Source organism: Triticum urartu, chromosome 4 (assembly GCF_003073215.2).
Source record: "Triticum urartu cultivar G1812 chromosome 4, Tu2.1, whole genome shotgun sequence".
Lineage (NCBI taxonomy): Eukaryota > Viridiplantae > Streptophyta > Magnoliopsida > Poales > Poaceae > Triticum > Triticum urartu.
The window spans coordinates 579527915-579598828 of record NC_053025.1 but is presented as its reverse complement, the minus strand read 5'-3'; the positions used below and the strand labels follow the sequence as shown (position 1 = coordinate 579598828).

General features: G+C 45.8%; 5 protein-coding genes across 6 annotated transcripts; all 5 read left to right on the top strand.

Moving 5' to 3' along the window:
* The first annotated feature begins 12632 nt into the window (after positions 1 to 12632).
* Positions 12633 to 14944, top strand: LOC125552864 (cold-regulated protein 27-like). The gene is made up of 3 exons (XM_048716563.1): positions 12633 to 13271; positions 13793 to 14225; positions 14443 to 14944. Exons 1-3 carry the CDS (start codon positions 13203 to 13205, stop codon positions 14562 to 14564), a joined length of 624 nt encoding a protein of 207 aa, XP_048572520.1. The 5' UTR covers positions 12633 to 13202; the 3' UTR covers positions 14565 to 14944.
* Positions 14945 to 17019: 2075 nt separating this feature from the next.
* Positions 17020 to 20083, top strand: LOC125552862 (putative pentatricopeptide repeat-containing protein At3g01580). Its single transcript, XM_048716561.1, has one exon. It carries the CDS (start codon positions 17099 to 17101, stop codon positions 20072 to 20074), a length of 2976 nt encoding a protein of 991 aa, XP_048572518.1. The 5' UTR covers positions 17020 to 17098; the 3' UTR covers positions 20075 to 20083.
* A 1581-nt stretch (positions 20084 to 21664) lies between these two features.
* On the top strand, positions 21665 to 26233 carry LOC125552863 (protein WEAK CHLOROPLAST MOVEMENT UNDER BLUE LIGHT 1-like). The gene is made up of 3 exons (XM_048716562.1): positions 21665 to 21798; positions 22491 to 23273; positions 23522 to 26233. Exons 2-3 carry the CDS (start codon positions 22521 to 22523, stop codon positions 25355 to 25357), a joined length of 2589 nt encoding a protein of 862 aa, XP_048572519.1. The 5' UTR covers positions 21665 to 21798; positions 22491 to 22520; the 3' UTR covers positions 25358 to 26233.
* Positions 26234 to 42237: 16004 nt separating this feature from the next.
* LOC125552861 lies at positions 42238 to 45978 on the top strand. 2 transcript variants are annotated; one of them, XM_048716559.1, is made up of 4 exons: positions 42238 to 42413; positions 42498 to 42566; positions 43645 to 43951; positions 45028 to 45978. In XM_048716559.1, exons 3-4 carry the CDS (start codon positions 43739 to 43741, stop codon positions 45517 to 45519), a joined length of 705 nt encoding a protein of 234 aa, XP_048572516.1. In that variant the 5' UTR covers positions 42238 to 42413; positions 42498 to 42566; positions 43645 to 43738; the 3' UTR covers positions 45520 to 45978. The 2 variants fall into 2 exon arrangements, with proteins under 2 accessions (XP_048572516.1, XP_048572517.1); XM_048716560.1 differs by having other exon boundaries at positions 42296 to 42413; positions 42506 to 42566.
* Positions 45979 to 59178: 13200 nt separating this feature from the next.
* On the top strand, positions 59179 to 63718 carry LOC125552860 (metal transporter Nramp5-like). Its single transcript, XM_048716558.1, has 12 exons — positions 59179 to 59424; positions 59547 to 59625; positions 59725 to 59765; positions 59991 to 60069; positions 60157 to 60261; positions 60715 to 61006; positions 61103 to 61172; positions 61275 to 61448; positions 61539 to 61643; positions 61853 to 61984; positions 62349 to 62444; positions 63210 to 63718. The coding sequence occupies exons 1-12, from the start codon at positions 59308 to 59310 to the stop codon at positions 63540 to 63542; spliced, it is 1623 nt and encodes a 540-aa protein (XP_048572515.1). The 5' UTR covers positions 59179 to 59307; the 3' UTR covers positions 63543 to 63718.
* Positions 63719 to 70914: the final 7196 nt, after the last annotated feature.

Genomic DNA, 70914 nt, shown 5'->3' with positions numbered 1-70914 from the left:
GAGTTTCGGAATGGTCCGGAGGTAAAGAATTATATATAGGAAGTGTTGTTTCGGCCATCGGGACAAGTTTCGGGGTCACCGGTATTGTACCGGGACCACCGGAAGGGTCCCGGGGGTCCACCGGGTGGGGCCACCTATCCCGGGGGGGCCCATGGGCTGAAGTGGGAGGGAACCCAGCCCATAGTGGGCTGGGGAGCCAACCCCCAAGGGCCCATGCGGCTAGGGTTGGGGGGGAAACCCTAGAGGGGGCGCCCCCTTGCTTGGGGGGCAAGCCCACCACCCTAGGCCGCCCCCCCCCTAGTAGATCCATCTACTAGGGCCGGCGCCCCCCCCCATGGCACCCCTATATATAGTGGGGGAGAGGAGGGACTTCACACCGAGCCCCTGGCGCCTCCCTCTCTCCCCATTACGTCTCTCTTCCTCGTAGTATAGGCGAAGCCCTGCTACTGTGACGCCCTGCATCCACCACCACGCCGTCGTGCTGCTGGATCTTCGTCAACCTCTCCTTCCCCTTGCTGGATCAAGAAGGAGGAGACGTCTCCCGTCCCGTACGTGTGTTGAACGCGGAGGTGCCCTCCGTTCGGCGCTTGGTCATCGGTGATTTGGATCACGTCGTGTTCGACTACATCATCACCGTTCTTTTGAACGCTTCCATGCGCGATCTACAAAGGTATGTAGATGCATCCAATGACTCGTTGCTAGATGAACTCCTAGATGATCTTGGTGAAACGAGTAGGAAATTTTTTGTTTTCTGCAATGTTCCCCAACAATATGTGGATGACATATTACTGATTGGAAATGATATAGAATTTCTGGATAACATAAAGGGATATTTGAATAAGAGTTTTTCAATGAAAGACCTCAGTGAAGCTGCTTACATATTAGGCATAAAGATCTATAGAGATAGATCAAGACGCTTAATTGGACTTTCACAAAGCACATACCTTGACAAGATTTTGAAGAAGTTCAAAATGGATCAAGCAAAGAAAGGGTTCTTGCCTGTGTTACAAGGTGTGAAGTTGAGTCAGACTCAATGCCCGACCACTGCAGAAGATAGAGAGAAAATGAAAGATGTTCCCTATGCGTCAGCCATAGACTCTATCATGTATGCAATGCTGTGTACCAGACCTGATGTGTGCCTTGCTATAAGTCTAGCAGGGAGGTACCAAAGTAATCCAGGAGTGGATCACTGGACAGCTGTCAAGAACATCCTGAAGTACCTGAAAAGGACTAAGGATATGTTTCTCGTATATGGAGGTGACAAAGAGATCATCGTAAACGGTTACGTTGATGGAAGCTTTGACACTGATCCGGACGATTCTAAATCGCAAACCGGATACGTGTTTACATTAAACGGTGGAGCTGTCAGTTGGTGCAGTTCTAAATAGAGCGTCGTGGCGGGATCTACGTGTGAAGCGGAATACATAGCTGCTTCGGAAGCAGCGAATGAAGGAGTCTGGATGAAGGAGTTCATATCCGATCTAGGTGTCATACCTAGTGCATCGGGTCCAATGAAAATCTTTTGTGACAATACTGGTGCAATTGCCTTGGCAAAGGAATCCAGATTTCACAAAAGGACCAAGCACATCAAGAGACGCTTCAATTCCATCCGGGATCTAGTCCAGGTGGGAGACATAGAGATTTGCAAGATACATACGGATCTGAATGTTGCAGACCCGTTGACTAAGCCTCTTCCGCGAGCAAAACATGATCAGCACCAAGGCTCCATGGGTGTTAGAATCATTACAGTGTAATCTAGATTATTGACTCTAGTGCAAGTGGGAGACTGAAGGAAATATGCCCTAGAGGCAATAATAAAGTTATTATTTATTTCCTTATATATCATGATAAAAGTTTATTATTCATGCTAGAATTGTATTAACCGGAAACATAATACATGTGACAAACAGAGTGTCACTAGTATGCCTCTACTAGACTAGCTTGTTAATCAAAGATGATTATGTTTCCTAACCATGGACAAAGAGTTGTCATTTGATTAACAGGATCACATCATTAGATGAATGATCTGATTGACATGACCCATTCCTTTAGCTTAGCACCCGATCGTTTAGTATGTTGCTATTGCTTTCTTCATAACTTATACATGTTCCTATGACTATGAGATTATGCAACTCCCGTTTGCCGGAGGAACACTTTGTGTGCTACCAAACGTCACAACGTAACTGGGTGATTATAAAGGAGCACTACAGGTGTCTCCAAAGGTACATGTTGGGTTGGCGTATTTCAAGATTAGGATTTGTCACTCCGATTGTCGGAGAGGTATCTCTGGGCCCTCTCGGTAATGCACATCACTTAAGCCTTGCAAGCATTGCAACTAATGAGTTAGTTGCGGGATTATGTATTACAGAACGAGTAAAGAGACTTGCCGGTAACAAGATTGAACTAGGTATGGGATACCGACGATCGAATCTCGGGCAAGTAACATACCGATAACAAAGGGAACAACGTATGTTGTTATGTGGTCTGACCGATAAAAGATCTTCGTAGAATATGTAGGAGCCAATATGAGCATCCAGGTTCCGCTATTGGTTATTGACCGGAGACGTGTCTCGGTCATGTCTACATTATTCTCGAACCCGTAGGGTCCGCACGCTTAAGGTTACGATGACAGTTATATTATGAGTTTATGCATTTTGATGTACCGAAGGTTGTTCGGAGTCCCGGATGTGATCACGGACATGACGAGGAGTCTCGAAATGGTCGAGACATAAAGATTGATATATTGGAAGCCTATGTTTGGATATCGGAAGTGTTTCGGGTGAAATCGGGATTTTACCGGAGTAGCGGGAGGTTACCGGAACCCCCCGGGAGGTATATGGGCCTTGGTGGAAGAGAGGAGAGGTGGCCAGAGATGGGCCGCGCGCCCCTCCCCCCTTGGTCCGAATTGGACAAGGAGAGGGGGCCGGCCCCCCTTCCTCCTCTCTCTCCTCTTTCCCCCCCTCCACGAATCCTATTCCAACTAGGAAAGGGGGGGAGTCCTACTCCCAGAGGGAGTAGGACTCCTCCTGGCGCGCCTCTCTTGGCCGGCCGGCCCCCCTCCCTTGAACCTTTATATACGGAGGCAGGGGCACCCCCTAGAGACACAAGTTGATCCACGTGATCATATTCTTAGCCGTGTGCGGTGCCCCCTTCCACCATAGTCCTCGATAATATTGTAGCGGTGCTTAGGCGAAGCCCTGCGACGGTAGTACATCAAGATCGTCACCACGCCGTCGTGCTGACGGAACTCTTCCCCGACACTTTGCTGGATCGGAGTCCGGGGATCGTCATCGAGCTGAACGTGTGCTAGAACTCGGAGGTGCCGTAGTTTCGGTGCTTGATCGGTCGGGCCGTGGAGACGTACGACTACATCAACCAAACGCTTCCGTTGTCGATCTACAAGGGTACGTAGATCATACTCTCCCCTCTCGTTGCTATGCATCACCATGATCTTGCGTGCGCGTAGGATTTTTTTTGAAATTACTACGTTCCCCAACATTGTCAAGGTAGTGGTCAGTACTACATGCTTGTTGTCGTTTAATATTGGTTGATTTCTCAAATATATTCTATGCATGTCTTGTTTTCTGGTCTGATAATGCTTACCAAAGGTTTTTATTATTTTGCTGCTGTGATTGTTTTTTGAGCTCTTTCTTTTTCATTTCCTACTATCCTTATGCTAATTATTTTAAATTGTTATGCTGTGTGTAATAGGATTAGATCTTGGATTTGCTAGGGGATTTTGGGAGTTTCTTAGCCAGCTTGGTGACTCCATATTTTTCACTATTTCAGCAGGTCTTTGGTAAGCATTAAACTTTTAGCATTACATTTTTTATCTTATGTGTACATCTGTTTGCTTCCAATTGCTATACATGTATTGTTGTTGCTAAAAAACTCATATTAAGTATGATATGTTGAGGTTAAATAAGCAAATAGCTGATCTATTCCATTTTCAACACAGAATTTGTTAAATGGCAGATCGTGCATGGATGTATAATGGTTGGCAGTATGGTCAAATTCCCTCTAACCTATGGCTTGAACAAACCAACCGATTTCTAGAGCATGCATTCTCTTTTCCAGGCGTAGCCGAAGGTGGTAAAATCAAGTGTCCATGTGCCAAGTGTCGTAATTATAATAAGCGCAGTAGGGATGAGGTAGAGAAACACTTGTATAAATATGGGTTCAGGGAAAACTATGAAACATGGATAGAACATGGTGAGAAGTATGTTCCTAGCCAAGAGGGCTCTTCCTCTGCCACAAACTATGCGAGGCATGATGAAATTGACCGAGTGGACAATATGTTAGTTGACCTAGGTGGCAACTATCCTCCACCGATTGATGAAGAACCAACCTCCTCTGCCAAGGCTTTCTATAGGATGGTTAGTAGTGCTGATGAAATTGTCCATGAGAAACACACTCGCGTCTTTCTGCAGTAGCTTGTTTGCTAGCACTGAAATCTCAGTACAATATGTCAATTGCAGAATATGATGATGTGTTACAAATCATCCATGAACTTATGCCTCCGGGTGCTAACTTGTCCAAGGACTTCTACCAATCTAAGAAACTCTTAGAAGGCCTTGGTATGCCTTATGTCAAGATTGATGTGTGTAAAAATAATTGCATGTTGTACTATAAAGATAATGAGCATAAAGACAAGTGTGACATCTGCGGTACATCTCGCTATGAGGAAGGCCAGAATAAAGTCCCACATAAAGTGTTGAGATATCTCCCTCTTAAAGATAGATTACAGAGGTTGTATGCTCACGAGGAAACAACAAAACATATGCAGTCACATAGTCGTTCCAATTCTGGTAAGATGGTCCACCCTATCGATGGTGAAGCTTGGCAAGGGTTTGACAAGGACTTCCCAGAATTTGCAGAAGATCGTAGAAATGTCCGTCTTGTCATAGCCGGTGATGGTTTTACACCATACAAGTTGAATGTTGCTCCATATACTTGCTGGCCTATTTTTGTAGCTCCATTAAACCTTCCACCGGGTATTCTCTTGAAACCAGAGTATATATTCCTTAGCCTTGTTATCCCTGGTCCTGAACATCCTGGAAAAAATTTGAGTGTCCTAATGCAACCTTTAGCTGATGAACTGATGCAATTGTGGACAGGGGTTGAAACATGGGATGCTTATCACAAGGTAAACTTTCCAATGAAAGCGGCATTTCTATGGCCAGTCCACGACTTTCCTGCCTTTGGTATGTTCGCTGGGTGGAGCACCCATGGCAAGCTAGCATGCCCCGAATGCATGAGTGATTCCAAAGCATTTACTCTTCAATACGGGCGGAAGCCTTGCTGGTTTGATTGTCATAAGCGCTTTCTACCTCCAGATCATGAATTCAGATTCCAGGCCAATTCGTTTATAAAGGATACAATAGTGTTAGAAGGGCCTCCAAGGCATTTAACAGGAGAGGAAGTGGAATCTCACATGTACACACATGTGAATGACACCTTCAATTACAATAAATTGCACAATTGGACTCACATAAGCTGCTTTTGGCAACTTCCATACTTCAAAAAGTTGAAGATCCGACACAACATCGATGTGATGCACAATGAAAAAAATGTAGCTGAAGCTATATTTAACACATGCTTTGACATTCCTGATAAAACTAAAGATAATGTGAAGGCAAGAAAAGATCTAGCTGAAATTTGCAACCGTCCTTCGATGCACTTGAAATTGAAAGACAATGGGAAGTGGGAGAAGCCAAGAGAACCTTTTTTCATCGATAAGAAGGATGTGATAACCATTCTGAAATGGTTCCAAGAGCTGAAGTTCCCTGATGGGTATGCATCAAGCTTTAGACGGGGAGTTAGCCTACTACACAGAAAGATTTTTGGCCTCAAAAGTCATGATTACCATATCTTCATGGAACGCCTACTTCTTGTTGCATTTCGTGGCTTCCTTCCAGAGGACATATGGAAGTGTCTAGCAGAGCTAAGTTATTTCTATAGGCAGCTATGTGCAAAAGAACTTATCAAGGATACCATACGTTCACTTGAGGAGAATGTTGTTGTTCTTGTATGCAAATTGGAGAAGATATTCCCTCCTGGTTTCTTCAATCCCATGCAACATTTAATCATACATCTTCCATACCAAGCTCGGCTAGGAGGTCCTGTATTAGCTCGATGGATGTACATCTATAAAAGGTAACATCCATTTTCCTTATGAAGCTCGATTGATAAAACGTTGAGTCCTGATTTTTTCTCATAATTACTTTATCTGCACTAACAGATGTATAGGGAAACTTAAATCAAAAGTACGCAATAAGGCTCGAGTTTAAGGTTCCATTGTTGAGGCTTATCTAGTTGAGGAGGCAACCAATTTTCTCTCCTTGTATTTCAAACACAATGCCCGGTCAGTTAGGAACAAGGTGCCTTGCTATGATGACGGCGCCTCTACATTTGTAGCCAAATGCAACCTTGGCATATTTCAATTCCCTGGTCGATGCATGAGTCCTCAAGGAACTTATAAGCTCTCAACAGAAGAGTATAAGGCTGCATTCTTGTACATATTGACAAACATCCCGGAGATGGAGGATTTGTTCGAGTATGTTTTTTCTTTAACTTTTTTATCCATTTAGTAACATCTATGACACAAACTGAACAAACTTTATTATTTAGAGAGTTTGATAAGGAACAATGGAGGAGCCGAGTTGTGCCTACAGAGAAGCAACGTCGTGAGTTAAGATTAAAAGGCTGGAAAGCAGGCCGTTCTAGAAATCATGGTCCTAACTTTTTTGACTGGTTTAAAACTAAAGTAAGGCTCTTGACCACTTGAAACTATATGTAATGCAATTCTGAACTCAACTCAAACTAATATGAGTAACTATATCTTGCAGTGCACGAAGTCATCTAGCATTCACAATGCCTTACGTGAAATGTCATATGGCTTTCGTACACGAGTTAAAACCTATGGAATATATGATGTGAACGGATATCAGTTTCGTTCAGAAAAGTATGAGAAGTCAAAATTAGCTACAGTCAATACTGGAGTGTGTGTGCCTGCGCTTGATGAATATGACAACCCACTTGATTATTATGGTGTAATTGAAGACATAATCAAAATAACTTGGGAATGTAGCCTTGGACTTGAGCTTGTCCTGTTTAAGTGTCACTGGTTTGATCCAACTCCCGCTGGAGTTAAGCGGACTGAAAACTTGGGATTGGTAGAGATAAATCACACATCCAGGCTCTCTAATTTTGATCCATTTGTGATGGCCTCTCAAGTTACTCAAGTATATTATTTGGAATACCCGTGCAAGTCTAGACCAGATCTACAAGAATGGTCAGTTGTATACCGGGTTTCTCCATTGGGCTACATTCCTCCAAGTGAAACTGACAACCATTCTGAAGGATCATCACATGATGTCTTATTTTATCAAGAGGATGGGCTTGAAGGTGAATTTGTCATTGACTTGGGAGTTGACCTAGAAAGTCTAACTGCACTTGTGTCAGATGAGATCAGCGATCCAAAAGAATTAGAAGTTCTGGAGAAGCTACGTGCTGGAGGTCAACAAGATGGAGACGAAGAGGAGTCAGATGAATAAGAGGAGTTTGCAGCACCGTCTTATGATGAAAACGATTTCTAGTCTGATGAAATTGTAGTCCTTTTATGTTAGTATAAATTTGTGTGCTGATTGTAACCAAAACTTGATTGTTTTATGGACTATTTTGTGCTGATTGTAGCCCAAACTTGAGTGCTTTATGGACTATTTTGTACTGATTGTATTATTTGTGGAATATGGCTCAAACTTGCTTCCTAAGCTATTTCATGTGCTAATTTTGTTTTAAGCTGCATTTTTGTGTTTTGTAAACTTGAACTCACATTTGAATTTGTGCAGGAGATGGTTGTGCTTCGTCATAGAAGTACTAGACGCGGTGCCAGCCGTGCTAACCAGAATACTGTTGCTGGTATAGGCAGCCCCAACAATGATAGCTCGCAAATGTCTCGATCTGATGGCGTCAATACTACTGCTCCTTTATCTCAAAACAGTGAAGTGATCCAAAGGCAGCCCCCGTCTCATCAAAAGGGGAGGAAAAGGAGGGCCACGATAGAACTAAGAGTGCCTCCACATGGTCATAAAGTTGGCCTTGAACCGGAAGGTGACAGGTATGGTTGTTTCTTCACATGTGCTTTTATGCTTGACACTTAGTATCATCCTCTCAGTAAATGCTGCTTACCTTGTTGTTTAGGCAATTTAATTATGCTGACCCTAATTCCAAACACTACAAGTATACTATGCAACTTGGAATCATTCTTAAACGAGAACACCCCGGCATAATTGAGAAGAAGGAAGGTGGTGTTGTCATTAAAACCCGTCCAGCTTTGGAGTGGTCTGATTATTATGATGATGATATTCTAGATGATAAGGGGCGGACAACAGCAGATCGTGTGAAGCAAGTGTTTTGGGTAAGCCCCTAGTACTTGGGAGTTATTTTGAAAATCTGTACTGCACATGCATATTTGACATGAAAATTTGTAAACTTGCAGAACTTGTTTGAGGTTCATGTGAAAGATGGTGAAGACCCGGACAAGGTGGAGGATGATGTTGATCGTGTGTTGGACAACTATGCAATGAAAAAAGTGAGGGACATGATGTATCAAGTTTGTGTGGATGCTGTGAAATTCTACTATGAGAAGAAAGGAGAGCTGCTTGATGACACATTGGCATGTTCAAAAGAACTTGAATATGATCAGTACCTGGAAGGCAGAATACCATGGTTTAAGGAACATGCATGGCCTCATCTTTGTGCTTATTGGTGCTCAAAAGTGTTCAAGTCTTTAAGGAAGAGAGGGCAAGAATCTCGCTTCAAGAGTGAAGATATTGCTCAAAATCGGGGAGGTTCACCGCCATTTGTGGAGGCTCGACAAATTCTGGTATGTCACACTTGTATGAGATTTTTCGCAAATTGTTTCTTGTTATTTTGTATTTCATTTAGTTGGTCTTGTAGGCACAGAAATATGGGCCTGAGAAGGCTACCACCCTGAATACGTATGCTGCAATGAAATCTGGATTAAAGAATTGGGATGGCAGTGGCAGCATCAGTTCCACCCTCAGCGGGAAGGCAAAAAAACGCCACGTATGTTCTTGCTCGTCTTCTTAACACCAACTATTTGTTCTGTTTGCAATTTTACAAGTTAAAATTACTAGTGTTCTAGGATGATTACTGTGATTTGGCTAGAGCCGCACATCCTGATGATTGGGAGGAGCGAGAGTTAGATGGGCAAATGTTATATGAGTCATCAGGTGGCATTCCTCATGGGCGACTAGCAATAGCGGATGGAGCAATTAAGAAGGCTGATGTTATCTCAATAGCTAGAGAGAAGAAACTGAGGTCGTTATCTTCAACATCATTTCGACGAACTATTCAAGAAAACGAAGAACTGAAGCGACGAGCTATTCAAGAAAACGAAGAACTGAAGCGACGTAATGAGAACCTTCAAAAGATAGTGGATATGCATGGAAGACTTTTCTTGTTACTTGCAAATTTGTGTACATGTTTCAGATTAATTGTTCAAACCAGCTATTCTAATGTTGCATACTTGTTCATAGGCCCTTTTTAAGGAGATGGGAAAAGAACTACCAGAGGAGCTACGCCAAGGAGAAAGTTTCCAACCACATGTAAGTACATTACTTCCTGAAACTTTTTTCTCAAACTGATGGCCAGCCAACCATTGCAAATAAAGAGTATTATGTTATTTGAGTAGCCATTAGCCACATCATGAATATCTTAGATCTTATTGATTAGTAAGGTACTTTATACAGATTTAGCTTGATAGATGGCACTACTTCCTCTCAACCCCCCCCCCCCCAAAATATGTTGAGATATGCTTGTGGGAGTGCATCTTGATTCCTGCATGCACATGTAGTCCCAACTTAAGTGAATTTACACCATGATTCATTCTATTTTTCTAGGATCTCAATTTTTGGTCACTCTCATTTAGTTAAATTTATCATACTTAAGTTCTTGGCCAAATCTGTTCGAAACACCATTTGTGGTAGATGTTCATTGTTTATTCCGACCATCCTCTCTTAGTTAAAATTACTACTAACATTGTTGGCCAAATCTGTCCAAAATGGATGTGTTGATGGTTTACTCACAAAAGGCCATTTGGTTTTATTATCATTTATATTTTCTACCTGATGGTTTACTGCAACTTTTAATTGAGAAGCCTTTTCTGGTTTGCTTCATAACCTCTCCTGGTTTGTCTAAATAAATAATCCTATGTAGGGGGGGCACTAATTCATCTCAAATTGAAACCCAAGCACTTGATGACAACACCGGTGATGGTGATTTGGGTGGAACTGTTGGCGGTGACAACTCCAATGGGAATATTGGCGACATGGCTATTGGTGCAACTAACCTTCACTCCAACAACCTGGAAAGCGAGACTTAGAGTGGTAGTAACCTGGGCAGTGCCTTTGTTGACTTAGAGCAGGGTAACACAACTTTGGAACTAATGGTGGTGTTGGTAATAGAGTAGCATTTTGGAAGTTGCAATAGACACTAGAGGCAGGTTATCTACTTCTGTGAAGTATGTTGTATTTTGTTTGTAATGCACTGAAGCTTATCCTTGCAACTTGCAAGTTGAACAATTTATCTTTTGTTGTCGAGAACTGTTATGTACTTAGATGTGCAAAACTAAATCTTATCAGTCCAATTTATGGTAGTGGTTGACACAAGGATCATCATGGTATAATTTGTGTTGATAGATGCAGTATACAAATTTAAATGGATCATTAAGCTGCACCATCCATTGCTGGCGGTTTTGGGCCGACAGGACTAATAATTCTGGTTGTGACGTGCACAAATTCCTGTCGGGCACGAACTCACAGCGAAATGTAATGAGTATTCCTGTCGGTGACGAACTGACAGCGAAATACTGTGAATTTTCCTGTCGGTTCGGACCGACAGGGAAATAACGTATACTCCTGGCCACCCTATACCTGACGAAATCATATTTTCCTGTCGGTCATCGTCAGGAGTGACGTCAGGGAAATGTTTCCTGCCGGTCGGCCGACAGGCAAAAGAAAGTTTCTCTGTCAAGCTATCTCTGTCGGCTTTCCCTGACGGGTGACCGACAGGAAATACTTTCCCTGTCGGGTTTGGCTCTTTTCCTGTCGGTTTCCAACCCACAGAAATATTGCGGTTTCTGGTAGTGACTCCCTAAATGCGGCCTCGACACCCGCTTATCTCATATTCTGAACCCTATATCCATACAAATTTATGCAATTAGTACATAGATCACGAAACGATCAAAATCGACAGGAAACAAACATATAAACTGGTATGAAACGGGCATAATTCACATAAACATCACCAAAAGATTACCAAACGAGCAAGTCACACAGTTCAACGATCCGGCACATTGTAACTGCATACTAGAACTAGATTATAAACAAGAGAGGGCGAGCTTCACCACTTCCTCGCCGGCCCTTTGCTCTTTCGGTTGTCGGCGCAACTGTAGGAGTCTGCGACAGGAGGTGGATCCACGTCGGAACCGTCGGACCCGTCGAATCGGAGATGACGATGTAGCCTTGCAAGCACCGGAGACGCGGTCTTGCTTGCGCTTGAGCTTGGCCACCCACACCGCCTCTGCCGCCTCCCGCTCGGATTGCTCAATGTCGAGTCGGAGCTGCGTTGATCCTCCGGAGCCGTCGGGCCTAAATTCTTCGCCTTAGTAAGTGGCCGACGGCACACCCACTCGAGGAGACGGTCCTCCTCGTCAGGCACCGGCATCACACGACGGCGGCGGACAGACTGCGCAGACGCGTCGGACCCGCCCCCATCTCCCTTGCCCTCTGCCTCTCGTGGCGGACGGCACGTGCCTCCGATTTCGAAGTACACATCCGCGGCGGGCACTAGAACCCACCGCTGCCCGCGTGGAGCAGCGGTCAGAAGTGGAGGAGGCCATCGGGCGGGAGGAGCAGATCGGGCAGGCCCCGTAGATCCGCGCGCGGGGACTGGAATGGCCGGCGCCGACGTCGGCACTGCGACGGCAGGTGGTATCGCACCGGACTGGTGCCGCCGCTCGCATCGACTCGCGAGCGCTCGAGCGCGATACGGAGCGCCAACTCCTCCTCGTCTCCGGAGCTGCCGCCGGTGCCGAACATGCTCGCCGGCGCTAGGAATTTAACTGATTCGGTTGAGTCGGGTATTTTTTTTGATCGGACGGCCTGCGCGGCCGTTTGAGATGGATAAAAGGCGCCCGGGTGTAGATGCAAGTTAGGAAAGGCTTGGCCGTCGTCGTCGTCCCCCCGGTGCGGCGCACCGTCGCCCACGTCGACCCCGTCCCTCCGCCCGCATGTCGGCTAGCGGAAACACGGCGCGTCCACGTAACCGCACCGGAAAGCACCGTCCTCGCCCGCCCGCCACAGTGTTGCGGATGAGAGTGGCCCACTGGGTAGTAGTAAAGCGCGCGCCGCGCCGACCCCCTCCGCACCGCTCCGGTCCGGTCTGGTCGGTCGGTCGGTCTCCTCCCGTTCCCCCGTGCTCCGCTCCGCCTCCGCAGATCTTTCTGGCGGGCGGGCGGCCGGCCAGCAAATATCTCGCCCCGCGCGGCCGCCAGATATTTCCGCCCCCGCCGCTCCACCTGTCGCCCCGCCACGCTGGAGAAAGCGCCGGCACGTAGGCGCAAAAAGGGCGTCCATTCCCTTGATATTTGCGGGCGGAGGAGAAGTACTTCCTTCCTCCGCCCGTCCGCTTGGCTTGCTCATCCGTTCTTCGCCTGCTTCCTTCCTCCGCTCCGCTCCGCCGCTGCTATTTCTTTCCCCTCCCCTCCGGAGAGACCACGCCGGCCGAATCCACATAAATTTCCTTTCCGTCCCGCCACGGCTCGCTCGCTCGCTCGATCTGTCTTCCGTCGGGGTCGGTTCTTGGCCTGGATCCTGCGGAATCTCTTCTTGATTGTTTTCCGGTCGTTGGGGCTCCAAATCTCCCCCGCGCCCGTCTCCTCCCCGGCCTCCTCCACGCGGGCGGGCTCAATTCAAGGGGATTTGCGTCCCCCTTCCCTCCCGTCCCTTGGATCTCCTTCCTGCCCGCCTCTCCGCGCCACGTCCCGGAAAGGAAATCCGCGGGGAGATCTTTCCTGTTGTCTCAGGCCAGCACAGGCGAATCCCTTCCTCGGGGGCCTCTGCCTGTCCGCCCCCCTTGTCGCCTCCTTCTCCTCCTGACAAGTACGTAAGTATCCGATGGGCGAGGTGTACCTGGGACTGGATCGATCGGCCAAGCCGGAGCCAGCGGACGTCGGCATTGCCCAGGTAACCACTGGTCCGCCACATGCTCCCTCTTCTCCATTCTTATTTTAATCTACGAGTATGTTTTCAGAACGAATATTTCATTTATTTTATCTATGTTTTTGGCTGTGTGATGCATTACTGCCCGGTTTTGCTAGTCATCTCCATGGTCTATTGTTGCTCACCACTCTTTCTCTCAATTCAAGGACCAAGATTGTTTATTTACCGCTTTAACTGCCACTTGTTTGTTTGTCTGCATCGTCGTGCCATTCTTCACAAAGAGGTCTCTTCAAAGCGGACATGGCGACGACACCCTCCTTCCACGAATTGTAAAAAACGGCGCACTGCTCCTGCTCCTTGTGTGCATATGATTGTGAATTGCAAAGCCGTGAAAACTGTGCTGGTCTCGCCAAAATCAATAAAATAAAATTTGGACATCACTATAGTAGCATGAATTTGTGGATCCGTCGTTTACTTTCATGTTGATCGGAAATTCATGCACCCTGGAAATAAACTGATTGGTGGCATCTGTTCTTCTTTGACAGGGCAACCAGGTCACTAACCTGGTGTCGGCGGGATGGACGGATGAGAGGCACACGGATTACATAAGCTCCATGGAAGCCTCTTTCATCAACCGACTCCTCAATCACGGGAACAACGCCAACAGGAAAGATTCAGGTACCAATGGGTTCAAGGTTCTCCAAGGTGGGGCTGGAGTGTGGAAGAAAGTCGAGTTTGCGAGGCCCGGTGCTTGCGCTCAAGTCGGGGCCAAACAAAGCCTGCCTGCAAACCCCTGGATCCAGCATTTCAGATCGCGTGATTGCAGCAGCAGCAGCAGCAGTGCAAGAGGTGACGGGGTACAAACTTTAGTAGGTGATCACGAATCGGGTATTCGGACTACCCCTGGGGGGACTCCCTTGTCCCATGGAAGGGAATTGGGAGCTTGCAAGGGAGAAAACCTTCTCGACCAAAATTCAGGTAGCTACCTCAATCACTACCTCATACAGTGTCTGGTGCATCATCATACACACATATGCTCTTTTAATATTAGCTGATTTTATGGAAGATGCATACCTATGTTATCCGTAAGCTCATAGTAGCAGATAGCTACGGGCGCTGTTGTTTTGTGGTAACCATGTTCTATATCAGCATCCTGCGGCGAGCTAAATGTCTGATGCCATGTTTCTCTCTGCAGAGGTCTCTGATCAGAACTTTGCTGACGACGACGAGGCGGAAGTCGGAGCAGAATCAAGCAGAACATGCAAGAAAAGACGATTGAGCAGTTCTTCCACTTACTGCGCCCAAACGATCCAGTGACTTTACAGGATCGGTTAGCATAGTCTGTTGCAAGCCTTGACAAAAGCAACACGCCCAATTACTCAAAGAGCCTGCTTGCTGCCTCAAAACCTGTTGGAACTTGGAAGCAAGGATGCTCTGAAGTAAAGCATGGAAGAGTATTTATCGGTAAATGCGCCACCGGCAAGCACTGGAGGATTTATTTGACAGATTAGATCCTGGCTATGTATCTCTATTTTGCAGTTAAAGTCGATTGTGTGGTAGTGCCCCATTATGAGGAACAACAGGCTCACTCACTGCTTAGTAGTAGTGTCCTGGTAGATAGTAATATTGTTTTGTTTTACGGATGTAATGAAATGTTGTTGCTTGCAATGTGAATGAAATGTTCATGTTTACCACAAGATAATAACGGTGTCCTAAAATGTTCCTTTTGCATGTAATCCCAGGATGCTACTGATACACACGTGTAGCATGGTATAAAACCACAGATCAAATTGACAGATGATAACATTGATTCAATTGGTACTGACGTGAATGGGAAAATACTTGTAACATGAACCTGTTCTACTCAGATGTGGAAGTACCAACCAAATCTGGAACGAGCGAATCTGTCCCTTTTTTTTTCCTTCTGGCCGCACTGTACGTCTCCTGCTAATGCAGTGAAATAAATCAAAGTGTTTGGCTTTGTGGAAAAAACATCTGGTGTAGTTATCCGCTTGTTGGAATGTGTGGAAGGAACAAAACATGAGGATCTTCATCGGCATTGCCCTAATCCCAGAGGAGCTGGCCTCGACCACACATGAAAGCATCCAAAATATGCTATTTTCTTTGAGAGTGGATTTGCTCCCGAGAGCCCTTTTTAGAAAATATATATATCAAATATCAAATTTTAAAATTCAAAAAAAAATCTGAAAAAATACACTTGAATATAGAGATGTATATTACATTTCTGTAGAATTTCATGATGAAATATGCTATGGTGTGAGCTGCACATGATTTAATTTTTGTGTAGTTTTCACCAAAGCATATACATCCCTAGGTTCTTGTGTATTTTTTTTTCAGTTTTGTTGGGACTTCAAAATATGATTTTGTATTTTTCAAAAATTCGGGCTCCATGGAGCCTGGGATCCAAAATATCAATTTCCGATTGTCTTTGATCATGTAGCCTCATCGTCAACAAGGACTTTTTTTTTAATATCATGATGATTTGATGAGGTGTCACCCATTGCAGCAGTTTGTAACTTTGTATGCCTGTTTGCAAATAGTGCTCGCAACGCTCTTTGGTGGGTTTGGACAGGAAAAAAACATTTCCGTAGGATGACCGTCTACAAACAAATAAAATAAAGTTATCCATTTTTCTCCGTGTATACACAAGTGGCTATAAAAATGATGCAAGTTCATTTTCCCCAGAGAAGAAGATGAAGGGCAGAGCCGCGCGTGGAGCTCGGATGGCGAACCTTGCCACTTGCCCTGCCGTCACATCCGAAGGTGAGGCATGTATGCGAGGGGCTGAAGGAGGAAGATGCTTGGGTTAGCTGGAGGAGGAAGAAAGGAGGGCCACCATTCGACTTGCATGAATTTGTTTTTTAGGCAACTTATGTAGTTAGGTTAGTCCTATTTTTCTCTTTTTTTGATATATTAATATGAAAAATATTTCTCTAAAATGGAAAGAGAGCGCTGCTTATCTTACTTTTTCTGTATGCGAGGGGCTGAAGGAGGAAGATGCTTGGGTTAGCTGGAGGAGGAAGAAAGGAGGGCCACCATTCGACTTGCATGAATTTGTTTTTCAGGCAACTTATGTAGTTAGGTTAGTCCTATTTTTCTCTTTTTTTGATATATTAATATGAAAAATATTTCTCTAAAATGGAAAGAGAGCGCTGCTTATCTTACTTTTTCTTTGGGCGTATTCGTCTCGATGCCTCCGATTCGACTAATAGTTATTTTTTATTCCTTAGTAGTGCGACTCTTGGGCAGATGACGACGCTTCTTTTTTGAGTTTTTCTTTCGGGCTCTGATCCTCTTCGAGTTCGGGCACCTGGACATAGTCGGTGAAACTCTGGCATAGATTCTGCCATCTTCTTGGGGGCGGCGAGGTTAGGCCTTCTCGTCGTACATGTACGATGATGAGATTTAGTATCAATTGCTTCAGATCTATTCAAGGTTTCAACATTGACGACTGCAACTTGAGGACGTTGGTCCTTAGGGGCACATGCACAAAGACTTCTTTGTTGTCACCGATAAGGTCAAGCCGGTTCGGCGGTTCCGGTAGAGAAATGGCGACAACGACACAACGGCGGCTCGGTGGTCTAGAGACATTGATGTATTTTTTTTTATCATGTTTGATGTGCCTTATACTTCTAAAAACTTTTTATAATAGATCTGATTTTTTTTGGAAAAAAAGAGAGTGAAAGTCGTTTGAATATTTCCAACTTTTTATACTCCAAAACAGGCGCACTATTGGCACTCGACAGTTAACCGAACCCCTCCACACAGCAGCTGACAGAAGAGCAATCGCTCCATTGCGCCGTCCACGTCCAGAGTCGAGACGCCGGAGCATGAACCCGCGCTACAAAACCCTCCCAAAATCCCACAAAGCCGGAAGCTTCCTCCGCAGATCCAACCAAACCCTCGCCAAATCCTTCGCCTCCTCGGCCCCGGCCCCGTCGAGCGCGCTGCCACGCACCGACTCGTTCGCGGAGCTCGCGCACGCCACCCGTTCGGCGAAATGCCTCCGCAGGCTCCACGCGCTGCTGGCCGTCACGGGCGCGATCAACCGGGACACCTCCGCCGTCACGGCCGCCGTCGAGGGCTACCTCTCCCTCGGCATGCCGGGCGCCGCAGCGTCGGTGTTCGCCGGGTCCCACCGCCGCCGCCCCACGGTGTACTCGCTCAACCTCGCCGTCCGCTGCTTCTCGGCCCACGGGTTCCACCAGGAGCTCCTTGAAATGTACAGGAGGGCGTGCGCCTACGGCGGCGGCTCAGACAACTTCACGTTCCCACCAGTCATCAAGGCATGCACGGCCGTCGGCTGCCTTCGGCTGGGGAGGGAGGCGCACGGCAGGGTCCTGCGGGACGGGCACGGGGACAATGTCGGCGTGCAGACCGCGCTTCTTGACATGTACGCCAAGGCTGGCTGGGTTGGCGCGTCCAGGGCGGTGTTTGACTGCATGGCGCAGAGGGACCTGATTTCCTGGAACGCGCTGATCTCAGGGTATTCTCTGAATGGGTGCTTCAGAGAAGCTGTCGAGGCTATGCGGGAGATGCAGGAGGGCGGCATGAGGCCGAACGCTAGCACTTTTGTTGCTGCTGTCGGTGTGTGCAGTGCGGTCGGAGATTCAGATGCGGGTGATTCGCTGCATGCGTTTGCACTGAAATGTGGGGTGCTTGCTGATGAATCCGTTACACCTGCATTCCTCTCAATGTACGCTGGGTTTGATGATCTTTCCTCGTCGCGGTTGCTCTTTGATCTGCAGCCTGTTAAGGATTTGGTGTCTTACAATTCCATGATCTCAGCGTACATGCAGCATGATAAATGGAAGGAATCATTCGAGGTCTTCAGGTTGATGCGTTGCGCAGGACTAGGGCCTAATCTGGTAACAGTGGTATCTGTCCTTCCAACCTGCAGTGACTTTTTTGGTGTACACATCGGCGAATCTGTGCATGGTATGGTTATCAAGTTTGGCCTAGCAGAGCAGATTTCTGTTGTCAGCGCTCTTGTTTCTATGTATTCTAAACTTGGGGAGTTGGATTCAGCTGTGCAGCTTTTCTGTAGTTGTACCGGAAAGAACCATCTTCTGTGGAACTCCATCATTTCTGGGTACATTTTGAACAACAAATGGCACACTGCTCTCGATACATTCCGCAGGATGCAAACCGAAGGTGTTGCACCCGATGCAACAACTGTCATTAAGGTGATCTCTGGATGCAGGCACATGAAAGATTTACGCATGGCAAAGTCCATCCACGGATATGCTGTGAGAAACAGTTTTGAATTGAACCAAAGCGTGATGAATGCACTCCTGGCTATGTACGGTGACTGTGGAGAACTCTCAGATTCCTACAAGTTATTTCAGAAAATGGAAGTACCTATGTTGATATCTTGGAACACGATAATATCTGGCTATGCTGAAGCTGGAGATGCAGAGGCTTCTGTAAGACTCTTCCGCCAGATGCGCCAAGCAGACTTGCAGTTTGATGTAGTAACCCTGATTGGCCTTACCAGCAGTATTTCGGTGGCTGAGGACGCCACAATTGGAGAATCACTTCATTCTTTGGCAGTTAAAAGTGGATGCAGTACGGATGTTTCTCTTACACACACCCTCATTACCATGTACAGCAACTGTGGTTCTGTTGAGGCATGCCAGCGACTCTTTGACAGCTTGCCTTCTGTGAACACAGTCTCTTACAATGTTCTGATGACTGGATACCGTAAAAACAACCTATCTGAAGAGATCTTACCTCTGTTTTATGAAATGGTGAAGAATGAAAAGGAGCCAAATCATATTACGTTACTGAATGTATTGCCTGTTTGTCAGAACCAATTGCAAGGAAAGTCTGTCCACTGTTATGCAGTTCGAAATTTCTTCAGGCTAGAAACATCTATGCTCACATCAGCCATTTGTATGTACAGTAGGTTCAACAATTTTGATTACAGTTGCAAACTCTTTAATTCGGTTGGTGAGAAAAACATCATAGTATGGAATTGCATCTTATCTGCCTGTGTTCAGTGCAAGCTGGCTGATATTGCATTTGATTTCTTCAGGCAGATGTGCTTCCTTAATGTGAATCCTGATGCAGTAACCATGTTGGCACTCATCTCAGCATGTTCGCAGATTGGAAAAGCAGATTTGGCAGAATGTGTTACAGCTCTCCTACTAAAGAATGGCTTTGGTGGAAGCCTTTTTGTTGTCAATGCTCTCATTGACATGCATTCAAGGTGTGGAAGCATTTCATTTGCAAGAGAGCTCTTTGATAGCTCAGGGGCAAAAGATTCTGTTACTTGGAGTGCAATGATCAACTCATATGGTTTACATGGGGATAGCAAGTCTGCCCTTGACCTTTTCTCCATGATGATAGCCTCAGAAGTGGAGCCAGATGACGTAACTTTTGTTAGTATCTTGTCAGCTTGCAGTCATAGTGGCCTTGTAGAGCAAGCAAGATCCTTGTTTAAATCACTACAGATAGACTATGGCATCACACCGAGGATGGAGCATTATGCATGCATGGTGGATCTGCTAGGTCGAACTGGCCACTTGGATGAAGCCTATGATGTTGTCGGGTCAATGCCATTCAGACCATCAGAAAGTTTGCTTGAGTCATTGCTTGGAGCCTGTAGATTCCATGGAAATTCCAAAATTGGTGAGGCTGTGGGGAAATTGCTCATTGAGTCTGACCACAGTAATCCACGGTCTTATGTCATGCTTTCTAACATCTATGCTTCAGTTGGTAAATGGAATGACTATGAGTGGCTGCGGTTAGATATGGAAGCAAAAGGGTTGAGGAAAGATGTGGGAATCAGTTTGATTGAGTAGCCCTGATCCTACAACAAGCTCCATTAGCTAGAGAACTTTTTTTGTCAGAATGTGTTGAAACCCTGCTCAAGCCTAAGTTGATGTTTGTTTACTGACAGCTGGTAGAGCATTTGTTAACACAAGAAAACATGCAAAATCATTCTTCTGTGAGATTGACAATTGTTAGAGCATTTTTTTAACGCAAGAAAATAGTCTAAATCATTCATCCATGGATTAATTTCTTGGAGTAGCTAGTTGTTACACAAAGTTTGAAATATCTCCATCTCAGTGCAACCAGGATTGTTTGCTTTTAAAATGCTAAATGCATTGTTATCCTTAAAGGAAGATTGTGGTCATTTAAATGGTAAGCGCTTCACAGCTGTTGCATTGCTGTTATGGTGATACCTTAAAGAATTGCTTGGTCTGATTTGGAGAAGATTGTGGACAAGCTAGGTCAACAGAATCTCAATGAGATATCCATTCTATCATATTCGAGTATCAGGTACATGAACACAACAAGATCTCCTGACGATTGGGCAGTCAGTTATAGATGTTATACTGTTGACACCTCGTAATGTTGGTATAAGGGTATGTGGCCTTGCCATTTTCTTGTTATATATCGTCTTAGCAGTTGTTTTTGTGGTGCAGATGCCCATTCTGTTGGGAAGACTTCAGTTCTACCAAACAGGCAACACAAATCTTTCTACCTGCAAAGGTGTCTCGTTTTAATTATGAAAGAAACTACACGCGAAATATTTTGTAGCACTGGTGTATTAAGAAAGGGCCAATGTTTCTCGAATCAATTATAGTATCCATTTTTTCTTCAGAAAAGAAAGGAAGAACGTCCAGGGTGGGCTTCCAGACAATCCTCCACATTTACCACTGTAAAGATTATTAGTATCCTGTCCCAGCAATGCTTGACTTACTACTTTCACATATGGTAACTTCCATGTTATCATTGATTAGGTACACACACAGTAAATTGTTACGGTAGAAATCAAGACACAATGATTGACATCATCTGTTCTGCTAGAAAAATACAGGGATACTTTTAGGTAATTGTTTCCGTATGTGCTTCCTTTTTTTTGTTCCTTCTTTTTAATTTTTAACCAATCTGCGCACACAATGATTTACTCTAAAGAAAAAAAAAACAGATCAAACCAGTTTCTTAAAAAATGCTGTGTTACAAAGAAGAAGATCGCGAGATGCTTTCTTATTCTGTTCCTTTTTTTTTAACTTTTAACCAATCTGCGCACTGAATGACATATGAAGAATGATTCAATCAATGAAATGCCAACTAAACTACAGAAAGAGGAACTTGAAGCACTAGCTTTTCTGTTGTTTCCAACTATCATGAGGTTCTAAATGAATATTTCCAATACAGTTGTTCCTGCTTCCTGCTTCATGCTGGCACACAATTTCCTTAACCATCCAGCTTGTGCCAGTAGCTTTGATAAAAGTAAAATAGTGTACAAAAACTACAGGAAGAAATCAAACCAAATATTGCATTAGGGGAATAAGTCCAAGTCTTCCCCACATATGAATATTTTTAAATTGATCCTATTCTCTACTCCCAGGTGGCTCTCCACTGTCCCAATTCTTTCAACCCTTCCTCCAGTGCTGTCTCCCCAATACCTGCAAAAACTTCCCAAACCTTTTTCCCCATCTCCAGTCTCCTCCCCTCGTTTTGAAGATCCTTCATCCTTCAATTACGAAATATACAGGCACGAGGTCTCGACTCTTCAGTAAGTTTCAGCTTTTGCTTACTTTCTGATCACGCACATGGCTTTCAGATACTGTCATCTGTTTGGCTCAGTTGAAATCATGTTTTCCTTTTATTTTTTCATTTCATGAGTTCTTGAGTTTTATTTTTGGATATTTCTAGGATATTTGCTTAGCTTGAAGTTGGATTATTTTGTTTAACCATGTATTTTGCTTACATATGAAGACCTCAGTTCTTGACATAGATAAAGCAATATTGGTTTTACATGGATCAGAAATTAAACCAAAATCTAGAGGTGTCCTGCAACTTGTTTGCATGTCCAGATCGTACTTTTGTTATGTCCAAGAACATTTAGCCAAAATAGTTATGCTAGATGAACCTTTGCCATGACAAATCATCAAGTCAATATTTTGTGGCTTCTCAGATAGTTATGGTTGAGAAAAAGTACTACTTGGTTTGCTCTTATACCATGTATTTATCATCTATAAAATCTTATCAAGTTCAAACTTTTCCTGAATGTTCTTGGATGAGAACATCACATATGAAGATCCCTCCTTCATTAAACAATCTGTATCTCAGGACTTCCCTTTGCTGAGTTTATTGTAGTTGTGTATGTGTTTGCATGTTTTACTTTATTTGGCAAGTAAACTGGTACTCATACTTAGGTTTTGGCTGTTCCAGTCTAATTCTCATCTTCAATGTTTTCTTCCACAGTTAATATAAAATTAAACTGTGACTGGAAGAATGGTAGAGGACAATCTTGAGGTGGGCGACTCTTGTTTGTCTTCACCAAAATCTGTGCAAAATTCTGTAGAGCCTAGCCCAACTGAAGGCACCAATGAAGATGAAAGCAGTAACCTTGAGAAAACAGCATGTGCCAATTTTGAGACACCAATGCACCAAGAACTTCCTGCAAGCTTGATATTGATTGACGAAGAAAGCAATCTGCAAGAGACTTCGGTTGAACAAAAGGCTTCCATTGGTGATTCCATATCATCAGAAGTAGACCACAGTGGGTTGCCATCAATCAAAGAAGATTCTCACAGATTTCCATCTGCCTCTAACGAAGTTGATGAATCAAAGGATGCCATCAGTGACTTGATGACAACGCATTCTTCAGAAGAAAACACACATGCAACACCACAGACTTCAGTTAGCTCAAGAGAAGAGGTCCAATGTGCACCTTTGCATAACGTTCAAGATGGTGCTTCCTGTCCCGATTCTGAGAAAACTGCTTGTGAGGCGCCACCTGCTATCTTACAAAAGGTGAAAGAAGATAAACCACGGTTCATGCATAGATTGCCTGATCGCCAAATGAGCCTACGAGACACTAGACAGAAAATGCCTGCGCCCATGAGGAGATTGAACAGTGGCAATTATTCGAGGACTGATAATTTTTTTGTCGATACAACGAAGCCCATTGAGTCAGTGAAGGTGGCTGCCTCAAGATTTGGTGGGAGCATCAACTGGAAAACGCGCAAAACAGAACCAGTGCAGGTAACTCACAGCATACCTTCTCTTGTTTGTTACATTAATTCTCTCAGCTACAACTTAATAAATTATCTTTCATTTGCATCAGCTACAACTTAATAATTCTCTCTGCTACAACTTAATAAATTATCTTACATTAATTCTCTCAGCTACAACTTAATCCTATCTTTTGTAGTTTTATTGAGACTTACTTGAGCACTCAGACATTTTTTTTTACTTTCTCTATGTATGATTAACAATCTTGGTATATCCAGGTGGGTGATCATGTCAAACTCGAGGTCAGTCTGCTGAAGAACGAAATTTCAGATTGCAAACAGCAAGCAGAAGCTGCAGAGGCTGCAAAGCTGTCTGTATTCAATGAGATTAAGAGAACAAATAAGCTTATTGAAGACCTGAAACATGACCTGGAGAGGGCAGAACATGAAGAGGCAGATGCCAAGGAGGATTTGGATTTCTTCCAATTTATTGTACCAGAGATGGAGGAAGGAGGAGCTAGCGATGATAGTGTTGCAGGCGAGGAGATTTTGAAAAATATCCAAGAACGGCACAAAGTACTGGTGTCCAAACTGAAGTTGGTCAATGATGAGTTAAAAGGGGTTCAGGAGAATTATGATTCTTTATTGATTGAACAGGACATTTCCATTGGAAAATCTCAGGCAGCCATCATAGTATCCAAAGAGTCTGAGAAGCAAGCAGAGGAGCTCACTGTAGAGCTCAACAAACTGAAGGAAGTGTTGGATTTGGCTCGTGCCACGCGCCATGATGCTGAAAAACACAAGGCGTGTGCATCCTTAGCTCGAGATGAGGACCGTCTTAAATGGGAGAAGGATCTAGGGCAAGCAGAAGAGGAGCTGAGTCAACTCAACAAGAAGCTTTCCTCTGTCGAAGATCTGAAATCAGAGCTCGAAATATCATCCAGCTTGCTGGTGAAGCACAACGAAGGGCTAAATGCATATGTGGAGGAAAAGCTAATTAAAGAAGCACAAGAACAAGGAAACAAAACTGATGAGACCATGCAAGAAGAAACCATTCTATCAAGAGATGAGCTTGAGGAGCAGAAGAAGAGCATTGATAAGGCGAGAGATGAAGTCTGTGCCCTGAAAGTTGCTGCTGCATCACTTCAGTCAGAGTTGAGCAAAGAGAAAGAAACACTTGCCACCATGCAGCAGCTGGAAGCAATGGCATCGATCACCATTACTTCTCTCAAGGCAGAGATTAAGCTGGCAAAACAGGAACTGGAAACAGTTCAGTCCAAGGAGAAGAAATCCTGCGATAGAATGAGCGAGTTGCCTGGGCTTCTGCAAGCTGCAGCCCAGGAAGCTGATGAGGCAAAGTCTCTCGCTGTGAAGGCACAGGAGATGCTAAGAACGAGCAAGGAAGAAATGGAGCAAGCGAAGGCTGATCTGAGTACTATGGAATTCAGGCTCCAAGCAGTCCTGAAGGAGACGGAAGCAGCGAAAGAGTCTGAGAGGCTGTCGCTTGATGCTCTCAGAGCTCTGGAGGAGAGCGAGCTTGCAGCAAGCATTGCAGAACAAGGCTCTCCTGGAATGATCACACTGGACTTTCATGAACATGCGTCTCTCATCGAGAAGTCCCATCAGGCAGAAGAGCTTGTGCACGAGAAGATATCTTTTGCAGTTGCGCAGGTTGAGATGGCCAAGGACTCCGAGTCTCTCGTCTTAGCAAAGCTCAGCGAAATTTACAAGGTTCTGGAAGAACGAAAGCAAGCGCTGCTTGCTGCCCAAAAGCAGGCCGACAGTGCCACGGAAGGCAAGCTGGCCATGGAACAGGAACTGAGGACATGGAGGGAGGAGCATGGGGAGCGTCGTAAGGCTACCGCTGAGGCTTTGAAATCTGAAACTAAACATTCAAACCCGGTGGTGATCGTCGTTGAGCGCGATCGGGACATCAAGGGCACATGCAAAGAAGACAGCTGCGCCTTGGTTCATCCGCTGTCCTCGGATATGTCAGCCAGGAGCAGCCCTGCCGGCCCAGGTTTGCGCGAGAAGGCGAAGAAGGCAAAGAAGCCGCCGTTCCTCCGGCGCATGATGATGTTCCTGGCCAGGAGGAGGCTCACAGCAGCGGCGTAACACGGTGTGCTCTCTTTCTGGCAGACGTGTTAGAACTATTTCCCCACAACAACAACAACAACAACAAAAAAGAAGCAAGTGTTAGAAGTGCCTTCTGTTTGCTCAACTGCGATGCTGCAGAACTCTTGGATCACGGGCTGTGAAGTCTTCATGGAATTTTTATATCTACGGAGAAGACACGAACTTGTAAATTTGCGAAGGTGTACAAGAAAAGCTTGTAAATTTGTAATGTTTTGAATACTACTACCGTGTGTTTGTGCCTGTAACTTTGACCGACTCCATTGCTTGATGAACTGGATCTTGAGTTCGATAAGTACTAGTACTTTGGACGAATTTCGTGTGCTGGATAAGATGGGTGGGAGCTGCATGCATCCGGCTCTTGTTCTCGGATCTGATGCTGTTAACATTGTGGATGCTGGTTTTTTCAGTTTACGGTGGTGGGTCTTGCAACGCCCTTTCTTCTGATGCTGAAATTTTCTTCTGAATTTTAGACTGAAGATTCAGCTTGTTCTTACTAGTACATTGGGAGGTACCTGGAGAAGGCACGGGGAAATCATGGTCCCGGCGCCGGCGCTCAACATCTCAATGTTCAGGTTGCGCTCGCCGGCGACGGGCGGATTGTCGGCGGCGTCAGCCGTGTCCGTGGGACGCACGCGCGCGCCAATCGACATGCTCTCCACACACGACGCCTGGCATAGTGGCATACCATGTTCCTTCCGCGGTGGCAGCTGCCATTGTCGGCGCGACATTCCGTGCTCGTTGCTGCTGGCCACCTCAAGCTGGCATAACGGCATAGCATGAAGCTGTCGCGCACGTCGCTGGGCATTTTTTAAAAAGAATTTCCTTTTAAATTTCCATGCCCTCATGAGTGAGAATTGTCATAAGCCATTTCTTTATTCACACACTCCGCTGTTTATTTAGTTAAAACCCGTTGTAAGCTAATGTAAGGCATTTTTGAACTGCAAAAGCATCTTATATTGACGTACAGAGGTAGTATTTCCTCAAGAACTGTAGCCACGGCAAAAAAAAGGACGAGCTAGCTCAACAGTGGCTGTCTTTGAAAACTATTGTGACATTTGAGTCGCCATGCACGGAGAAGAATGAAAAAAAGTGACCACCGTTTGTTGCCGTCATAAAACGTCACGCGCGGTGTACCATCACATGTTTAGATTTTTATGTGTGCATTAACTAGCCACAATGGAGAGTAACATACACTAATAATATACACATATTCCTAGACTATGTTACTACCTTCATAGTGGGTAGTAACATAAGTGTGGTGTCATGTAAAGGTTCATTTATTAGGTTATAGACTCATATTGCATTCGGACATGTGATGTTACAGTAACTAGCTAAGTTACTATAACTATCTCTCTCCTCATTAACTCAATGCCACATAAGCAACTTTGCTGAGTTGGACTCGATGTTACTGCTGAAGTTACTCCCAATGTGGCTAGTCTAAATCACTTCATGCAAGGATCAAAAGAAAACTCATCAATGCATGTACAATACAAGTTCTTGGTCATTTAGGCTGCTCGTAACGGGAGTATCATAGTTAGTATCATGCATACCAACTAGACTATCTTGCTAAGGGCATCTTCAATAGATTGTATGTTAGTCTTGTTGGTAAAATGCCCATGTCATCAACCAACAAGCTATCATACAACTACTCCAATGGGTTGTATCTAAGGTATCCAATAGATGATGAGAAAATAAATGTGATTGCTCTCTATTTCATCTTGGAGCTTGTGCAAAGGTTGTTGGTTATTCTACATACAACTTTGCTCTCTCTCCACATTTATTACATGCCACATCATCACTATGTCCTAGGTGGCAAATTTACCAACACCTATCTTACAGCTGTTGGAGATGCCCTAAGGTGGTATGAAATTAAATGAGGAAAGAGAGATTTGAGTATCATATCATGATACTGTATCATAATAAATGCTATACTACTATGTGTCATGCATGACAATAAATAAGGCCACCTAAGATAGTACTAGTACTCCATTCGGTCTTTTTTAGTCTGCATATAAGTTTTGTTTGAAGTCAAAGTATCTCTACTTTGACCAAACTTATGAAAAATATATCAACAATCACAATGTCAAATCAATATTATTAGATTCATCATGAGATGTAGTTTCATAGTATATATATTTGGTGTTGTAGATCTCGATAGTTTTCAATATAAATTTGGTCAAACCTCACAAAGTTTGACTTGGCACAAATCTAATATGCAGAGTAAAAAGGACAGGAGGAAGTATATAATACTATGCATTACGAAGGTATTATCATACCCTAGTGGTCATGCATGCATGCGTTGTAATTAATGCATCGATAACAACAACAAAACGAGTGTACTAATTAAATAATTGTACAAACTACGAAATTTATTTCACCACTCACCATCTACCTTGGTCCAAGAGATTTTCAAATGCGAGCCCTACAGACCGAAAAGGAGTGAGTAAGACTAGCCACAGTGGCAGTAACTTCAGCAGTGAAGGAAATATGCCCTAGAGGCAATAATAAAGTTATTATTTATTTCCTTATATCATGATAAATGTTTATTATTCATGCTAGAATTGTATTAACCGGAAACATAATACATGTGTGAATACATAGACAAACAGAGTGTCACTAGTATGCCTCTACTTGACTAGCTTGTTGATCAAAGATGGTTATGTTTCCTAACCATAGACATGAGTTGTCATTTGATTAACGGGATCACATCATTAGGAGAATGATGTGATTGACTTGACCCATTCCGTTAGCTTAACACTTGATCGTTTAGTTTGTTGCTATTGCTTTCTTCATGACTTATACATGTTCCTATGACTATGCGATTATGCAACTCCCGTATACCGGAGGAACACTTTGTGTGCCACCAAACGTCACAACGTAACTGGGTGATTATAAAGGTGCTCTACAGGTGTCTCCAAAGGTACTTGTTGGGTTGGCGTATTTTGAGATTAGGATTTTTCACTCCGATTGTCGGAGAGGTATCTCTGGGCCCACTCGGTAATGCACATCACTATAAGCCTTGCAAGCATTGCAACTAATGAGTTAGTTGTGGGATGATGTATTACGGAACGAGTAAAGAGACTTGCCGGTAACGAGATTGAACTAGGTATTGAGATACCGACGATCGAATCTCGGGCAAGTAGCATACCGATGACAAAGGGAACAACGTATGTTGTTATGCGGTCTGACCGATAAAGATCTTCGTAGAATATGTAGGAGCCAATATGGGCATCCAAGTCCCGCTATTGGTTATTGACAAGAGAGGTGTCTCGGTCATGTCTACATAGTTCTCGAACCCGTAGGGTCCGCACGCTTAACGTTCGTTGACGATATAGTACTATGAGTTATGTATGTTGGTGACCGAATGTTGTTCGGAGTTTTGGATGAGATCACAGATATGACGAGGAACTCCGGAATGGTCCGGAAGTAAAGATTGATATGTGGATAGTAGTGTTTGATCTCCGGAAGGGTTCCGGAATTCACCGGAAGGGGTTCCGGATGTTTTCCGAAATGTTTGGGCACGAGAACACTTTATCTGGGCCAAAGGGGAAAGCCCACGAGGCATTTGGAAAGTGCAAAAGGAAGTTTTGCGGAGACCAGAGGCTAGACGCCAGGAACCCTGGCATCTAGGGGGTAGACGCCGGGAACCCTGGCGTCTAGCCCTGGAGTCCGAGAAGGACTCTTGCCTTTCGGGTGAAACCGACTTTGAGGAGGCTTTTACTCCAAGTTTCGACCCCATGGCTCAACATATAAATAGAGGGGTAGGTCTAGCACCAAAGACACATCAAGAAACACCAAGCCGTGTGCCGGCAACCCCGTCCCCTCTAGTTTATCTTCCGTCATAGTTTTCGTAGTGCTTAGGCGAAGCCCTGCGGAGATTGTTCTTCACCAACACCGCACCTGTGACGCCGCCCGATTCAATCGTACACTAATCATACACGCAACGTGTACGATCAAGATCAGGGACTCACGGGAAGATATCACAACACAACTCTACAAATAAAATAAGTCATACAAGCATCATATTACAAGCCAGGGGCCTCGAGGGCTCGAATACAAGAGCTCGATCATAGACGAGTCAGCGGAAGCAACAATATCTGAGTCACAGACATAAGTTAAACAAGTTTGCCTTAAGAAGGCTAGCACAAACTGGGATACAGATCGAAAGAGGCGCAGCCTCCTGCCTGGGATCCTCCTAAACTACTCCTGGTCGTCGTCAGCGGGCTGCACGTAGTAGTAGGCACCTCCCGAGTAGTAGTAGTCGTCATCGACAGTGGCATCTGGCTCCTGGGCTCCATCGTCTGGTCGCAGCAATCGGGTATAGAAAGGGGGAAAAGGGGAGCAAAGCAACCGTGAGTACTCATCCAAAGTACTCGCAAGCAAGGAGCTACACTACATATGTATGCATTGGTATCAAATGGAAGAGGGGTATCATATGTGGACTGAACTGCAGAATGGAATAAGGGGGGATAGCTAGTCCTTTCGAAGACTACGCTTCTGGTAACCTCCATCTTGCAGCAGGTAGAAGAGAGTAGATGGTAAGTTCACCAAGTACATCGCATAGCATAATCCTAACCGATGATCCTCCCCGTCGCCCTGTGAGAGAGCGATCACCGGTTGTATCTGGCACTTGGAAGGGTGTGTTTTATAAGTATCCGATTCTAGTTGTCATAAGGTCAAGGTACAACTCCAAGTCGTCCTGTACCGAAGATCACGGCTATTCGAATAGATTAACTTCCCTAGGGGTGCACCACATAACCCAACACGCTCGATCCCATTTGGCCGGACACACTTTCCTGGGTCATGCCCGGCCTCGAAGATCAACACGTCGCCCTACCTAGGCACAACAGAGAGGTCAGCACGCCGGTCTAAATCCTATGGCGCAGGGGTCTGGCCCATCGCCCATTGCACACCTGCACGTTGCGGGGCGGCCGGAAGCAGACCTAGCCTAGCAGGCGTTCCAGTCCAATCCGGCGCGCGCCGCTCAGTCGCTGACGTCACGAAGGCTTCGGCTGATACCACGACGTCGAGTGCCCATAACTGTCCCCGCGTAGATGGTTAGTGCGTATAGGCCAGTGGCCAGACTCAGATCAAATACCAAGATCTCGTTAAACGTGTTAAGTATCCACGAACGCCGACCAGGGCCAGGCCCACCTCTCTCCTAGGTGGTCTCAACCTGCCCTGTCGCTCCGCCACAAAGTAACAGTCGAGGGCCGTCGGGAACCCAGGCCCACCTCTACCGGGATGGAGCCACCTGCCCCTTCAGCCCCCAACTCCGAACAGTACCACAGGTAATGTAAAGTGTGCAAAGTATATAGTATATGCCCGTGATCACCTCCCGAAGTGATCACGGCCCAGTAGTATAGCATGGCAGACGGACAAGAGTGTAGGGCCACTGATGATAATAGCATCCTATACTAAGCATTAGGATTGCAGGTAAAGGTAACAACAGTAGTAGCAAGGACAGGCTATGCATCAGGATAGGATTAACGGAAAGCAGTAACATGCTACACTACTCTAATGCAAGCAGTATAGAGAAGAGTAGGCGATATCTGGTGATCAAAGGGGGGGGGCTTGCCTGGTTGCTCTGGCAAGAGAGAGGGGTCGTCAACACCGTAGTCGTACTGGGTAGCAGCGGCGTCGGTCTCGTTGTCTAGTGAGAGAAGAGGGGGGAAGAAACTATAAATATTAAGCAAACAGATGCATAGTGATGCATGACATGACAAAGCGTGATGCTGGGTGTGCCCTAACGCGGTATGAGGTGGTATCGGTGAAGGGGGGAAACATCCGGCAAAATATCCCAGGTGTTTCGCGTTTTTGGGCAGAAGAGCCAGAGGTGGAAAGTTGCGTGTTTGCTATGCTAGGGATGCGTGGCGGACGAACGGGCTGCGTATCCGGGTTCGTCTCGTCGTTCTGAGCAACTTTCATGTAGAAAATAATTTAATCCGAGTTACAGATTAAAATATATGATTTTCTAAAGATTTTTATTAATTTCTGGAATTATTTTAATTCGAAATTAAATTTGTATTTAGATGCTATGGGTACACATGAAGTGTACCCAGAGTGTGTCTAAGGGGCTGACAGGTGGGGCCCTGGTCAAATGTCCAGTCAGCGTTTGACTGGACCGTTGACTGGTCAAAAGGGCCGATGGGACCCGCATGTCATTGATACATGTTTTACCAAACAACATTTGATTAACTAATCTGGTTGATTAGGTTATTAAGCAGGTTATTTAAGTTAACTAATTAACTTACTAATTAATTAATTAATTAATTAACAATTATTATTTAATTAATCCTTTTTTTGTTTTATTTTTGGGCGTGGGCCCCATCTGTCATAGGCACAGGGGGCCTATCAGGAGTCGGGTTACGGGCGCCGGGCGACCGGAGCGCTGGGCCTGCGGGCGCCCGAACTGGACGCCGGTCGCGGCGAGGCGCCGCGGTCACCGCCGCGAGTGGTCACTCCAGGGAAGGGAGCAGCGGCAGAAGGTGGGGAGAGGCCACGTAGGCCGACGCGGCAGCGGGGGTGCGGTGGCCGGTGCAGCGCCAAAGCGAGAGGGGGGCTCGTGGCGCGTGGTCCGGCAAAGCCACCGCAACGCCGGAGAGGACGGGGCCACGCGCGGCAACGGCGAGCAAACACGAGCGCGGAGTCAGGTGAGGCCAAGGCGAGGGGCACGGCGAAGGGGATGGCCCTGGGTTGTGGTCCGGCGCAGGGAGACGGTGCGGACACCTGGCAGCTGTGAGGTGGGCGCAGGCACGCACAGGGCAGAGAGTGCGGCCTGCTGGCGCGTTCGACGCGAGCATAGCGCGAGCAACGCGCGGGGCGTTCCTGTGCACCGGCACGGTCGGGCGCGGCGTATGGCGTCCGACAGGGGGAGAGGGGAGTATGAGGAAAGGGGAGGTGCTCACGGCGGGGGCCATAGGGGAATGGCATCGGGCCGACGGAGGCCTTCGGGGAGGAGGTCGATGATGCGAGCAGTCCGGCGAGGAGGAGGTTGACGGGGAGGGCGCATGTCCGGCGAGGGGTTGAGGCAGAAGAGCTCCGGTGGGGTTGCCCCGGCGAACGATGACGGTGGGGTGGTTCTCCTTGCGACGGCGGTTGGCGATGGTGACGGCGAAGGGTCGCGGCAACGGGGGTCGGGGAGCCGTTTCCCTCGATCAGATCGGGGGGGCAGAGGAGGAGTGGGACGAGGAGAGGGAGTGGGGACGAGTGGGAGTAGTGGGTTAGGGTTTCGGGCGAGAGGGGATAAGGGAGTGGGGGTGGCCGGCCTGGCCGGGACTTGGCCCAGTTGGGCTGGGGGCTGGGCCGGACCCGGGGGGGGGTTCCTTTCCTTTTTTTTTGTTAGTTGAGTTTTTGTTTTGATTATTTTTCTTATTTTCTTTTCTGTTTTATTTCTAGTTTCTTTTAAATTTTTAGTTTTTACAAAAATCACCGCTAGTACCTAAAGTAGTATTTATAACAAACTGCTGTCACATCAATTCTTAACCCATAATAAAATATTTTAATATTTTATAAAATCCAATAGGTATTTGTTTAATTGTTTTCACTACTGTTTTAATTAGTTTAGAGCCCTTAAACATTTTATCAAGGTTTGGTTTCTCCATCATATTTACAGTTGATTTATCTGACCCACCTTGAACATTTTGGTTTCATTGTTTGAAAACTTTTGTTGTTTGCCTATATTTTAAATTTGAATTTGAATCGTTTTGAACTAACATGATTTTATCAACAGCAACTGAGGTGACGTGGCATCATTAGCAAAGGTTTACTGTGCTTTAATTATCCGGGCATCACAATTCTCCTCCACTACAAGAAATCTCGTCCTGAGATTTAAGCGGTGGAGTAAAGGGGGAAGCTGTTGGTAGCGAAAAACCTAATGAGTCTTCTCGGTCTTGCTTGCTCTTCTAGAAATGGTCGATCCATTACGTTGATGTTTTCATTTCTCCACTTCAGGTCATCATGGCGAAGTCGTCCTTTTCTTCAGGAACTCCAACGTACTTACGAATAGGTAAGGGGCAGCTTGGCTACGACAGAATGCTTATGAGGGAAACAATCTGGGGATAACCCATGAATGAACATAAGATTATCTCTCGAGTTGAACATATAAAATACATCAAGAGTAAGGTATGAAGGTACCATGAGAAGTTTCAAACGGATAGGCAATCGTTCGATGTCTGAAACAACACGCGAAAGGGGTCCAAAGCAACGAGATTGAGTATTGCGTCTGTTACCAGAATAGATCACTAGGACGGTGGTCCGTGAATTACATACAAGGCCACGCACGAGGAATAACTTTAGGAACAGGGGGTGTACGGGAGAGTTAGGTTTCGATCCTGTGGAACTGTGGGTTATGGGCCCACCATGTGGGTTAAAGTAGGAAGGGCAGTGACGTCTTGCAAGATCATGTAAGCAAGGCATGTCAGAGGATAGCTTGTCAGCTATGTCGGCAACAACATCGATACCAAGGGCGAGGGACGAAGAGAACCATTTTCCTGCTCGTTGAACGAGGTGGGCCAATAGGCAAGGTTCTCGTCTATCGGTGGCTACCGAAATGTCATCAACAATAGTAACAGGGTCTTGCTGACAGAATTGTACACCGAGGTGATTACATAAGCAGGAGAATATTACCGCTTAGATCATATAGATCACAAGACGCGTTAAACCAACCAATGGAAAGGCAATTATGATTATCAGATTAAACAGAACAATGGAAAGGAAAATGGGTTTAAACACATATTTCAAAGATATACCCTTCCCAAGGACAAGTAGAGCATGATATCCATGACAGGATATAATGTAGAAAACTCTTTAGGTACGGGAGAGAATTTTCATGACATTACCCATACAGCGGTGTTTGGATAATTGAGCAGGAAACATTTAACATTGGGCTTCAAATGTTCCTGTTGAAAATTGGAGTACCATAGACATGCTTTGAGATAGCATTGACATGGTCAACATGTGAAGATCAGACTTTGGAGACAAAAAGGATCCATCAGGAACAACTTATAGAATAAGTCTTACAATTTCCTCATGGAAGAATGACTAACCTTGCCAAAAGGAAACTATAACAATAGGTCCTCCGGTCAGGTGTGCTAGGCATGACATCACCTTACCGGGTCATATAAAGACCAATGTTATAACTCTTGGAAATATGTTCCAACCATCATATCTGCCCGAGATTCAGATCTGATTGGTGTCAGTATACCTCAGACATTTGGATGCCTGAGAAGAAAAGGTGCAACACAATTTGACGAGAAGACATTGTAAGATTCTCGGGAAATGTACTATGAAAGGGAGTTCCAGAACAAGAGCTCATCATTAAACCAATGAAGGAATAAGGAGGTAGTTGATGAACTCGGTGACAATTCATCGAGATTTCGAAAGGATGGGTTTCCACAATTATGTGAGCAAGGAGATAACATTTGTCAAATCAAATGATATAATATAATGATGTATGCTCGAGGAAAGCATACACAATTGAACATTGATTGAAAGGTGCACCCGAAAGATGGGCTTAGGTAGCATGACCAACGTTAGAATGGTGGTTCAACAACCAATAGTCTAAGAACGAACTATCGACCATCAACTTCAAAGCAATAGGGTTGTTAGAAGTACAAAATCCACGCCGTACCGTTCACTTGTTGGAATCCCGGTTAGAACCAACACGGGGACCAAGAAAGAAAGGTGATGGTGAGAAGTATTACCTGTATCAAGAATCCTTAAGAGGTGATGAAATCCTCATGACTTTCTTGACATTAAAGATGGTAATACTCCAAGGTAAAGAAGAACAAATGCGGGATAGCAAGGAACTCAAGGTATAACACAAAACACGAACAAGTTTGTGTTGGAGGGAAGTCAATAAAGTGGTCGATGGTAACACAAATCATCGAGGGCAAGGATGGTATTTATCATCATGAACTCAATTGATATCTTGGAAGAGCTCGGAATGCTGATGATGATCACGACACATTTGTCGAGAGATTTCATGAAGATGTAATCAATCGGTGATGACATCTAGTCAAACGAATGATAAACGGAAGGTTATTGGAACCATGGTTACGACACAAACTCGAAATCAAGCTTGCGGTTCAAGGCGAAATGATATGATGAGGAAAATCAACGTAAGCTTAGCTCATCGTCGAGAATGGTGCTCCGTGAAGAAGGACCAAGTAGCACAGTTAAAATTTAGCACCATGATGATATAGCCGATTAGGCTAGGAATGACTTAAGTGATTATTAACTCATAAGCAACAACAATTATTTAAGAGTTATTGAACCAGAGTGCAGAATCGATTCACTTATTGGTGTCCTCGGTTGACGACAACCCCGAACCCAGGAAAATTGGAATCGGTGAGAAATAATAGTTGATGAAGAACCCATAAAAAGTTATGCAGTTCTATGATATTCTTGAGATACCAGAGTGTAATACACGACGGTAGATCAAAGTAAAGGTTGGTCGGGTGCAATGATCTGTAGAAGACAATTACTTCAACTTGTCCGAGAAATGGTATTTAAAGGAGAACATGGTCGGAAACACTATTGCAAAAGGTCAGATCCTGGATATAAGATGAACTTATACCAAAGGAATAATTTAATTTAAGAGAAGCTTTAATGATAAGATCTACATCGTGTCCATGGGCATGAACACAAAGTTCAAGGTCGACTCCCACTTCTCCAATGCATAACCTTTCATTCACTTCTCACTTTCGAAGAAGTTGTAGTGTTGAAATTTTATTTGGCAAAATACCAGAAGTGTATGACTCGTGAAAACTTTCAAGTTCACACAGTTTAGAGAAGGCATAAGTTCAACCCATAGGGGCTTCTTAGAAACATATACCACAAGTTTCAAGAGTAAATATCACAAGCTCAAAAGTAGAGCAAGGTTGAGAAAGTAGATGATACCATTTACCAAAGGCATTATGTATCCGAGGGAAGGCTCACAAGGTAATTGAATATGAAGGACGTTGTCGGATAAAGTCCATTAAAGGATCTGCCGGTCCATAACAGTGCTGACGTGAGCATCGACACACAACCAGAGGAAGTAACAATGCAAAGGCATTGGATTATGGAAACAACTAACTAATCCAGAGCTCAAGTGCAAAGGAATTATGATTTTCAAATCAAGGGATCAGAAGCAATGTTCTGATTAGGGATGGATAAGTTGAATAGCCTTGGGGGTACAATCGACGGCAATTGGATTTGTTGAGAACCATCTCATGTTTAAATGACGTCTGAGCCGGAAAGATAATTTAGAAGGATCAACTGATGATTGCGTGCATTCGCACTCATGTTGAATCAAAGGGATCAAAATGACGGTGTCTAAGGATACTAACGAATATTGCCAGACATATGGAAAGCATCCATCATGCAAGCAGACAAGTATTGCAGAGCAATAAGCTACTAAGGATTTTTGGAGGATCGAATAGTATTTCGATGACCATTGTGAAACACATGAACAACTGGGGGATGAGCGGATACTCGATAAGTGCGAGAATTATCCGTAGGGGTATTCAGGTGACAAAGAACAGCAAGGCAGTAAGCTCAAAGGATTATCGAAACAACGGCGAGTATTTCGGGGTATCTTGTAATAACAAGACCAACTGGGAATAAAAGTAAGAATGACCGGTGTAAGTATTTATCCATAGGGATTTTTCGATGGCAGGGAATTGAAAAAGCAATGGCACAAAGTTTCAGGAGAACATCGGAGAGTATTATCAGAATCTTCTGTTGAAGCAGTCGATCATCTGTAATGAAGGGCTCTCTGGGAGAAAGTGATAACGAGATCCTAATGTTAGATTTTAGCAAAATTCATTTAACCCGAATAGAAGAGAGTTCAGAGTCCTAGAGTAAGAATCAAGGAGTAAAAGATCCTAATACCACCCAGAGGGCGACGTGGGCCCGTAAGCCGCACAGCCATGTTAGTAAAAGTTTTTCAATGACTAGACTCGACTTCGGCCAAGGAGTTGGAAAGGGGGATTCCTACAGGCAGTCGGCTCTGATACCAACTTGTGACGCCCTTGATTCAATCATACACGCAAACATGTACGATCAAGATCAGGGACTCACGGGAAGATATCACAACACAACTCTACAAATAAAATAGGTCATACAAGCATCATATTACAAGCCAGGGACCTCGAGGGCTCGAATACAAGAGCTCGATCATAGACGAGTCAGCGGAAGCAACAATATCTGAGTACAGACATAAGTTAAACAAGTTTGCCTTAAGAAGGCTAGCACAAACTGGGATACATATCGAAAGAGGCGCATGCCTCCTGCCTGGGATCCTCCTAAACTACTCCCGGTCGTTGTCAGCGGGCTGCACGTAGTAGCAGGCACCTCCCGAGTAGTAGTAGTCGTCATCGACAGTGGTGTCTGGCTCCTGAACTCCATCGACTGGTCACAGCAATTGGGTATAGCAAAGGGGAAAGGGGGGAGAAAAGCAACCATGAGTACTCATCCAAAGTACTCGCAAGTAAGGAGCTACACTACATATGTATGCATTGGTATCAAATGGAATAATGGTATCATATGTGGACTGAACTGCAGAATGCCGGAATAAGGGGGGATAGCTAATCCTTTCGAAGACTACGCTTCTGGTAACCTCCATCTTGCAGCAGGAGAAGAGAGTAGATGGTAAGTTCACCAAGTAGCATCGCATAGCATAATCCTAACCGATGATCCTCCCCTCGCCGCCCTGTGACAGAGCGGCCACCGGTTGTATCTGGCACTTGGAAGGGTGTATTTTATTAAGTATCCGATTCTAGTTGTCATAAGGTCAAGGTACAACTCCAAGTCGTCTTGTTATCAAAGATCACGGCTATTCGAATAGATTAACTTCCCTGTAGGGGTGCACCACATAACCCAACACGCTCGATCCCATTTGGCCGGGCACACTTTCCTGGGTCATGCCCGGCCTCGGAAAATCAACACGTCGCAGCCCTACCTAGGCACAACAGAGAGGTCAGCACGCCGGTCTAAATCCTATGGCACAGGGGTCTGGGCCCATCTCCCATTGCACACCTGCACGTTGCGAGGGCGGCCGGAAGCAGACCTAGCCTAGCAGGCGCTCCAGTCCAATCTGGCGCGCACCGCTCAGTCACTGACGTCACGAAGGCTTCGGCTGATACCACGACGTCGAGTGCCCATAACTGTCCCCGCGTAGATGGTTAGTGCGTATAGGCCAATGGCCAGACTCAGATCAAATACCAAGATCTCGTTAAACATGTTAAGTATCCGCGAACACCGACCAGGGCCAGGCCCACCTCTCTCCTAGGTGGTCTCAACCTGCACTGTCGCTCCGCCACAAAGTAACAGTCGAGGGCCGTCGGGAACCCAGGCCCACCTCTACCGGGATGGAGCCACCTGCCCCTTCAGCCCCCAACTCCGAACAGTACCACAGGTAATGTAACAGTGCAAAGTATATAGCATATGCCCGTGATCACCTCCCGAAGTGATCACGGCCCAGTAGTATAGCATGGCAGACGGACAAGAGTGTAGGGCCACTGATGATAATCTAGCATCCTATACTAAGCATTAGGATTGCAGGTAAAGGTAACAATAGTAGTAGCAAGGACAGGCTATGCATCATGATAGGATTAATGGAAAGCAGTAACATGCTACACTACTCTAATGCAAGCAGTATAGAGAAGAGTAGGCGATATCTAGTGATCAAGGGGGGGGCTTGCCTGGTTGCTCTGGCAAGAGAGAGGGGTCGTCAACACCGTAGTCGTACTGGGTAGCAGCGGCGTCGGTCTCGGTGTCTAGTGAGAGAAGAGGGGGGAAGAAACTATAAATATTAAGCAAACAGATGCATAGTGATGCATGACATGACAAAGCGTGATGCTGGGTGTGCCCTAACACGGTATGAGGTGGTACCGGTGAAGGGGGAAACATCCGGGAAAATATCCCAGGTGTTTCGCGTTTTTGGGCAGAGGAGCCGGAGGTGGAAAGTTGCGTGTTTGCTATGCTAGGGATGCGTGGCGGACGAACGGGCTGCGTATCCAGGTTCGTCTCGTCGTTCTGAGCAACTTTCATGTAGAAAATAATTTAATCTGAGTTACGGATTAAAAGATATGATTTTCTAAAGATTTTATTAATTTCTGGAATTATTTTAATTCGAAATTAAATTTGTATTTAGATGCTATGGGTACACAGGAAGTGTACCCAGAGTGTGTCTAAGGGGCTGACAGGTGGGGCCCTGGTCAAATGTCCAGTCAGCGTTTGACTGGACCGTTGACTGGTCAAAAGGGCCCATGGGACCCGCATGTCATTGATACATGTTTTACTAAACAACATTTGATTAACTAATCTGGTCGATTAGGTTATTAAGAAGGTTATTTAAGTTAACTAATTAACTTACTAACTAATTAATTAATTAATTAACAATTATTATTTAATTAATCCTTTTTTGTTTTATTTTTGGGCGTGGGCCCCATCTGTCATAGGCACATCGGGCCTATCGGGCGACGGGTTACGGGCGTGGGCGACGAGCGCTGGGGCGTTGCGGGGCGCCCGAACTGGACGGCGTCGCGGCGAGGCGCCGGCGGTCTACCGCCGCGAGTGGTCGCAGCTGCCAGGGAAGGGGAGCAGCGGCAGAAGGTGGGGAGAGGCCTGCAGGCCGACGCGGCAGCGGGGGTGCGGTGGCCGGTGGCGCCAAGAGCGAGAGGGGGGCTGCGGGCGCGTGGTCGGCAAAGCCACCGCAACGCCGGAGAGGCGGGGCCAGCGTGCGCGGCAATCGGTGAGCAAACACCAGAGCGCGGAGTCAGGTGAGGCCAAGGCGAGGGGCACGGCGAAGGGGATGGCCCTGGGTTGTGGTCCGGCGCAGGGGAGACGGGTGCGGAGCACGGCTGCAGCTGTGAGGTGGGGCGCAGGCACGCACATGAAGGGCAGAGAGTGCGGCCTGCTGGCGCGTTCGACGCGAGCGTAGCGCGAGCAACGCGCGGGGCTTGTTCCGTGCACCGGCACGGTCGGGCGCGGCGTATGGCGTCCAACAGGGGGAGAGGGGAGTATGAGGAAAGGGGAGGTGCTCACGGCGGGGGCCGTAGGGGAATGGCAGCGGGATCGACGGAGGCCTTCGGGGAGGAGGTCGATGATGCGAGCAGTCCGGCGAGGAGGAGGTTGACGGGGATGGCGCAGGTCCGGCGAGGGGTTGAGGCAGAAGAGCTCCGGTGGGGTTGCCCCGGCGAACGATGACGGTGGGGTGGTTCTCCTTGCGCCGGCGGTTGGCGATGGTGACGGCGAAGGGTCGCGACAACGGGGGTCGGGGAGCCGTTTCCCTCGATCTAGATCGGGGGGGCAGAGGAGGAGTGGGACGAGGGAGAAGGAGTGGGGACGAGTGGGAGTAGTGGGGGGTTAGGGTTTCGGGCGAGAAGGGATAAGGGAGTGGGGGTGGCCGGCCTGGCCGGGACTTGGCCCAGTTGGGCTGGGGGCTGCTAGGCCGGAGCCCCCCCCCCCCCCCCCGTGGGGGGTTCTTTCCTTTTTTTGTGTTAGTTCAGTTTTTGTTTTGATTATTTTTCTTATTTTCTTTTCTGTTTTATTTCTAGTTTTTTTTAATTTTTAGTTTTTACGAAAAATCACCGCTAGTACCTAAAGTAGTATTTATAACAAACTGCTGTCACATCAATTCTTAACCCATAATAAAATATTTTAATATTTTATAAAACCCAATAGGTATTTATTTAATTGTTTTCACTACTGTTTTAATTAGTTTAGAGCCCTTAAACATTTTATCAAGATTTGGTTTCTTCATCGTATTTACACTTGATTTATCTAACCCACCTTGAATATTTTGGTTTCATTGTTTGAAAACTTTTGTTGTTTGCCTATATTTTAAATTTGAATTTAAATCGTTTTGAACTAACGTGATTTTATCAACAGCAACCGAGGTGACGTGGCATCATTAGCAAAGGTTTACTGTGTTTTAATTATCCGGGCGTCACAACCACGCCGTCGTGCTGCCCGAACTCATCTACTACTTCACCCCTCTTGCTGGATCGAGAAGGCGAGGACGTCACCGAGCCGAACGTGTGCAGAACTCGGAGGTGTCGTGCTTTCGGTACTTGGATCGGTCGGACGTGAAGACGTACAACTACATCAACCGCGTTGATATAACGCTTCCGTGAACGGTCTACGAGGGTACGTAGACAACACTCTCTCCTCTCGTTGCTATGCATCACCATGATCTTGCGTGTGCGTAGGATTTTTTTTGAAATTACTACGTTCCCCAACAAGCAGTAGCATCGAGTCCAACAGCAAATTTTCTTATGTGACAATGAGTTAATGAGGAGAGAGGTAATTTGAGTAACTTAGCTAGTTACTGTAACATCACATGTCCCAATGCAATATGTGTCTATAACCTAATAAATGAAGCTTTGTATGTTACTACACTTTATGTTACTACCCACTATGAAAGTAATAACATAGCCTAGGGATATGTATATGTTATTAGTGTATGCATTATCCACACTTAATGCTACTATTCACTATAAATGTAGTAAAATAGTATAGAGATATGTATATGTTACTAGTGTATGTTACTCTTCATTATAGTCAGTACTCCCTTCATTTTTATATACAAGGCCACTATAAAATATACATTTTGCATCTATACAAGGCCACGAACAATCGAGGCAAAGTTTAATACTTGCATGCATGCAGTCATAATGACAGTCAGCTACTTCCTTCACTCAGTTTCTTTGCATGTATGCGGAGTATTAATGATCACAGTAAACAAGACAAAAATTGACTTGTAAAGTAGGTATTAAATTTTACATTGGTACCTGTAATCTGAGTTTGTGGCGTTGTATACAAAAATGAAGGGAGTATAATTTATAAGGCCGGACTAACCATAGCTCCAGAATTCCTGTCAATCATCAGGAAAATACGACATTAGTTAACCTTGGGGATAGGCGAATTAACAGGCTGACCCGACCCGACCAGACCCGCCCTCCCGACGCAACACCTTCCGCCTCCTTGAGTCGCCGTCCCCTTTAGCTCGACCCGCTCCGGCGAGACGGTTCCGACCGACGGCGAGGTATGTGATGTGCTACCCCCATCCATCCCTTTATCGTCCCACACTTTGGTTCTCTCATTTAACCTGTTGACCGACGGCGCACAGGTGTACAGGGAGGCGGATTCCGGCGGCCGGAAACGGCCCGCTCCAGAAAGGGCAGCACCCGGAGTCGCGGTAAAGCCCTAGATTTCGTTGTCTCAGTTTGCTGGAACCCTAGTTCTTTGCGGGATTCGCGAATTTCTCCGTGTGAGATGGATTTGTGGCTGAGATCGATGGGATCTTCATGCCTGTTAGGCTCGTTGCGGCCCATTTGGATATGCAAGAATGTGCCTAATCTAGTGTGACAAAACGCAGGCACCATGGCGCTGTGTTCGGCTAGCAACTAACTGGTAGTTCTAACGCATCGTGTGGGTAACCTTTGCCTCGTTTGATTGGTGAAGTCTTGTCAATTTGTCATCGAACAAGATATTGAGAGTCTCATTTTTCCGGTGAAGGAGGATGCGATGTATACACTGGTTAGCTTGAGGGAGGAGGATGGTAGAATAGAACAGTGGAGGCTTTGTTATTGAATGGTCACATTCTTCTTTAGCCCCCGCTATCCAATAACATCTCCTCCCCGCCTAAAGCCACTCCCTGGCTCACACCACTTGGAGGAGATCCTCCTCTCGGAGTCGTCGTCCTTGTCCTCCGCTTACTGGACTGGGCGGAGTGGAGATCCATTCTGATCTGGATCTGTTAACTTGGTTGACGATGCTAATTTGCTTGGGTTGTTCTGTGAGTTTGGTTACAGCATTTCTTTTTCTTTGAGCAAGCAATCTGTCCTGGTCTTTGTGGGATAGGCAATCCAATTCACCCTGCTTGCTTCCGATCTGTTGTGGATCGGTGTGATGCGTGCTGGAGTAATCAGATCAGTTAATTCCAAAAGAAATTTGTTGTAAAAAGCAACAAATTAGAAGGTAAATTTGTAGACTGACAAGTGAGAACAACATCTTGTCGTTCACAGAAAAACATACCGTATGCTGAAATTTTCCATGACAATTTTGATTAGATTTCATCCATATCTGGTGTTTTTAATTATGCATATAGTGCTGAACATTTGACCAAACTTGCTCAAGCTAACTGATTGATCTGTACTCTGTTGCTAGAGGACACTGACGATTTCTTATCATTTTTTTTAAATGTCACTGGACGCACATTATTATAGCAAATTTATGGCTCTTTTTTGGGTTTTGATCCACTATGTTTGTTGCAGCTTTGGACCATCCGAGCTTGCATTCTGAATATGCGAAAGACCTGTGGTTTTGAATGCTGGAAATCAGACCACTTCCGTTTTTAAATGCACAAATATGTTAGGGAATTCTTTGCTAGCTGAGGAAGAACTGGTGCTTGCAAGTAGATGTGGTTTGTTCTCATCAAGCATGCAACAGTCTCACACATCGACCTGTCCTACTATCACATATGAAGAAGCTCTTAGAAGGGAACTGGAATATCGGCGAAGGTTGGAACGTACTCATCCACATCTGTTGATTGCTCTTAATGAAGCTCCTGCGCTATCCAGAGTAAGCTTCTTGTCTGTTAACTTGGCAGCAGGTTTTGTTGGTAATGAACATTTGTGGTCCTATGGTTGATAACTTACGTGCATGGGAAGTATTGAGTTAGTCTGGGTAACCAATCATAAACAGAAAATTACCATTTCATCTTAGTTTACTTTATATGTCAGCACAGTTTTATCATTTGCACTATCTGTGTATTGCAGAAAGCTATTTTGTACCTTTTATTCAATAGTTATCTTCTACTCCCTCTTTTCACAAATACTATAAGATATTTTGGATATTTCAGTATGGACTACATACGGACTGAAATGTGTGAACAAACACACTAAAACGTGTCTATATACCGCTGTTTCAGAAAAAAAGTTAGAACATCTTATATTTGTGAACGGAGGGAGTGTTTTCTTGTGCAAGGCATTGAATCGAGTCTCAACTTCATATGTTGAAAGCTCAAACAGGAGTCAGTTTTCTCAAGTTCTATTGTCACATTCATGCTGTTGAGAAAATATCCATAAGCCACACATTGAGTTTAATATTGCTTTACAAGATGTGATGAAACATACCCGAGTTTGATCCAACCACCCATGTGAGAAGCTGCAACAAAGGTGGTGTTGTTTCAATGCCACTCCAAATTACCTCTAGCCCTTTATTCTTGTTCTTACCATTTTCTGGACAGGATGAAGAGTTCAGCTTGCAGAGTTGTAGTAGTTCTTTGATCAGTGGGGAAAGTTTGCTAAAGTTTTAAGTAAACTGCATCCCTATTTAGAGAAACAATTATTCTGGACGATTTCTGGTTATTGAGTATTCATTTGAAATGCAGTTTACTATTGACTCATTGAGTTCTGGCACCACTCTCTTTTACTTCTGATGTTAAACAATTCCGTGTTCTCATTCTTCTGCATAGGTTCGATGTTACTTTCCCTAATTGTATCAAACTATAGTTAGATATTGGAAGATGTTATCTGAAAGCATGATAAGGCTATGCACTATTTGTTACTATGTTTTTGTTTGAAACCTAGAAAAATTTGTCGGAGAAATTAGATGCACTTTACTTATCTATTATTGGAATAAAAATATACTTTCAGGAGACCTGTACAGATTCAACACCTGATGTGTTGAAGAGAAAGTTAGCTCCTGAGAGTAATATGCCTTCACCGCAGTCAAGCTTTAATTTCACCGCCGCAAGAAGCCAGCCAGCAAATTGGTACCCCCCAAAGAAAAAAGTAATTGTTCGACAGCCTGCATCACAGGCTATGCAGGCTGTTCAAATACCCAGAACAAATTCTGTACCTTCCTTTTGGTGCAAAATATGCAAGGTGGATTGTGTCACTGAATTCAATTTCGGCGCCCATATTGGAGGGAAAAAGCACAAACTTAAGAAGCAACTGATTCTTGGTAATATGAACACTGGAAGACCTGGCACTGGCAGTCAGTTTGCGGGTAACACAAACCGTGGACCAAGTGAGAATGCAGTTTCTGGAAGTAGAAATGATGAACCAAATGCAGGTAGCAGCAGTATTGCTGGACCAAGCAGCAGCGTGTCCTCTGGAAGCAGACCCAGCGAAGCAAACCCCTGAAGCATTAAACTAGGTAATCAGCCTTGTTAGGTACTGTGGAAGGCGGGTTCCAAGCACAAGCAGTTCTCAAGGTCATGGAAGCTGTGCAAGAGTTTGCAGTTAACATCAAAGAACTAGGCTGTGTAGGCTGTCCTCGAATGAGCACAGTTGACTTTGACGAGCACGCATCTCTCATTGAACTTGTGCATGAGAACACATATTGGGCAATTGCACAGGTTGAGATGGCCAAGGAGTCTGTGTCTCTCATCAAGACTTGGCGACGTTTACAAGGTTCCGCAAGAATTAAAGCATCATGATACAGATCTTTCTTCATAAATACCATGTTTTATGCTTGTAACTGTCACATACTCAAATGGTTGATTGATTAGATCTTGAGTTTGATATTGTCGATGAATTTCATGTGCTGGAAAAGATGGATCTTGTTCTCATATGTGAAGGCAATCTTCTGTTATCCATTCCTGTGCAATTGTTATTCCTGTACATCTGAATGAAGGGGATTTCAGTGGTCCTATATGGCTTTTTATTCTGAAATAAAAACCCAGGGGTTGAGTCTTGCAACTCTTTGGGAATACTGAAATTTACTGGCTTCAGCCACATCATGCTCACATTCATCTACAGACGGTCATAGTTGTTTATGCCAATGTTCACAAGGGCATGTCAAACTCATTGATTCATATTTCATACATTTTTTTATTACAAACTCATTGGTTCATATTTCATACAATTTGTAGATGCGTCTTTTAATAGGGTGAAAGAAAAAAAAATCTTATGTGTTGAAATCATTCAAACATATCCCTGGGTTTATGTAAAAAGAAAGGGTTGGAAAGCAAGATCTGAGTCGCCTACGATGACCTCGATGAGTCTGGCAAGGCATGGACTTGCCTGGTTTTGAGATGTATATAATGATCAAAGTTGTGAGTTCAGTGAACTAAGGATCCTACATGTAGCTTTCCATGGTTGTTATGGAGTTGGGAATTCGCTATCTACCTGATAAACAATGGCTGTAATAAAAAAATCACATGACATGTTGAAGTAAATCGATAATTATATATAGAGTAAAAATATACTATCAATCGTCAGCAAACTTGAAGTGTATATCCGCTTTGGTCACCAGACTGAATTATACCCGAAATATGTTTCTTTCTAACATACAGAAAGCTAAGAGAAGTCCCAATTTATTCTGACATCCAGTTTTCTTTTATTAAACTTATGACATGTGGATGAATCATCAAAGTGCATAGAGCTATTTTAAGTGGTATACTCAGCTTACTTCTTTTAGTAAAGCAATACATTGTAAGCAAGTGAATGATCTGTCAAGGAATTCCTAAAGTTTTTGGTGGCTGTCTATCAAAAACAAGAAAAGTGGAGGAAGGAGCTGAATTTATCAACCGTCTCTGACGACAACTTATTCTCTTTCCTTTTTTATATTTCCTTGTTTCTTGAGTCAAATGTAATGAAAATTGCACAAATCAGTCGATACGCATATAAGATGTTATCTCTCCGATCGAAAATATGTCGGAATTAATGGGCATGTTGAGTTTAATGGGCCTTGAGCCAACTGTAGTTCACAATTTTGTGAGAAGTCAAAGAAGTCACGATTAATTTAGACATCCAATATTTTTTTGTTGAACTTATGGCATGTGGATAAATCATCAAAGTGCATAGAGCTATTTAAGTGGTACTCCGTTTACTTCTTTTAATCGTGAACCATACTCCTACTTCTTTTAATCAAGCAGTACATTGCAAGCAAGTGGACGGACGAGCTATTTTTTATCGAGAATAAAAGAAGTGTAGGATGAGTTGCACTCATCAACGGCCTTTGACAACAACTGATTTTCTTTTTTATTATTTGCTTGTTTTCTAGAGTCAACTCCTATGACAAGTTGCACACATCAATCAATATGAATATAAGACGCCGTCTGTCCTATTAAAACAATTGCTAGAATTAATGGCCCTGTTGGGATTAATGGGCCTTGACCTAACTGAATTTGAGAAGTTAGAAGAAGTTACAATTACTTTCGACATATGTATCTTTTATTGAACTTATGACATATGGATGAATCATCAGATCACATGGAGGTAATTAACTGGCACTCAACTTATTTCTTTCAATCGAGCAATACATTGCAAGGAAGTGGAAAATCGAGTTGTTTACCAACAAAGGAAGTGGATAATCGACCTATATTCATCAGCTGCCCCTGACGATGGTGGTGGTTTCATCACTCTGGCCAACGGGGCTACCCTACCCAGCCATAGGGCGCCGACTATGAGACACGTAGATAACCGACGCCGTGCTAGTGAGTGTCAAGTTCCCTTGCATAACTATAAATACGAGTTCCAAACGGATCATGACAAGTCGGATGAGCAACGAAAATTCTAAAACCCTCACTTGATGTGTCATACTCGTGGCCACGATGTGCGTTGCCGCCGCGGATGGGAAAAGTGGAGGAGGCAAAGCCGCTTGGAAGACATGGCTGTCCATAGTGTGTGTCGTCGGCAATGTCTTGTTCCTTTGGATCTTATCAGCGTCTACCGGTGGGGTTGCCCAAGGGAAAATAAAAAAAACAAAACTTGAGAGGGGGAAAGAGTGTACGACCATATTCATGAATCAATAAGTCAAGCATCCCTACAAACTAAAATATGTATAATCACTTCGTACGTTTAGACCACCAGGAGCCAGAGCCCCCCTCCTACCCCAGTTTCATTATCCATGGATGGACCGAGGGAAAGACTTAAGAGGGCGAGAATGTATGACCATATTCATGAACCAACAAGCCAAGCATCCATATAAACTAAAATATGGGCATAATCACTTCAGGGAGCAGAGTTCTCCTCCCTTCCACGGTTCGATTATCAACTGAAACCAAGGTTCAAAACCCAATTACAGTACAAAGTAAATTACAGCAAAGTATAAGGCCAAAGCTTTGGCAATACACAACACAGCTTGTTGAAAACATATTACAAGATAAGTGCAAAATGCGCTCAAGGATACTACAATCCGGACCCCCTCTTTGAAAATTACCTACAGCCCACCTATAACCAGCCTTGACAGATTTACTAACCCACTTTACACCTTGCCAAAACATGGAAGGTTTTATAGAAAAATATATTGGGAACATTACTAATATTTTTATTATCAAGTATTTGCTTCCATATTTTGTCATCGTCTTCGATGTACCTCTTGATCGAGTTACCAAAGGAGGCAGACGTTGAGATCTTTAATCACTTCAATCTTCACATGGTAACTGAATTCATAGAAAAAATGAAAGAAAACTAGTCATTTGAGACAAGTTGACTTACATAATATGACAATATATTGTTTCGAAGTTGCAAAAGAGAATATTTACACATTGCCCTAACAATCTAACCTGCAACCTCAAAGAAAAAAGCACTATGAAATGACTCAGCTAAGGATGTTACCGGCACTGGGGCTGTCGGTCAACCGACGTGCGTGAATGTTGACACCCGTCAAGAGCCATGAAAATTTTGAGTGAACTTGTGTGTCTCTCTAAGACACACCGACCCAATGTTATATTTCTTTCTAAAACTACACAAAATTAAGAGCATGTTAAGAGTTTGCGCTACTGGTTGGGTATGGAAAATGTTTTTTCCATTACCGTTCAAGGCAAAGGGTATAGGTCTGGCTGTGTTTTGGGATGAACATTTCTCTCGAACTAAATAAGTTTGGTGACCATTTATTGACATGTATGTTTGGAATGCAGATGGCACAAAATGGAGGAGCACTTTCATCTACGGGGAACCAAAGGCGACCTAAAGGTATGTTAGTGGGATCTTTTGAGACGAGTTAAATCACTTGGTGGTAGTCCTTGGTTTCAAATGGGTGATTTTAACGAAGCAATGTGGTACAATGAGTATTTTTCTCGTCATAACAGACCAACAAGATTAAGGGCCAATTTTTGAGAAGTTTTGTTTGAATGCAGTATATTCGACTTGGGCTACCATGGTGTTCCGTAGACTTCTAATAATAAGCAAGATGGCAACAGAAATGTGAAGTTACTCCTTGATCGTGCAGTGGCGTACCCTCAATGGTCTTATTTATTTTTTAAATGCAAGGTTTCTCACATCATCAACTCTAGGTTAGAGTAGACCATTGTCCTTTGTTAGTTCAAATTGATGGGTTCCCCTTGCTTTGGAAAAATTACTAAGCATATTAGATATGCGTCATTTTGGGAAAGGGAGGGGGTGGCTCTGGACGATTAGGTTAAGGCTTGTTGAAATAATGGTACACATATAGACGACCCGAAGAATGTGGCAAATAATGTGGATAGATTAATGAATTATCTTCATTGGATGGACTCGGGCTCATATTTTCTATCTTCCAAAGAAACTTGACTCGGCTCGTAAAAGATTAAATGTGCTATTTAAAAGAGATGACCATACCACGCCTCTGGAAAGGAAGAAAATACTGAGGGAGATGGATGAGCTCCTTCTCAAGGAAGAAATTATGTGGAAGCAGAGATCACATTGGACAATATGAAATGGGGGAACACAAATTTCTTTCACAGGAAGGCTTCTTGGAGGGCCAAAAGAATAATATTTCTGGCCGCGAGAAGAACCATGGGTCTTTTACAGAGAATTTGGATGACATTCAGGGGCCGTGAATGCAAAGCCAGTGTGAGCGGGGTAAAAATTCGTTGGCTGGCCCAAAGGGAGTGGCGCTCCGTTGTTGCTGCTTGCTATAAGCAGAGTTATAAGGGCGCGGCTATGTGCTGGCCGCAGCGGTTCCTATCGCACTGTCGCCTGTAGAGAGCCAGTGCTGGGGCGGCATAGCGATCGCGTCTGCTGTGACGTCATTCACTTTTTTTCCACATTTTTGCTTCATTTTTTACTATTGTTTATATTACAAAAAATACTCTACATGTGTATGGAAAATGTTTAGAAAATGTTAAACATGCATTTGAAAAATGTTATTCATGCGTATGGAAAATGTTTATAATATTCAAAAAATGTCACGTGTTTAAAGCAAATATACGTGTCATTTTATGAAATATATATACAACGTACAAAAAGTGTTCGCGTAATTCAAAATATTTTTCCACATAATGTAAAAAATGTTTCATAGCATCCAAAAGATGTACGTGACATTTTAAATAAAATTATGGCAGTCCAAACAAATGTTCCTGACATTTTAAAATATGTTTATACAATGTAAAAAAATGTTCATGTAGGATAATAAAATTTTTATTTTTAGAAAATATTTGTATAATGTAACAAATATTCTTGTAGTTTAAAAAATATTTATTGCCATTTAAAAAATGGACAATGTATTTGAAAAATGTTAATTTGTATCTATATCTATATCTACACCAATATAAAAAAGACCCAAAGGGACAGATCAAAGCATGTCAATCCTACGACCTATATTGTTACAATGGTGAGCGCTCAACATGTTTAATGTGTAATTAAAATCATACCAAACATCAACGTCTGTGCTAATCACATAATTAATATGTAACTGATATCCTGCCCAATATCAGCGCGCATTGCACTTACACATTACTAGTTCTTAAAAATTTTAAAAAATGTATTTGTAAAAAAATGTACACAATGCGTTTGAAAAATGTTCAAAGTGTATCAGAAAAATGTTTTTACGTGTGCTCTTAAAATGTACATTGTATATCTAGAAAAAAGTAGACAAGAGTCCAAAGAAATAAACCAATAAAAACCGAAAAGAAAGAAAAAAGGAAAGCAAAAAAACATAGGAAACAAAGAAAATCAAAATATAATGAAGAAAGAAAGAAAAACTAAGAAAAACCAGAGAAAAAATGAAAAAAAACAAAGAAAAACGGTGAAAAACAAATAAAACCAACAAAATACAACAAGCAAAAAAACAAAAAAACAAAGAAAACTGGACCGATCAAACCTACAGGGATCGCTACTAGAGGCATCGACCGCGACAGCTAAATGAGCCAGTACGTAGGACGTCGCTCATAAGCGATTTCTATCAGAAATCAGTACGGGCGATATAGCTGTCGCGAAGTTATAGACTCTCAGCTCCGACCTCTTTTCCCGAGTCACACTCGCACGTAGACAGCCAGGAATGCGAAGTGAGCAAAGCGGCAAGCGGCAAGCGGCAAGGGGGACACGGGGATCAGCACGACAACGCCGCCATGCACAACTACACCAGCAGCCGGCGGCTCATTGCATCACCGGCCTGTCTATCAGGTGCATGCGCCCAACTGTCCAAGCCAAAGCCCCATTTAATAAAAAAGGACACAATTCCTAGTCGCTCGTGCCGTCCCCCACGGGCGGCCCGGGCGAAACCCTAGCCGCCAGAGAACTCCCCCTCCCCGATCTCCCACTCCCCTCGCCGCCGCCAGCAAGCGCCGCCGGGCAAAGCCCGTGTGGCTTCGGCGGCGGGGGGGCCTTTCATTTTTTCCTCTCGCGAGGCCTGGGCGCTGCGGGGGCCGCTCGGCTGAGGAGAGGCGTGGGGGCGCGGCGTGCTGGCATCGATGGACGCGGCGAGCTTGCGCCGGTGGTGGCGGCGGGCGCGTGGCCAGGTGCGCGCAGTGGATGGGGCGGGCGTGGCGCGGTCAGCCCAGTGCGTCCAGTCGCGGCTGGGTGGAGGCTTGCGCGGTGCGGCCAGGCTTGGCCCGGCACGAGCTAGCGCGGCGCGGGGGCGGCAGGCACGGGCGACGCGTGCGCGCGCGCATGTGGCGCTGGCGGTCGTTCCCGGCGCGGATCTGCTGGATGCCTGGGCGTGCTTGCGCGGCTGCCCAGATCTGGTGGTGCCCTTCGGCGCTGTGCTCGGTGGGGAGGAGGCTCGATCTGGGCCAGTATGGCTGCCTCTTGGTGGCTGGTCGCGGCGTCGGCTGGCCGGTGGTGGCGGTAGCGGGGGGTCGGCGGAAGATGGGTGGGCTCTTCCTCCAAGCATGGTACACGCTCGGCTCCTTGGAGTTGTGGCGCCGTCCTACGTGGATGGAGCTAGAGGAGACTCGGGCAGATCATTCCAGTACAGTTAGTCCTGTTCTTGCGTGCGGCTGTGCGAGCCACTCAGCTTTGGCTCGATTCTGCCAAGTTCCAGCGCGCGGCGGTGCGGGCCGGCAAGTTCTTGTTTTCTCTCGGCCTTTCCATTGCGCTGCGGTGCGGGGTCTCGCCCAGTTCTGCGCACGAAGGTTGGAGGATGGCCAGATCTGGCTGGGTTCGCCCAGGTCCTGCGTGCGGCGGTGCAGCCCGGTCAAGTTGGTGTGTGCGCGCCTTGTTCCTGCGAGCGGCGGCGACCAATCTGTGTTTGGTAGTGTGTGCCCGGTTTCGTTCTAACCTGAGGCGTTGGGTGGCCTCGGAACCCAAGATTGAGGATGGAAGGCCTGGCTTCGGATGAAAATCCTGCATCGATTTTTTCGGTTGCCGACGGTAATGGCGTCCGCGGACGTCGTCTTCCTCCCTGGAGGTGCTGTTGTGGAGCCTGTTTTGCTCTTCGTACCTCAAGGCGTGAGATCTCTGGATGAAAATCTAAGATGTGGCAGATCGGGTGATGACGGTGTCCTCAACATCGTTTTCCTCCTTGGAGGCATCACCTTGGAGATCCATTGATGGTTTCCGATGGTGTACTAAATTGTTGGCGGAGCTCGGATTTGTGGTGATGCCGACAGTGTCTTTTTCTTTCGTTTCTTTTTGTGTTGCCTTTTGCGGTACTTTCCTCCTTTGGGGGTGTCTTTGTAATATCTCTTTCTATCAATGAATTTGGCAGTTCTTCTGTCAACGTTCAAAAAAAAGCCCCATTTAATTAGGCCATTTTTGTTGACTAATTATATTAAGGGTTTGTCTAAGACACGTCTAAATGTGTAAGTTATTACAGATCTAAGTGACTCAATTAAACTAGAAAAGAATAAAAAAGAACAAAAGAAAATGTATGCACGAATTTCCGCATAAAATCGATGACATAGGACTAGATGTGCAATGCTTTGGCATGTGCTTTACCAAAACTTTTATACTAATGACTAATGACTAATTATATTAATTTTCTACGGAGAGCATAATGTACATATTCATATGTGCACCAATACATCTTGCGAAACACTATTAAATAATTATATTTTTCCTCATTAGATTTTAAAAAACAAGGCAAACGATTTGTTATATTCATAAATTAAGAAGAGAGTTGTCCGGTTAATTAGCGGAAACCCAGAGGAAAATCCGTTATAATATGCCGTGGCACACAAAAGATGTCCCTTAACTCTTGGTGAAGTCTAGATTTGGTCTCTCAACTCCAAAACCGGACAACTTGCACCCCCAACTATCGAAACCGGACAAGGTTCATCCCTGGTCTCGGTTTTGACCAGTTTTGGTGCTGGCTCACCCCAGTTTTGACCTGTGCATACTCAAATTCATGTACAAATTTAATGTCCATGAGCCTTTTGAAATTCACATACACTTTTCAAATCAGCGTAGTTTTTCCAAGGTCACATACTTTTTTTCAAAAATAAACATACTTTTTTTAAATCAGTGAACAATATTGAAATTTGCGTACTTTTTTCAAATCCATGATTTTTAACATTTGCATGTTTTTTCAAATCTACTTATTTTTGCGTAAAAAATTCCAAATCTACGTACTTTTTCAAGTTCGCATAAATTTTTGAAATTCATGAACTCTTTCAAAAAAAGTACGCGAATATGAGAAAGTACATCAATTTTAAAAAGTACATGAATTTGAAAAAACTACATGAACTTTTAAAAAAGTATGCAGATTGAATAAGTATGTGAACTTGGAAGAAGTACGCGGATTTGAAAAAAGTACACAAATTTTTAAAAAGTACCCGACTTTAAAAACATTACGCGAACTTGGAAACAATATTGAATTTGAGTTGGCACAGTCAAAACCGGGGTGAGACAACATCAAAACCGGTCAAAATGTGACCAGGGATGAATCTTATCACATTTTAGAAGTTAAGAGGGCAAATTGTTCGGTTTTGGAGTTGAGGGACCAAATCTAGACTCCGCCAAGAATTGAGGGACGAAAAGTAAACTTTTCTCTAAATCATACACACCGCTTAGTGCATAGTCGGAGTTGATCGTTGGCGTCATCATCAACACTTCTCCCCGAGCAAATGGCTTTGACTTCACCGCAAGCGACCATCGACAAAGCCAATCGAAAGGTGTAGAGAAGCCGCAAGACGATCCAAGCCAACCAATCTACCACACGCCAGGAACAGGGCGGCACCGAATTAGAGAACAATCCACGACGAAGAACTATGCAAGGCCCACACCACGAAGAATCACCAAGCTGGTCTATCAGACGCTTGTCATCGTTGTCGCATGGACCTCATTGCCGCGCAACTCCGAATCCATCACACCAAGAAGATCATGACGACCCCGGGGACATGCCGAAGAGTCAACTACCGCATTCGTAGTCACGACCCCGTCGTCTATCAACCACATCCCAATTTTACTTCCTGAATCTTGAAAAAGCCATACATAGCTATCACTTCTCGTGCCAATGCGCTCCATGGAGGGAGACCCGTCCACTAATTAATACCCTCTTCGGAGGTCGAAGATGCCATGCCGTTCCCGAAGAAAGGAGACAATCTATGTAACTTTAGCCCACCTTTTGACTACAGTAGACTCTATCTTGCCACACAAACCACAGACGATCACCATCTCCAACCGTGGAGCTTGCCAGTTGACACCAACTCCAAAACACTTCTCCCAAGAGGGAAATATGACACAAATGCCACCATCGTCTGATCTGGTGATCCCGAATCTAGGGTTTCCCCCGGAGTAACAAGGACAAGGAGGTGAGAACCTGAAACAACACCTTCAACAAGGTGACGACGCTCGTAGACGCAACTATCATTGGTCTGGAAAACATTCGAGCTTCGCTTTCGCCGTCCATCTCGCCTCTTAAGTCTGTCGTCGGCTGGCCCACCAAATTTCCATCGATGGCACCCACGTCGTAGCAAGGAGCCCAGCCAGGCCCATTGGCCCTGGAGCCCATGTCACAGATTTGGAGGCAGAGAGGGGAGGGGGGCAGACGAGATCGCGACCTTACCACAGGCCTCGCCATGGAGAACTGGCGGACCATCGAGAGGCCGCAGATGAGCCACATCGAGCAGATCCGTCAATGTTGGTCTGAATCACGCCGACAAGGGAAGTCGCCGCAGGCACCGGGCACACTCCTCCATTGGGCGCCACATAGCCATTGCAACTGCAAACTAGCACGCCAGATCGCCGAAAAAAGTTTCTGCCATTCGACAGCTTCCTGGCCTGAAACAGAGGCGAAGCCGCCGCGGCGAACCCCGCCGCCCGTCGTGCGGGCTTAGCCTACCAGCATCCTTTGGCAACAACGGGGGGAGAGACGGGGTGGGTGGTGAGCTGATGACGTCAGCATGGAACTGGGTTTTCCTTGTGCCACCTGGAAGGTGACTTCTTTCCGATGCTTCACAAGTGATGCTTTTGTTAGAACACAAGGTCAATTTATTCTTTAGCACCACTCTTACTCTTTTAACATTAATATTCAATAAATTTCCAAACATTATACAATTCAATACATATTTAAATTATATGATTAAGTGAGGGTATAATTTTTTCACCGTTTGCGTCATCGTCATCACTTCTCCCTAAGAAATCGACTTCGACTTCATCGCAAGCGACCACCGCCAAAGCCAACCACAAAGGTATAGAGAAGCCATAAGAAGATCCAAGCCAATCAATCAACCACACACCAGGAACAGGGCGACACTGAATTAGAGAACAATCAACAATGAAGAACTATGCAAGGCCCACGCCGAGAAGAATCACCGAGCTAGGCTACCATTGTCGTGGCACTGATCTCGCTGTCGCGCAACTCTGACTCCATCATACCAAGAAGTCCATGACAACCTCGAGGACATGCCAAAGAGTCGACTACCACAACCGTAATGGCGACCCTATTGTCTCTCATCCACATAGTTGTTTCCAGACAAGCCATCGACGACCACCATCACCAACCACGGGGCATTCCGGCCGACACCAACTCCAAAACACTTCCCCAAGAGGGAAACATGACACCAGTGCCTCCATCATCTGATCTGGTGATCCCGAATCTATTGTTTCCCATGGAGTAATAAGGACAATGAGGCGAGAACCTGAAACAACACCTTCAACAAGGTGACGACGCTTGTAGACGCATCTGTCATCAATCCGGACAACATCCGAGCTTTGCTTTCGCCGTCCATCTCACCTCTTGAGTCCGTCTTTGGCTGGCCTACAAACCCCCATTGACGATGCCCACCTCGTAGCAAGGAGCCCAGCTAGGCCCATCGGCCCTCAATCCCATTTCACAGATCTAAAGGCAGAGAGGGGGATAGACCAGATCGCAACCTTACCCCATGCTTTGCCTGGGAGAGCCGGTAGACAACCGAAACCACCACCGGGAGGCCATAGACAAGCCACATCAAGCGGATCCATCATTGTTGGTATGAATCATGCCGACAAGGGAAGCCACCACAATCACCGTGCCACACCTCTCCATTGGGTGTCGCGTAGCTGTTGCAGTTGCAAAGCTAGCACGACGGGTTGCCAGAAAAAATTTCTGTCGTTCGACAACTTCTCGACCTGAAACAGAGGCGAAGCTACCCTGAGGAACCCTGCTGTCCGTCGTGCGGGCTTAGCCTACCGGCATCCTTTGGCGACAACGAGGGGAGAGATGGGGTGGGTGGTGAGCCGATGACGTCGGCGTGGATCTGGGTTTTCCTTGTGCCACCCGTGAGGCGACTTCTTTTCGGTGCCTCACAAGTGATGCTTTTGTTAGAACATGAGGTCAATTTATTCCTTTAGCATCACTTTTACTCTTTTAACATTAATATTCAATAAATTTCCAAACATTATACAATTTAATACATATTTAAATTTTATGATTAAGTGAGGGTATAACTTTTTGTCCATTTGCGTCATCGTCATCAGTTCACCCCGAGCAAACGACTTCGACTTCACCACAAGCGACCATCGACAAAGCCAACCGCAAAGGTGTAGAGAAGCCACAAGAAGATCCAAGCCAATCAATCAACCACACACCAGGAACAAAACGACACCTGATTAGAGAACAATCAACAACGAAGAACTATGCAAGGCCCACGCCGAGAAGAATCACCGAGCTAGGCTACCATTCTTGAGGCATTGATCGCGCTGTCGCGCAACTCCGACTCCATCATACCAAGAAGTCCATGACGACCCCGAGGACATGCCAAAGAGTCGACTACCGCATCCGTAGTCGTGACCCCATTGTCTCTCATCCACATAGTTGTTTCCAAGCAAGCCACCGACGACCACCATCACCAATCACGGGGCATTTCAGCTGACACCAACTCCAAAACACTTCCCCAAGAGGGAAACATGACACCAGTGCCTCCATCGTCTGATCTAGTGATCCTGAATCTATTGTTTCCCCTAGAGTAACAAGGACAAGGAGGCGAGAACCTGAAAAAACACCTTCAACAAGGTGACGATGCTCGTAGACGCATTTGTCATCAGTCTGGACAACATCCGAGCTTTGCTTTCTCCGTCCATCTCACCTCTTGAGTTCATCGCCGGCTGGCCTACCAAACCTCCATTGACGATGCCCACCTCGTAGCAAGGAGCCCAGCTAGGCCCATCGGCCCTCTATCCCGGCCCATTTCATAGATCTAAAGGCAGATAAGGGCCCATTGGGTGTCGCGTAGCTGTTGCAATTGCAAAGCTAGCACGCCAGGCCGCCGGAAAAAAATTCTGCCGTTCGACAACTTCTCGGCCAAAAACAGAGGGGGAGCCGCCGCGAAGAACCCCGCCGCCCGCTGCGCGGGCTTAGCCTACCGGCATCCTTTGGCGACAACGAGGGGAGAGACGGGGTGGGTGGTGAGTCGATGACGTCGGCGTGGATCTGGGTTTTCCTTGTGCCACCCGGGAGGCAACTTCTTTTTGGTGTCTCACAAGTGATGCTTTTGTTAGAACATGAGATCAATTTATTCCTTTAGCATCACTTTACTCATTGAGCATTAAAATTCAATAAATCTCCAAATATTATACAATTTAATACACATTTAAATTATATGATTAAGTGAGGGTATAATTTTTTTGTTATACGAATTCTTTACGCATACGATTTTTTTAAAGAAATCAGGGCCCCAAATTCCTAGAGGCGGCATTGCGCCCCCCCATAGGACAAGAGCCTGCACTTGCAACATTGATTTTTTTTTTCCTTCTCAAACTGGCCCTCACCCCTCAGAAGTTAGAACCAGTCGTGCCGTTCAAATTATCCATGTATTTTGCGACGAGACGTCCTAATTAACAAACGGTTGCCCGTATAGTCCGCACCCGCTCCTACACGACACGCTACATTTCAGGAGCGACAGTAAAATACTACGAACCACTTACTATATTTTTACCTCTCAGTAAACAAAGAACCGCCCATCTCCGGGGTATATTCCAGCCAATTATTTGCTCCAGACAGTCCAATAGAAGAATAACATATCCCTCCAAAAAACAATAAGGCATCACCAATCTTGGCTTATCATCCAAGCAGCTCCCAGCAGACAAACACTAGATGCAGGCGCCATCCGGGGCTTGAGCGACCGCGACCCCCCACACACAAGCTCTAGCAGAAAATAGGAAGACGTGGTAAGACTCCGGCACCCCTCGTTTGATCCGTCGGGCTGCCGATGCGGGATGGCGCTATCAATTGTACGTTCACGCAAAGGGACACGCATCGTTGTTGGGTCTATTTAAGCTCCACCGGAGGGTGGCTACTGAGGTCACCACCTCACTGCCCCCATCTTCTCCAGAAACCTTGCCGGCCTAGCTAGTTCGGCGGCGGCAATGGAGATCGAGCGGGAGGCGCCGAGCAGCGAGAGGGGGAGGAGCTGGCGAGCCAACGCCGTGCAAGATGTGCAGGATGGCAAGAAGTTTGAAGACGGTGATGAGACGCTCGTCAAGGTACAGTGCTATGTCTTGCTCCTCTTGTGCATATGTAGAAGCTCGTTTGCTCATGTTCATGGTGAGTCTGGCTCTAGCTAGAGAGATCGGTTAAATTTAGTTACAATATCTGTGCTGTACAGGAGCCGGCATGGAAGCGATTCCTCTCCCATGTTGGGCCTGGGTTCATGGTGTCCCTGGCCTATCTAGATCCTGGCAACTGTAAGCGCCCTTAATTTCCTCTTTTGCAACCAGCTCTGGCTTTTATCATTGTTCATACCTCGGGTCACGGTTCTCATGGTGATGGAACTGTTGATGCAGTGGAGACGGACCTGCAAGCCGGCGCCAACCACAGATATGAGGTAGTGGTAGTGCACATTTTTCAGCTGATTCTACCTTTTCCCAGGCGATTCTACTTTTCCATGACATTGCACTTTTTTAACGATCTTTGTGGATCGAGTATGCATTCTCTTTCTAGTAAATCTCAAACTTTTCACCGTTTCCAGCTCATCCCAAAACCAAAAGGAGTTGAGAGACTAATTGGCACCTCTGTCTTTTGCTTTGTCCTGTCGATTGTGTGCTTGCAGCTCCTCTGGGTGATTCTGATTGGCCTTATCTTCGCGCTCATCATACAATCACTAGCAGCTAACCTTGGCGTGGTTACAGGTATATTAAAAGTCCACAAACGCCAATCTCAACATACAAAACAAAATGCAAGTTGTGCTAGCTAACTCGATAATCGCGTGCGTGCAGGAAAGCATCTCGCGGAGATATGCAAGACCGAGTATCCAAAGCCGGTGATGATCTGCCTGTGGCTTCTTGCGGAGGTGGCGGTGATCGCCGCCGATATCCCGGAAGGTTCGGATCATTATGCTGTCTATGTTTATTTACTTTTGTGCTTTGTGTGTGTGTGTGTGTGGGGGGGGGGGGGGGGGGGGGGGGGCATTGCCCCCCTGTGGACGGCATTCTTTTCTCCCTATCTTGTTGTCCTTAGTCAACCGTTGCTAACTATATGAATCTTAAATTAACCACATCCCTTAATAAAAAACACTAATAGCAAGTATGCACATGGTGGAGTCAACATGCTGAACTGGTCTACATAATTGTATTACTTTGTTATTGACGTGCCCAATTGTCTTTTGTTGAAAACACTACGTAGCAATGGCGAAAACAGGTCTTTTGTCGTTGTTTTTCTGCAGTGGAGCGACGGCAGCAGTTGAAAATAGCAACAATCTAGTAGTAATCTATAATGACATGCATGTCTTCTAAGTTTCTTACGAAATCGATCGGTTAACTTGTTTGTTTACATAGTGATTGGGACAGCATTCGCTTTCTACCTCTTGTTCCGCATACCTGTGTGGATCGGGGTTCTCATCACCGGCTCCAGCACGCTCCTCCTCCTTGGCCTACAAAGATATGGAGTGCGCAAGCTCGAGTTTCTGATCTCCATGCTGGTTTTCGTCATGGCCGCATGCTTCTTCGGAGAGCTGAGCATAGTGAAGCCTCCGGCGAAGGAGGTCCTCAAGGGTCTGTTCATTCCCAAGCTCAAGGGGAATGGCGCCACCGGAGATGCCATTGCCCTCCTTGGAGCTCTAGTTATGCCGTAAGTGTGGATTGCTAAAAACTATCAACTGTGAAAATGTTATTAATTAGAGTGCCTAACTAATTAAACATGGTTTCTCATTTTGTTTGAGTACAGTCACAACTTGTTCTTGCATTCGGCGTTGGTGCTGTCCAGGAAGACGCCGTCATCAGTAAGAGGAATCAAGGTTGGTTCCTTCACCCCCCCCCCCCCCCCCCCCCCCCCCCCCCCCCCCCCCCCCCCAACATGTAATAGCTTTGCCTAGTAAGCATATCTGTGTGTCGATCAGGATGCTTGCAGGTTCTTCCTGTACGAGAGCGGCTTCGCGCTGTTCGTGGCGCTGCTCATCAACATAGCCGTCATTTCTGTCTCCGGGACCGTCTGCTTCGGGGAGAACCTCTCGGCGGAGGACATCGACAAATGCAGTGACCTCAGTCTGGACAACTCCTCATTTCTGCTCAAGGTACGTAACAGCACGACTAGCTAGTGCAAATATTAACACAAGATAATACAACAATTTGATTGAAATGTTTTGTGTTGTTGGACGCATCAGAACGTGCTGGGCAGATCCAGCTCGATCGTGTACGGGGTGGCGCTGTTAGCCTCAGGGCAAAGCTCGACCATTACCGGCACATATGCCGGCCAGTACATCATGCAGGTACTTTCCAGCTATATATGTATGACATGTCTATTCTAGAAGTAAGTAGAGTTACTTGTCATCTTTCTCTGATACTCCACCACTAATTTGTCTCCTTTTAGTCCACGCGTGCATGCATGTATCTGTGGTTTTCTTAGTCTGCTAATTCGATCGCACTCTCAAATATTTAAGCACAAATGGCCCTTCCTTTTTCTCCTTGTGAAAATTAGGGGTTCTTGGACATCAAGATGAAGACGTGGCTGAGGAACCTGATGACACGCTGCATCGCCATTGCGCCCAGCCTGGTGGTCTCCATCATCGGCGGGTCAAATGGCGCCGGCCGTCTCATCATCATCGCGTCGGTACGGCGACCTCGCCTTCCTCTCTTTACACGAGCCTCCCTCACTGTCAATATCAGGGAGAACGAAAACGACGGCGGCTGGAGTAGCACCGGCGAAAACGCCGGTCCCCGTCGCTGCTCGGTCAGAAAACACACACACACACACACACATACATAGTGCCCCGTCCACTACTATATTTCGCACGACTTAACTACGACTTTACTAACAGCCAGCCAGCGAGTGCTTGACTGACAAATATGCACTAGCAAATCAAGCATCTGAAAACTTCTATGCCCTTCTTGTAACTACCGCGACGGAATGATTGGGTTCTGTCTTATGTATAATTGGTCTCATTCATTCATGTGATTGGATCTTCTTTGTGCAGATGATACTGTCGTTTGAGCTGCCGTTTGCACTCATCCCGCTTCTCAAGTTCAGCAGCAGCAGCAGCAAGATGGGCCCGCACAAGAACTCCATCTACGTAAGCAATCGCTATTTTCCCTCCCTCCATGTTGCTTGTTTTTGGACACGTACTCCTGCCTGCATGCATGATCATGCACCTCAATAATTGTGCATCGCCACACAACCGTACCGGCCAGTACCACCCTAGCTAGCCTGGTACTGATCGATCGATGGTCACCCTACATGCCATGTTCTTGATGAAAATGCAATGATCGATCCATGCACTTGACCACTTGTACACGCAGCAGCGCAGCAGCGCACGTACGTCCAAGCTGAACCAAACAAATATATGTACTATCAAGCATCTGGACGACCGGTTAAATCACATGCATGATTATAATGCTAGTACACATGTATCTCTATTTTTTACTTCAACCTTTTCAGTTTTTGTCATCAGACCACATTTTTTCTTTTCAAGTACCCGCCTCTTGAAAAGGATCCCGCTTCTCTATCCGAACCTACTTTACGTCATATCCGATCATACATGGCATGTGAAGCATTATCTTAAGGCTATGCATTGTACATGCCCTAAGAATGTGCACTACCTCATATCTGTGGTTGGCGCCGGCTTGTACCTACGCTAGTTATGTAGTTTTTGTCCCGGCAGGGGGGGGGGGGGCCCCCCCCCCCCCCCCCCCCCCCAACATTGAAGGCAACTTGTGAAGAAATATGAAGGCTAAGATGAGATTCATATTTTACCTTTCGTCCCTCCAGCTGATTCTGTCTAGCCCCGCCACTCTGCTGCTCTGTTTATCGCAAATTAAATGCTCGTACTTGCGTGCAGATCATCGTGTTCTCGTGGACGCTTGGGCTGATGCTCATCGGCATCAACGTCTACTTCCTCAGCACCAGCTTCATGGGGTGGCTCATCAACAGCTCGCTGCCCACGTACGCCAAGGTGCTCGTCGGAGTCGTCGTCTGCCCTCTCATGCTCGTCTACCTCGTCGCCGTCGTCTACCTCACCTTCAGGAAGGACACCGTCGTCACCTTCGTCGCCGACTCGTGCAAGGCCGACGCGGAGAAGGCGGCGGGCGGCAGCGGGGAGGACGACGACGAGCCCGTGCCCTACCGGGAGGACTTGGCAGACATACCGCTCCCGGCCCACAGCACAGGCTAGCTATAGAGACTTTATGATAGCTACATGCATGGACATCTCGCCTCGTCTTGTGAACATGTATATGTACGATGAAGTAGTAGTTGCTCGTATATGTTTTGGGATCGCCTATACCATCAGGTACCTGTAAGCATGTTGTTTTCAGCGTTAGTCACTTTCTCTCTTGAGCGTACGATCAACATTCAACGACAATCATGTGCGCATCATTCTTCTTCCTCCTTTTCTTCTTGGTCTAGCCACGACGGGTACCCCCCCCCCCCCAAGCCTACCCAGCCCTAACCGCTTGCCCTCGCCCTCCGTGCCCCATGACTATTGCCGCCTTGCCGCCCGGCCCTCCCCTCACCGTTAATCCCACTAACCCCCCGATCTGCATGAACCCGGACACCCCTCGTACCTTCCGCCCCCCTGGTTAAGTTCTTCCTCACCTCCACTTGGACGCCACAGCTCGGTGCCACTCACTGCATCGTTGAAAGGATCAATATGGTCGACTAGAGGGGGAATAGGTGACTAACAATGTTTAGCTACTTTTAACAGTTTAGTCTTAACAATAAAATAGGTTGTCAAGATATGCAACTAGGTGGACAACCTATATGATGAGCTCAACAACAACAACACAAGCAAGCACAAGATACGAACACAATATAAGCTTGCACAAAATAAAGGTTAGGAGTAACCACAAGTGGAGTCAATGGAGATGAGGATGTGTTAACAAAGTTCCCTCCTTTTAGGGAGAGGTACGTCTCCGTTGGAGCGGCGTGGAGGTACATGCTCCCCAAGAAGCCGCTAGGGCCACCGTATTCTCCTCACGCCCTCGCACAATGCAAGATGCCGTGATTCCAATAGTGGTGCCCTTGAAGGCGGCGACCGAATCTTTACAAACAAGGTTGGGGCTCTCTCCACAACGTAATCGAAGGCTCCCAACACCACCACAACACTTCACCATAATGGAATGTGGCTCCGAAGCACCGCTTCCATCTAGGATGCCCAAACACTCAAGAGTAACAAGATCCGCAAGGGATTAGTGGGGGAATCAAATTTCTCTTGATGGAAGTGTAGATCGATGCCATCTCCTTCAAATTCTAGAGCATCAACAAGTTTTGATGGCTAGGGAGGAAGATTGGGCGAGTTTGAGCTTTAGGACAACAATGAAGCAATGGGAGAAAAGAGGTAGGTCTTCTTAGGGAAGAAGACCTCCTTTATATAGTGGGGGCTTGAATCCAACTATTATGCACTCTGCCCGTGTTCAAGTGGTACTACTGCTAGGGGAGCGGTAGTTTCAGTGCCAGCCAGTATGTACTTCAGAGTACAAGCACGGTAGTTCCACCGGAGCGGTACTATTGGTAAATGTCACTGGATACAGAGGGATGTATCGGAGCGACGCCAGAGCGGAAGTATCGCGTGAAGCGGTACTACAGTGTAACTAATATGTAGCGGGAGGTTGGCGGGCAAGCCAACAAGCCACCCATGCCTCGGAGAAGGCTCGGCTAGTGCTCATGAAGAACATGCCTGGCGGCATCTCCGCCGCCCACGGCACACCGCTCACTGCTGCTGTCGAGCGCTACAGGACAATCTACATGAAGAAACCAATCACCCTTCTTTATCAAGGCGATCACCAACCTGGTCAAGGCCACTAGCCTCAAAGAGGAAATTAAGTCGACGCCGTCAGTCCGACAACCATGGCCTGAGGCACATGGACCTCCATCAACCCGAGCATCAATGTTTTTCCATGTTACGTCTTCCTATGTTGTCATCCTGGGCTTATTGTGCAAGTGTTGTGTTGTCCCCTGTTCCCATCTGCTCCGTTATCCTTCTGCTGTTGCCTGTTGGTGCATTGTACCTTTATGGATGTTGCAATCGTAAGTTGGAATGATAGTGTCCTGAACAAGCCGGCTAGGAGAAGAGCTATTACTAGTTTTACCAACGGTTTGCACTGCGACATCATCTATTTAAAGGAGACCAAATTGGTTCGTTTTAACCAGTGTTTTATTGTTGAAACCCTTGGGTTTTGTTTCGCTGATAATTTTATTTTCAAACAGGCTGATGGAACAAGAGGAGGGATCATCATTTCTTGCTCCCAGGATTTCTCGATGGTGCTTGATGGGTTGGTTCCCAATAGCTTCTGGATGGATCACCGGATAGGTGAGTAGTCCGTTGCCGACATCACCCCCTTGTGCTCGGTCTAATTCCCAAGTGTCGGCGCGCCGGTGCCCATACCGTGTGGTGCAGGAGGGGCTCCCCTTGAGGGCCTGGTGCGGGACATTCTCGGCGGGCTCGGAGCCGCTGCCTTGGTCCAATATGTTACTCCCTCCATTCCATAATGTAGTGCGTCTGCACTTTTCAAGATCCAAGTTTGATCGTAAATTTAACCAACGAGACCGACTGCGGCGGGAGCAAAAAATATATCACTAAATTCATATCCAAAATACAAATTCAATTGTATAATTGTTGCTCCCGCCGCAGTCTGTCCCGGTAATTAAATTTATGGTCAAACATGAATCTCAAGAAGCGCAGTGCACTACAATATGAAATGGAGGGAATAATCTTTAGAGCCCTCTCGGAGGGACCGGATGAGCAGCGCTGGTGTTGGACAGACTTCGGACATTACTCCGCGAAATCTTGCAATGTGGCCTTATTCCACAGCTCCAATGGCAACCCCTCTTGGAAGCTCACCTGACGCACTTGGCCTCGTCTACTGACAAGGTATTCGCCTGCCTTGCCCTATACAAGATCGATCTTGGATTGTCGATCGACTGGCGCAGCGCAATTTCCCCCGCTACGACATCAACATCCTTTACGATCAGGTGCCCGAGGGCCTGCAACACCTTCTTGTTGGATGCCTCTTCTTGCGCTCCATCTGGCATGAGATCCTCTCCGGGTGCAAATCCACGGTACCGTTTGCGGATTGGTGGACGACCTCCATCAAGACGGCACCTACTGCTCTTCGTCGAGGTCTATCATCCCTCGTGCTCCTCACAACCTGGTGGATTTGGAAGCATCACAATGGATGTGTATTCGACGGCTGCGACCCTCGGCTTCAAATTCAGGAGCACCCCAGTTCCTTCTTCTCATGCTCTACAGACGTGCCAATGTGTGTACATGATTCGTGATGCTTCCTCCCTCCCTAACATGTCAATGACGCGTTTGGGTATTCACGAAAAAAAATCTTCAATACATTTTTTTCTCAAATTGCCAAAAATTTGTACTTGCTTATTCATCTGCAAATAATCTCTGAATTTAATACAGTAAATTTTGCTTTCTGAATTTAATGGATTCAGCTGCATTGCCCACATTTATGTAAACTTTTGTCCCAGAAGTTCCCAAACAGAGTAAGATCCAGCTTTTAACATTCAAGGATACAAAATACAAAGTACACACCAAAGTGTAATTTTGTAATTGGACGGTAAGTTTTTCTTGCTATGGAAACAGTAGGGCCATGGCTTGCACTCATCAAGACAAAAGTGCAGCAGAAGAGTTACAAGAGGGGGGGGGGGGGGGGGGGGGGGGGGGGGGGACATTTACAACAGCATGGCATATAGGTTCGGCCACAATACTTCTTTTTTACAGTTAAGGGCCAATTCTCAGTTATCGCTTGTGCTACTACTCTTGCCTGCTGCCAGGAACAAAGTTCTTGAGTGATCTCGTCGCAGACATCCGGAACGCTCCACGCCACGCACCTTGTGAGTTGTGACCCGTGCCTCTGTAAATTTCAGTCCCACACATTTATGCATTACATATCAAACAATCAGTTGAATCTTTTGACAAAAGAAGTAGGTTAGCAAACTGAGAAACACCAAACACTTGATAAACCGAAGAAGAGACTGCATGCAGCCTTGGCCTCAGAAAGTGCGGTGCAGTTTTCATTGCCGTAATGGAGAGACCCATTGTCTCAAAACTCATAACCTTTCTTTTCACTGTCACATCATCGGCTCTGCAAGTTTGTCAACAGTAACCCTCTCCATTATCACCACGGCTACAAGATGCAACTGGAACCGAAGAAACAAGGACCAAAAGTAAGCAAATACTGAAAGAGCAAAGAACAATTGACGGCCAGTCACAGCTTTCTGCGATGGTAGTATATAGGTGCCTCAGATAACCTTACAGAAATTCCACATTTGATGGGAAGGTCCATTTCAGAGCACAAATCAGGATTTAATCATCACCGGCACAGGCATCAACCAACACGCGCTCATACATCAAGAAACACCAAACAAATCCAAGAGCAAACTCGTTTCCCTTGCCTCAGCAAGATAATGCAGTTTCCATAGACTCTCTTTTCCACTTTCACATCATCAGCTCTGCAATTGAACTTAGTTGTTATCTGAAAAGCAAGCAGTGTGGTCATCGGCGAACGTCACCAAAATCAGAAAAGCAGCTAGCCTTCTGTACACGGCTAGAGTACCATCCTCCAAAAGCCAAAGATTCTTGGCCAAAATGGGCTGGGAAACCAATGCCGCGTACGTCAAGGTGGCGAGAAATTCATCGAAACCGAAGTAAATCAACCATGCATGCATGGCAGATCAGTCGAAAGTTATATTACTAGCTTTTTTTTTTGCTGGCTGGCATCAGATACTTTGAAGAAATTCATCGAAACCAAAGTAAATCAAGCATTCCGTTTCAAAAAAAGAAGTAAATCAGGCATGCATGATGCATGCATGGCAGATCAGTCAGATCCAAAAGCCCAACTACTTTGAAGAAATAAATTGTATTACTAGGTAGCTGGCATCAGATACTTTGAAGAAATAAATTAGCTCTTGTCACCTGTGCATAGCACATCTCACAAGCCGTATATGTGTCATCATCTGCCCAAATAAATAGTGGAGAAATACTCTCAGATTGAGGTGAAAAAAATTGTCACAAAACAAAATAAAGGTGCTAGCTAGCTAGCTGGCTCCTGGCGTCTCAGAATCGGGTTAATTTGGTCGTCATTGATAAGATCAGAAAAGCAAGCGATGTCGTCATCGGCGCCGGCCATGACCCAAAATCAAGTTACAGAGACCAGCAAGTAAAAGTAGACGTGCGGGGTGGGTAAAACAGAGAGGATCAGCAGCGTTCCAGAAACGCATGCACTGCACGTAGGGTCTGGACGCAAGCAAACCAACCAAAGCCAAAGTAAATCAAACCGTGCAGGGCATATCAAAGCCATATCCAAGAACCGAATTACCTCTCTCAAAAAATAAAATAGTTAGCCGGCCGGCCTGCTCAAAAATCAGAGTAAAAACCCTTGCATGAATGATTCGATCGAGGACACAATGCAAGCACGCAACGCAAATCATGTGGGTTGTACCAGATCCAAGAACTACGTCTCTTCCCAGATTAAGGAGATTAATTAGCCGGCAAGCCTCGGATACTTTGAAGAAATTGATTCGCTATTGTCATGTGTGCATATATAAAGCACATCTCAAAAGCCATCGATGTTTCGTCATCGGAAACCGGCCCTGTGAGAATCAAAAAAGGACCCATGAATGAATGGAAGTTTACAAAGGTCGGACGAACTGCGTACACAAGAACGGACGCACGCAGTAAAAACAAGTAGTGCCTCTGGACTGGTAACTAATCTGGTAGGAGTAGAACCATCTCTCACATGGAAGATGGAACCATGCATGCATGCATATGAAAGAAACCATCGCCATCACCGGCACGCACCATGAAAATTGAACGCAAGAAGACCAAAAATCAGTGAGAAACCAAACCAAAACGTGTGCTCATGCAGAGATCCATGCCTGCGTGCCTACCCAGCGTGCGTAGCGTACGGCACGCCTACTGGATCATCGGCTCGGACAGAACACAATGAAAATATGTTGCTCGTCATCTCTGCGTGACCCTCCAAATCAAAGGGCATGCAAACCTCAAGAAAATCGGCTCAAATGAGTGCCTCGACTCTGGGCATGCGAGATGCGACCAACACAACACATGGAGTTGGTCTGTACAGATACTACATCCATGTCCATGCCAAGGAGGGATCCATCTCATCGGCACGTCAAAAAGAGGGTGCAGAGAAGAGAGGAAACCAAGAACAGGGAGAGAAGCTCATCGCAGAAAAAGCAAAACGAAAGCCAAGAACGAGAGGAGTCATGGCCATGGGAGAGGGCGGCCAGATCCAAGAAACGGCAGCTCTGCCACACACACACAAACAAACGCACACACACTGCTTGGCTTGGGTGGATCGGAGCAGAGAGCAGGGGAAAAGAATGGGGGAGGTGGAGGAATGGGAGGAGCCGAGCGCGAGGCGCCCCCGTATAAATAGCCGGGGTGGCAGGGCCGCGGACGGCTGGCCTCCGTGCTCATCCCCAACCGACGGCCCGGATGCCTCCCCATGCACAGTCCGAGGCCGGGAAGGTTCCTTCCTTTCCACGCAAGGCAAGATGGAGAGAAAGCGCCTCGGCCTCGGGATCCGCTCTCTCTTTGCAGTCTCTGATTCCTCTTCTGTCAGGGGAGCGGTTACGCTACCCGACGAGCTGCCACAGAGCTGGCCTGCGCGCGCCTTGATGGAGTAATTACGGGGCTGTTTGGTTTTAGGACTAGCATTGTCATACTTTGTCATACATTTTTGCCAAACTTGACTAAGCTTAGTTCATCAAAATGACAGCCACAAGTTGGCAAGTCTAAGGAAATCTTGCCACTGTGTATGTCATGTGGGGTTCAAGTGTGGCTTGCCTAAGATGTGGCTTGAACCAAACACTCACCTAAGTTGATCAAACTTACCTAACCTTAGGTGTGGCAATCTTTGGCAAAGTTAGTCACAAACCAAACAACCCCTACATTAAATTAACCATATGGTTTACTGCTGCTTTTCTCGTGCTTTGTTTTGAAACCGGATCATATGGGCATGTGGGTATGCAGCTAATTTTTTTTGAAAGCTACCCGCAAAAAATAAATAAATTAGAAAGCAAGGAGAGGGTAGGCTAGTACAATAGTTAATTTGTAATGTGAAAAACGTTCACATATTATAGGGCGACGCTAGGCGCCGGCGCACCGGCCCAAACGGTTCGGCCGGTCCAACCCTAACCACCCGATCCAGCGAGCAGCCGTCCGATCTGTGCGTTGACTTCTCCCTCTCCTTCTTCCTCTCCGCGCGCAGCGCGAGCGCGGCTCCCTGTCGCTGGCTGTCCCCCTGGCCCGTCGGCCGCTACCCCCTCACCTGCAACCCCTCTCTCCGCCGCTCCCGTGCCGCTGGATGCTGCACTCGCCGCCAGTTGCCGCCGTCCAGATCCACGCATGCAGCAAAACTTCGCCCGTGGGTTGCAACTCCCCCTCATTGGCGATGGCTGCGGCTCCGACAACACCAGACACCGGTCGAAGCTCTGCTGGATGCAGCTCTTGTTGCCGCCGGTTGCAGCTCGATGTTTGCCGTTGCCGCTGGGATGTGGCTCCCATG

What these genes read in the sequence shown, in the direction of transcription:
- LOC125552864 (XM_048716563.1), top strand. Translation starts at nt 13,203, where the DNA reads ATGGGCGAGGTGTACCTGGGACTGGATCGATCGGCCAAGCCGGAGCCA. An exon ending in CGGACGTCGGCATTGCCCAG is followed by an intron (nt 13,272 to 13,792) that starts GTAACCACTGGT and finishes CTTCTTTGACAG; the next exon opens with GGCAACCAGGTCACTAACCT. An exon ending in CCTTCTCGACCAAAATTCAG is followed by an intron (nt 14,226 to 14,442) that starts GTAGCTACCTCA and finishes TTCTCTCTGCAG; the next exon opens with AGGTCTCTGATCAGAACTTT.
- LOC125552862 (XM_048716561.1), top strand. Translation starts at nt 17,099, where the DNA reads ATGAACCCGCGCTACAAAACCCTCCCAAAATCCCACAAAGCCGGAAGC.
- LOC125552863 (XM_048716562.1), top strand. Translation starts at nt 22,521, where the DNA reads ATGGTAGAGGACAATCTTGAGGTGGGCGACTCTTGTTTGTCTTCACCA. An exon ending in GCAAAACAGAACCAGTGCAG is followed by an intron (nt 23,274 to 23,521) that starts GTAACTCACAGC and finishes TGGTATATCCAG; the next exon opens with GTGGGTGATCATGTCAAACT.
- LOC125552861 (XM_048716559.1), top strand. Translation starts at nt 43,739, where the DNA reads ATGTTAGGGAATTCTTTGCTAGCTGAGGAAGAACTGGTGCTTGCAAGT. An exon ending in AAGCTCCTGCGCTATCCAGA is followed by an intron (nt 43,952 to 45,027) that starts GTAAGCTTCTTG and finishes ATATACTTTCAG; the next exon opens with GAGACCTGTACAGATTCAAC.
- LOC125552860 (XM_048716558.1), top strand. Translation starts at nt 59,308, where the DNA reads ATGGAGATCGAGCGGGAGGCGCCGAGCAGCGAGAGGGGGAGGAGCTGG. An exon ending in CCGGCCAGTACATCATGCAG is followed by an intron (nt 61,644 to 61,852) that starts GTACTTTCCAGC and finishes TGTGAAAATTAG; the next exon opens with GGGTTCTTGGACATCAAGAT. An exon ending in CGCACAAGAACTCCATCTAC is followed by an intron (nt 62,445 to 63,209) that starts GTAAGCAATCGC and finishes ACTTGCGTGCAG; the next exon opens with ATCATCGTGTTCTCGTGGAC.